Source organism: Papaver somniferum, chromosome 2, assembly GCF_003573695.1.
Source record: "Papaver somniferum cultivar HN1 chromosome 2, ASM357369v1, whole genome shotgun sequence".
NCBI classification, from domain to species: Eukaryota; Viridiplantae; Streptophyta; class Magnoliopsida; order Ranunculales; family Papaveraceae; genus Papaver; species Papaver somniferum.
The window spans coordinates 29,615,370-29,687,458 of record NC_039359.1 but is presented as its reverse complement, the minus strand read 5'-3'; the positions used below and the strand labels follow the sequence as shown (position 1 = coordinate 29,687,458).

Genomic DNA, 72,089 nt, shown 5'->3' with positions numbered 1-72,089 from the left:
TCAGATAGTTTATCATTTTGTTATTTTTTACTTAATTATCTTTAAGAAAACTTTGAACTTGTATTGGTTATTCAGGTTTTGTTTATAATTTTTTGGTGATTATGAATCCAAGCTATGATCAGTGCGTTGTACGTATAATGAATTCTAACTTTAATTGAATGGGAATGATTTCAACTTAAGAATTCAGGTTGTGTTTGAATGTAAATTGAACTTTAGTTTCTTGTTCTTTGCTATTTTATTTGATTCAGCTGGGTCAGTTTTGAAATCCAGCTGAATCAATTTATTTTATTTTTTTTATAAAATATGATCCAGTGGAAGGACTGTGTATATCAGTTTTCAGACTGTTTAAGGGAGACGTAATGTAAAAACTTATAGGGCTCCTAAGATCAGTCGTTTTGAGAAATAAGACTACAATATTAGGGCTCCCGTAAGCAGTCGTTTTATACGATTTTAAGTGTTTTTTGGCAAACTTTTTTTTTTTGCATTTTCCACTAGTGCCTCTTCCGGTGGTATACATATTCACAAGCCACATGATTCCTATTTCTAACCTATTTGTGTTTTACGTTGAATAATTTGATCAGAAGATTCAGAACCAAGTCCTCCTGGTTATTGTGCATGCAATTTTTATCCTGCGAGAGTAACCGGCAATATTAGCAAAATCTTAATTTTTTTATTCTCAAGTCCCCCCGACTATTCCTTTTCTTGTCTGAGTAGGATAAATATACACTCGTGCCGTATATCGCCAAACCAAACCTCTAAATATATTCCCTGCATTGAGACTTATTCCGCCATCATATATGATGTGTAATATGACGTGGTTATATCTACGTAGTTGATATTTTCCAAGGAAGAGGAATACTTATGTTTGTACGTTGTAGTTACCCGAGTGTGGAAAGCGTGAGGTTAGGTAGTATACGATAGTCGTATGCACTGTATGTGTGGAAGCAACTTATCTGAGGTCGAACCAACCTAGTATGGTCATTCGTCCGAGAAGGAGGAGCAAGGCCGGATTTAGAGTAGCCCAAGCCTGATTTGACTAAGGTCAAACGTTGAGAATTTCTCTATTTCGATTCTGCGAGTCCTTGGCACATGGTCATCTGTCAATTAGATGAGCCTATCTGAAGGATGAGGTGAAGTGTTGACATAACAAGAATGGCCTTTCATCAACGAGGAACGGAGGTCAGGCCGGAATGGAGAGGAAACAATGTCTGAGTTGGGTGAGGTTTGTTAGAGCATAGCTCGGTTGAACCCACCAAGCGTTGGTATGTCAAGTTTGGTTGTCACATTTTAGTGAGTCAAAACTCATTTAAAGAGTCGCTTGATTATATACTAGAGTCAACTTCGTATAGGCTAGCTTGGAAGTGTTAGGATATGAGACTTACAAGTATTACATGAAGACTTGAAGAATGTGAAGCAATATGGAGCTACAACGACAACATCATCCTTCCTCTTGAGGTTACTAATATTTGACTTGAACTGTTTCATTCCCTAACGTATCTTTCAAGTCATAATATTAAAAACATAACTGCGAAGCTGTGTATCAAACTCTAGTTAGACATAGCATTAAGGAATACAATACGAGGTTTATCGCTTAACCATTAAACTTTGTATATAAGACATCGACATGATCATATGAATGTTATTTTGATTATGTATGGGTATGAGTGAAGATTTCATCCTAGGAAACTATGTTTTACATTCGTATAAAGGAAGTAAGTTCATAAACTCGTTTTGTGAATCGAAAAGGAAATCGCTAGGCTTATTGGTATTTTTATTCATTGCAAATCCATTTTGAATTACCAATATGTGTGTTTATTATAACCGCTCATAAACTTGTTTATGTATCTTGGTAAAACTATTCACAAGGCCTGACTTAGGTATTGGTATGACTTTTATTAGTGAAACCGATCTTAAGTAATCACTCAAGATGGTATGATCGATGCCTTGTAAATAGCAATTTTTATCTAGTCATTGGGGAACCGATCCTAGTAAGAGGTGCAACAAATTTTCAAGAGGAAATCGATCCTTGTAAGAGGTGCAACACGTTTTTAGTAGATGGGGGAACCGATCCCATGAACATGTGCAAAAAGTTTGTAGTTTTGGGGGAACCGATCCTATGGACATGTGCAACCAAATACAAGTAGTTACCAAAAGTTGTGGGGAACCGATCCTAGTACCTAGTCAACCGAATTTGGTAACTAACGTGACTATCCACAGTACTCACATGGAGGTAGAACCGAACTTGTTTTGGTAGAACCGTGAAACCCATAATTGGTGATTTGATAGGATAATTATTACATAGTTCTTGGAATTCAGACGAACCAATTCTAAACTTTTTTGGAAGTGTGGCAAATCGTTTCCAAGATTGTAAGTATGAAAAAGGACTTTCAAAGTAAAAGATGTCGACATACTTTGAACATGTGCAGTAACTCTTATCATTAATTGTTCAAAGATATTCCTTAATATCCAAAGGAGAATCCCAGGATCGAAATAAATTGAGAATCTTTTAATTAAGGTTTCTTAGTTTTTATATGCTATTTAATCTCCGGCAATTAAATGCATATCTTTAGAAAATAATAATTAGTAATGTGCATTTACTGATTATAGATTTTTTTTGTAACAACCCAAATTTTGGGCCTGGATTTCAACCCAAATCCAAAACCCAAAATCCAAAATGCTACCTTAAATATCAGGCCCTGACTTCCATACTTGGCCCAAGTCCAAACGACTAATTCTTTGTTTAATCTTTATTTATGTTTAATTCAGAAATTCTGTTGCAGCGGATACATAAAAATTCTTTTCGGAACATCTAACCGTTAATTTGACGTGATTTTTAATTTACATGAACCCTAAAGAAATATACTTTATCAGAAAAATTAATTTCACCGTTAAAAGTTCCAGATTAAATCCAAAATAATTACGTTTTTAAGAAAGATTCATAAAACAGAAATTGACGCCAGGTCACTCAAATAATTTTACTGAGTCCAATACGAAACCATAAATTATTATAATTATATATTATGAATCCTAACTTATCGCCTTTCAAGTAATAAAATTTCTAGGATTTTTAGTTTACCTTAAATACCTTTTGACCATAGTCAAACGAGTAGTTGACCAGTACTGCAGAAACGTACAACAATGACGATTCGTTTTAGAAAAATCATATCAATTCACTCACAACTTAAAATTTTCTTTGGTATATCATTATGAAAAGATAAAAGAACCATCTTTGAGTTTTCAGTAGACTCTAAAGGCTAAAACATGACATAGAATATTAAAAAAAAATAGACAACTTCAGTAAAATTGAATCTGACAGAAAACGTCTGATCCTTGTACAGTGAAAACAATTGATTTAAAAATACTTCTGGAACTCAGAAAATTATGAAATTTTTATATGTACATATTGAGAGATTTTTACATGTAACATAAAAAAATGAGACAAAAACGTGTTATATAATAATTATGATAGACAGTCAAACTGACATGATCCAGAAATTTCCATTATTCCATCAAATAGAGTAGTCTAAACAAAGCATTGTTTTCTTTGGTTATACATTAATCCAATAATCTTTAAAGCTTTAATAACCAATAAATAACTAATTAAATCATCTAAAGGAGTTGATGATACTTTATTACAATCCCAATCATAAATCCTATGCAAACTACTAATAATAGCACCAAAACCGATCTCTACGCTTTTCCGTCATTAACTCCTTGTGGTGCCATAAAATCTGGAATTTTTTGTCATTAAACGACGTGAGTTGTGACACCCAGTAGGAAAATAAGCAACAAAACACTTTATCAAACATTTTCAATTCTTTTTAAAACAACTAGCATGGTTAATAGCATCACAAATACATGGAAACACCACATCCATAAGAACAATCAAATCAATCACATCAAATCCGCTCGCCCTAGGGAGCCCCACGTGGGTTTAGGGAACAAAACCGTTCCCAAGGATATCTCGTATCCCATCATAGTTGTTTTTAAGAATCACAATCTATGGACCGCAGCCCAACATACATAATCATACACACAACATCGATTATCATTCATATATGAATCAAAACTTACAAAATAAAATTAATTAAAAGAAACTTAAATAAAAAGAAGGTTTTTGATTGTGTTGCGCCTACCTCAAACGCTAGCAATAATCCTTAGGGAGAACAGTAATGAGATCAACAACCAACTAATATCAAGGCCGCTCCAATTCTACGAACTAATCACCGCCGTATTATTTTTTTTTTTGTTTTCTACTGGAAGAACTTTTTTTTTTCCTCTTGTGCGGCTAAGAAAGGACTAACCCTAAATACTAAAACCTAAAAAGATAAAGCAAGCATAATATATACGTATCAAGATTTTCAACCGGCCTAAATTAGGACGCTCAAATTATCAACCCGGTCCAAGTTCCCTAAATACCTAACTAATTAAGGCCAAGAACCAATCATAGTGTGACATGTAGCGAGAGCACAAATTGCAACTAACAAGAAAGAAATTTTTTTTGTCAAAGACACGTTTCACTTGAGGAGAACTTCTCCCACTTTTGCTTGACATTATCTAATAGTTAGACTTTTTCCTCTTTTAATTAACCTAGCACATGCTTAGGTATTTAAATCCTAACCTTTACTAAGGAGCTAAGTGGCAACAGTGCCTATAAGCGCACTGTTTTTGATTTGTGACCTTCTGAATTTTGTTACCCAAAAAAAAACATAAATTACCAAAATATCCTATAAAGCAAAAATGACTATTTTAGCCTCGAGAGTAAAATGACACAAGTACCCTAAAAAAATTGGGACGGGCCTTACAACTCTATCCCTCTTAAATGAAATTTCGTCACGAAATTTAGAGGTTACCTTAGAAAAGCTCAGGGTATTTGCTCCGCGTTTCGGGCTCTAATTCCCATGTCGCTTCCTCAACCTGGCGGCGTTGCCACTGCACCTTAACCATAGGGATGGTCTTAGTGCGAAGAACATGCTCCTTAAAATCCAAAATTCGAACCGGTCTCTCCACGTACGTAGCATCCTCTTGAATCTCCAAATCTTCCCAGGCAATAATGTGTGGAGGGTCAATAACATAAGACGGATCTCTCTCGTATTTCCGCAACATTGACACGTGAAAAGTGTCATGAACGTGCCCAATTCGCTGAGGTAACTCCAACTGATAAGAAGCTGCACCCACACGTCGAATAATTTGAAAAGGCCCAATGTAACGTGGTGATAACTTTCCTTTCTTGCCAAAACGCTTAATACCTCTCTTCGGGCTCACTTTGAGCAACACCAAGTCACCCTCGGTAAACTCTAGAGGTCGACGTCTCTTGTCTGCATAACTCTTCTGACGACTCTGAGCTGTCATTAGCCTCCGTCGGATTAACTGAACCTTCTCAGTCGTCTCTCGTACCAAATCCGGTCCAAAAATGTTACGTTTGCCGATCTCGGTACAACACACTGGTGATCTACAAGGTCGTCCATATAATGCTTCAAAAGGTGCCATACCGATGCTAGCCTGATGGCTATTGTTATAGGAAAACTCTACTAATGGCAAGTTCTCACTCTAACTTCCCTTGAAATCCAAGGCACAAGCTCTTAACATATCCTCTACAATCTGAATTACCCGTTCAGACTGATCGTCGGTCTGGGGATGAAAGGCAGTACTAAGTGAAACACGTGTACCTAACGCCTTCTGTAAACTCTGCCAAAACTGAGAAGTAAAACGAGGATCTCTGTCAGATACAATTGACACCGGTGTACCGTGCAACCTTATTATCTCGTGGATATACCTCTGACTTAACGTGGCTAACGTATCAGTCTTCTTGATTGCTAAAAAGTGTGCCGACTTGGTAAGTCTATCAACAATAACCCATATAGTATCCTTACCATGTGCAGTTCTAGGTAATCCCATGATAAAATCCATAGTGATGTGTTCCCATTTCCATTCTGAGATGGGCAATGGTTGAAGTAACCCTCCTAGTTTCCGATGATCAATCTTCACTTGTTGGCAAGTGGGACATCTCGACACATACAAGGCAACATCTTTCTTCATACCTTTCCACCAATATTGCCTTTTCATGTCATGGTACATCTTTGATCCTCCCGGATGAACACTAAATTTAGAATTGTGAGCCTGTTCTAGTACCTCCATCCTCAATTTGATTGGCACAAAAAGTTTTCCCATAAAACGAAATACACCATCAGTTTGAGTCCAACCTTCTGGTGTTTCTCCTTTCTCCATTTGAGCACGAATCGAAACCATCTCCCTATCAGTCTGTTGAGATTCTACAATCCGTTGTTGTAACTCTGGAACAACTATAATATTGTAAATCATCTCGTCAGGGCCCAAGTCACCTTCCTCCATAAGTCTGCACAAATCCCAAGTATGAAGAGTCATACTTGCTACATTGGCCCTCGATTTTCGGCTAAGAGCATCTGCTACCACATTTGCCTTTCCTGGGTGGTAATGGAAAGTATACGTGTAATCCTTAAGAAATTCCACCCAACGCCTCTGTCTCAGGTTCAAATCTCGTTGGGTAAAAATATACTGCAAGCTCTTATGGTCACAAAATATGTGTATCTTCTCACCATACAGATAATGTCTCCATAACCTCAGAGCGAACACAATAGCTGCTAACTCGAGGTCATGAGTTGTGTAATTCAATTCATGTGTATTTAGTTGTTTTGAGGCATAAGCTACCACTCTTCCTTCTTGCATAAGAACACATCCTAAACCCTTCAACGATGCATCGGAAAATATCACATAACCAATTCCGCTTACCGGTGTTGTCAAAACTGGTGCAGTAGTTAATTTATCCTTGAGCATGGAGAAAGCCTTCTCACAATCATTATTCCACTCGAACTTGGAATCCTTTCGAGTCAACTTCGTCAGTGGTGAAGCAATACTTGAGAAGTCCTGAATGAATCGTCTATAGTAACCCGCTAAGCCTAGAAATCTACGAATCTCAAACACGTTCTTTGGCCTTTCCCATTTGGTAACCACTTCAACCTTAGCTGGGTCCACTTTGATTCCTTCTCTACATACCACGTGTCCCAAAAACTAAACTTCAGAAAGCCAGAAGTCGCATTTACTCAACTTAGCGTATAACTGATGAGATCTCAACAACTGCAATGTTAATCTCAAGTGTTCCTCGTGCTCTTCTCGTGACCGTGAATAGATAAGAATGTCATCTACAAATACCACTACAAATTTATCTAAGTACGGTCGAAAAATTCGATGCATAAGATCCATGAATGCCGCTGGAGCATTTGTAAGTCCAAATGGCATCACCACAAACTCGAAATGTCTGAATCGAGTTCGGAAAGCGGTTTTTGGAATATCTTCTTCCTTGATTCGGAGTTGATGATAAGCTGATCGCATATCAATTTTTGAGAAAAACTGAGAATCTTTCAACTGATCAAACAAATCCTCGATCCTAGGTAAGGGATACTTATTTTTCACTGTAACTTCGTTGAGTTTTCTATAATCGATGCACAATCTCAGCGAGTTATCCTTCTTCTTCACAAAAAGGACTGGTGCACCCCAAGGTGACGTACTACCTCGAATAAAACCCTTAGCTTCCAACTCGAGTAGTTGCTTATCTAGTTCTTTTAACTCCATAGGTGCCATTCGATAAGGAGCCATCGAAATTGGCGAAGTACCAGGTTGAACTTCAATAGTGAAGTCCATTTCTCTTCTTGGGGGTAAACCTGGTAATTCCTCAGGGAAAACATCTTCAAACTCCTCTACCACTGGAATACCCATAGTAGAGACAGAATCTTGTTGCTCATCTCCTATCATCACTAAGTGATAAAGAAAACCTCTAGAATGAGTCTGTCGGAAATTTCTTTCCGACAAGATAAGGGGAGACGCAAAACTATGAGTACCGGTAAAGTGGACAACTGACCCTTCGTCCGAGTGAAGAGTCACATGTTTTTGAAAACAATCAAAAACAGCATGATGAGCATATAACCAATCCATACCCAGGATTACGTTATAACCAGACATATTCATCACAAAAAGGTCAATCAAAAACTCATGCTTAGCTATACGTACTACACACATTCGTGCCACGCGGTCAATACGTGCACTACTGCCTATCGCACTAGCTACGCCTAAGTACCCATCAAGTAATTCAGTTTTCAAACCCAAAGACAAAACAAACGAAGAAGCAATAACCGAATGAGTAGCACCAGTATCAAACAATATCTTAGCCCAAGAATTGTAAACTAAGAATGTACCTTCAACAACTGAGTTATCCGGATCCTGACCAACATGAGCAATGTTGAACGCCTTAGGTTGATGAGGGGGCTGTCGAGCTTGGTATTATGGTGGATTGTTCTGAGGACGGTTCTGCTGATAACCTTGACGTTGGTTCTGAGGTATAAAGGGTTGTTGGTTCCTCTGAGAAATAAGTGCAGGACAGTTCCTCTTAAAATGTCCAGGTTGCTTGCAATGATAACACGAAGGTGCAGGAAGCTCCATATTCGGTCCATTTCCTTTCTTCTGGTATGGGTGGTTGTTATTTTTATTCTTGTTCTTATCCCCATTGTGACGTTCTCTAATTCGATTTGCCTCCTCAATGTCTCTCTCAGCAATCATCGCTCTTTCCACTATCTCATTATAAGAGGTAATCTTCAAAATAGACAACCTACCCTTAATTGAAGGTCTAAGTCCCTCCTGAAACTTAAAAGCCTTCAGCTCTTCATTTTCCACCAGATGAATAGCAAAACGAGAAAGTTCTTCAAACTTGGCTTGGAAATGTGCTACGGTCATATTTCTCTGAGTCAACTGCATAAACTCGATCATGCGTTGGTTTCGTGCAGTTTGTGGAAAGTACTTATTTAGGAAGGCGAGTCGAAATTCTACCCAGGTAAACAGACCGTCATTCCTAGAACGACGAGTCAAGTCCCACCAGCGAGTGGCCTCACCCTCAAGCTTAAAAACAACAAGATCCAGCTTATCCTCGTCATTCACGCCTAATAGGGTGAATATTTTCTCAATCTTATCTATCCAATCTTCAGCGACCAGTGGATCAGGACTACCTTCAAAGGAATCGGGCTTTTGTTCACTAAACCTTCTAACTAACAAAGCTCGTTGATTAGGTGGTGGAGGGGGAGGAGGTGCATTCTGATTAAGATTCACTTGTTGTTGCATCGCTTGAGCAACAGCATTCAAAGCACGAACAACCTCACCGAAACCCTCATCATGTGGGACGGCTAGACCATTCGTACGACGAGACATGTCCTGATTGAAGGACATTAAATTATAAGTAACACCGGGAGAATTATCTATGCAAAAGAAGTTTAACCTATTACGCATTCAAACAACAACAATCAACATATACACGAACAATTTCACATTCAAGCATATAGACGTACCGACTTATTCAGAAACTAGCCTGCCCAAAGAATCAAACTAGCTCTGATACCAAACTGTAACAACCCAAATTTCGGGCCTGGATTTTAACCCAAATCCAAAACCCAAAATCCAAAATGCTACCTTAAATATCAGGCCCTGACTTCCATACTTGGTCCAAGTCCAAACGACTAATTCTTTGTTTAATCTTTATTTATGTTTAATTCAGAAATTCTGTTGCAGCGGATACATAAAAATTCTTTTCGGAACATCTAACCGTTAATTTGACGTGATTTTTAATTTACATGAACCCTAAAGAAATATACGTTATTATAAAAATTAATTTCACCTTTAAAAGTTCCAGATTAAATCCAAAATAATTACGTTTTTAAGAAAGATTCATAAAACAGAAACTGACGCCAGGTCACTCAAATAATTTTACTGAGTCCAATATGAAACCATAAATTAATATAATTATATATTCTGAATCCTAACTTATCGCCTTTACAGTAATAAAATTTCTAGGATTTTTAGTTTATCTTAAATACCTTTTGACCATAGTCAAACGAGTAGTTGACCAGTACTGCAGAAACGTACAACAGTGACGATTCGTTTTAGAAAAATCATATCAATTCACTCACAACTTCAAATTTTCTTTGGTCGATCATTATGAAAAGATAAAAGAACCATCTTTGAGTTTTCAGTAGACTCTAAAGGCTAAAACATGACATAGAATATTAAAAAAAAATAGACAACTTCAGTAAAATTGAATCTGACAGAAAACGTCTGATCCTTGTACAGTGAAAACAATTGATTTAAAAATACTTCTGGAACTCAGAAAATTATGAAATTTTTATATGTACATACTGAGAGATTTTTACATGTAACATAAAAAAAATGAGACAAAAACGTGTTATATAATAATTATGATAGACAGTCAAACTGACATGATCCAGAAATTTCCATTATTCCATCAAATAGAGTAGTCTAAACAAAGCATTGTTTTCTTTGGTTATACATTAATCCAATAATCTTTAAAGCTTTAATAACCAATAAATAACTAATTAAATCATCTAAAGGAGTTGATGATATTTTATTACAATCCCAATCATAAATCCTATGCAAACTACTAATAATAGCACCAAAACCGATCTCTACGCTTTTCCGTCATTAACTCCTTGTGGTGCCATAAAATCTGGAATTTTTTGTCATTAAACGACGTGAGTTGTGACACCCAGTAGGAAAAGAAGCAACAAAACATTTTATCAAACATTTTCAATTCTTTTTAAAACAACTAGCATGGTTAATAGCATCACAAATACATGGAAACACCACATCCATAAGAACAATCAAATCAATCACATCAAATCTGCTCGCCCTAGGGAGCCCCACGTGGGTTTAGGGAACAAAACCGTTCCCAAGGATATCTCGTATCCCATCATAGTTGTTTTTAAGAATCACAATCTATGAACCGCAACCCAACATACATAATCATACACACAACATCGATTATCATTCATATATGAATCAAAACTTACAAAATAAAATCAATTAAAATAAACTTAAATAAAAAGAAGGTTTTTGATTGTGTTGCACCTACCTCAAACGCTAGCAATAATCCTTAGGAACAACAGTAATGAGATCAACAACCAACTAATATCAAGGCCGCTCCAATTCTACGAACTAATCACCGCCGTATTATTTTTTTTTTTGTTTTCTACTAGAAGAACTTTTTTTTTTTCCTCTTGTGCGGATAAGAAAGGACTAACCCTAAATACTAAAACCTAAAAATATAAAGCAAGCATAATATATACGTATCAAGATTTTCAATCGGACTAAATTAGGACGCTCAAATTATCAACCCGGTCCAAGTTCCCTAAATACCTAACTAATTAAGGCCAAGAACCAATCATAGTGTGACATGTAGCGAGAGCACAAATTGCAACTAACAAGAAAGAATTTTTTTTTGTCAAAGACACGTTTCACTGGAGGAGAACTTCTCCCACTTTTGCTTGACATTATCTAACAGTTAGACTTTTTCCTCTTTTAATTAACCTAGCACATGCTTAGCTATTTAAATCCTAACCTTTACTAACGAGCTAAGTGGCAACAGTGCCTATAAGCGCACTGTTTTTGATTTGTCACCTTCTGAATTTTGTTACCCAAAAAAAAACATAAATTACCAAAATATCCTATAAAGCAAAAATGACTATTTTAGCCTCGAGAGTAAATAACACAAGTACCCTAAAAAAATTGGGACGGGCCTTACATTTTTATTGGGATTTCGGTCAATATTTGGACAGTGCATTTCCAGGAATTATGAAAACCAATTTTGTGTTTATTGCATATCTTTGAGAATATTCGATTTTGGAAATTCCTTGGTGTCCAAACTTCCTTGTCTATAAATATTGAAGTTTGCATTTCTAGCAAACTAATCCTCAGAGCCAGCAAAACTACCTAGTTCTCTTGTTACTGGTGGAGCCGCCTATTCGTAGAGGAAAGTAACCCACTTAGGCGAAATCTCTTACGACCGCTCAATTTAAAGACTTCTTTGGGATTGAGAAGCTCTATTAGTACCGTTGGTGGGAAACTAGATAATTGTAGTTTATTATTAGTTTTCGATTGATTTGATTGACTAACGATTGTTGAACTTTGATTGTACCTAGTTTTTTTATGCTTGAGAATCTTCTCTTCTGATATAAGATTACCTCAAACTAGATCGAAGTTTCGACGGGTATCTTTAGACTGTTTGTAGATCTAAAGACGTCTTGTGATAATCCAACGTTAACAGACTCCGTTCTGTATGTGATTGATCACAAGAGATTCAAGTTGATTGTGTGTAGGTGTTGATTGAAGATTAAAGAAGATTTGAAGACAAGAAGACTTTTTGAGTTCATAATCTTTGGTGTGCACAATACTTGTTTCGGCTGGAAAGGGATCCAACTATAATCGGTTTATCTGTGTGATAGATTGGATTGATTAGTTGAGTAGATCGGCATCAATACACTTCTTTGTGATCAATAGTATTGATTGCATAGTGAGAGATTTATCTAAGAACCCGACAAAGGAGTTTAGTGTTTAAACGAAAGAGCCTTTGTCAGACTCATATCACGTTGTTTGAAAAGAGTTGTTACCGAACAGATTTGTTGTTCCTTTACTATTTGGAATACGAACCAAAGGAATTGTTCCAAGTGTGTGACTTATTAACAAGTTTGAGGCGCAGGGATACTGAGGAAACTAGGTAAAATATAGGTTTAGTTGCTTGGTCTCAACTATACGAAGTTGGTTTGATTTTGTATAACGACTTAATTTTGAGAGTATTCAATTCTGGACTAGGTCCCGGGGTTTTCTGCATTTGCGGTTTCCTCGTTAAAAAAATCTTGCTGTGTCATTTAATATTATTTTCCGCAATTATAATTGTGTTTATTATAAGTTAAAGTAAACTATACAAACGTTAATTCCTATTTTACTTGATAGACAATCCCTAGAGTTTGGTTAAGTCCGAACCTATTATCAAGTAAACATACTTCGTTGTTGTATTGTCTCGATCTTGTATCCATAGTCGATTACACAGGTTATCTTGTTGTCGTATTATCTCGATCTTGTATCCATAGACGATCACATGAAGTGTGAACCGATTAGTTGTATTGTCTCGACTCAGTCTATAGACAATCACTTTCGGAGAAAGGACTTATAGGTGGAAAAGTTTTAGATTGAGGTATATTTGGGTACCCTCGTCTTTTCAAGGTCAAACATCGCCCTAACATGGTCGTCTTTCAATGATGGGAGTATGGGTCATCCATGAGAGGAGGATAAGGCCTGACCGTTGCCCATTTAGAGGAGCAAGGCAGGTCGTATATCGATTTATAGGAGCGAGGGGCGGTCCGTCTATTGCGAGAAGGATACCTGGTGTCTGTCTGTTACAGGTCAGGCAAGTGACGCATAATGATTGTGCGTTTCAGAGTTGCAGGTCAAGTCAGTGTGCAGCCAGAATGGCACAACACTGCGTAGACTGTCAAGTGCTAAGAATGGCATAACCCCGTAGGGTCAGTGAAGCGCTACACTGTAAAGACATTTTTCTAAGTGATGAAGCTTATTGGCCGACACAATGAGGCTTCAATGAGGGATTGGCAAGACATGCATGGCCAAAGTTGACAAATGCAACATGCGATGTTGGCATTGATGCATATCCATGGAATTGAGTTGGACCAAACTCAAGTATTATGAAAGAGTGAAGAATAGGCCAAGAGTTGGTCTATGGAGTTAGTTCAAGACTGGCCAAATCTTGAACAATGCAAACAATCTAGTAATGCAAGAGTGGCATTACTATTATCAAGCAAATTGGCTAAGTGAAGCATATAAATCATGAGCAACCAGAATGAGCTTAAAGAGTTGGCCTCGATGATTTAAGCACAAGGATTGTCCGTGCATTAGCTTAGAGTGATAAGCATGCAGGTCCAAGATGGCCGAGCCTTGGAAGCGAGGCAGAATTCAGTAAAACACAACAGTGGTGCAATATGGCTCAAGTGATGGTTAGGAGTTCTGGCTTTACAAGCACGCCAAATGTGTGAGACAAGGGATAACGGTTATAAAAGGACTTTATAGACATTTCTGAGTGTTCATAACCACCAAGAACAGGTGTGGCACCAGTTGGCGTGACAACAAAAAAGGTGGCAGTTTAAAAGCAGATTGGCGGTTAGGAACACTACATGTGGACATGTGGCTGTCTGTAGGATGTGCAAGCGGTTGCACACAGTTTTGGCCTGATCTTTAGCATGTATAAATAGCTTAGAGATTAATAATAATAGTGTTGTTGATTGTAGAGAAGAACCACTAATGTAGAGAGTGTTTTAGGCATTCACCAAGAGGGTGAATGGCCTGTTTTGGTCCATGTGATGGACGAGTTTTGTAATATTCCTTTAGTGCAATAAAATGGGTTTGTTGCACTATTATTTGTGTTCATTATGTTTCTGGTTTGTGTGAGAAATTGGTTAAGTACATGGCAGAACCTCTTATGCTTATGGGGGCATGAAGACTTAGAGAGAAAGAAGAAAAGACTTTCGTTGCGTATTTCCTTAAGAGTGATGGCAGATGCATGCTTTGATGCAAGTGTTCAAGGATGAGTACTTGTGGGTGAAGTTGATTCACTAAACCACATAGTATTTCCGGTCATGTCCCATGAAAATTTTAGGCTATTAAATTGGCATGTGACAGCTGGTATCGGAGCTGTGTTAGGGGACACAGTTGCTGATCTCTCTTTTACTCAAGTTGGTGTCATTTGTTTGTCAAATTCAGTATTGAATTATTAGGGTTTCACTAGTATGGAGACTAGAAGAAATTGGTCTTGTATGGAAAGATCAATTGGAATGAACTTTGAAGCTTAAAGTAGCAACATGCCAAGAAAGTTTATGGAAAAGGTGCCTGAATTCCATCCCAAAATGTTAGGCGAACGTGAAAGAATCATTGAAAACCGGGTTTTCAAGTGATTGCATGACAAAACTCAAGAGTATGCTGACTTCTATGGTGCAAGTCGGGTATTAAAGTCCATGTTTCTCACAAGTGCACGAAGATTATGCATTTGGAATGCATTCTTTCGTAGTGTTATCAATAGAGAGTACATTACATGTGTGGTAATGGGAATTTTTGCGAAAATTCCTGAACTCAAAGAAGTTGATGGCCTTTGCAGTGGAAAACAGAATGGAGAACCTACCTATGCGATAGAGTTAAAGGTGTCTCATTGTAGCCAGTTGGATGGAAGATTAAAGTAATCTCTCTCAAATGCATATACCTTGGTGGTAATGCAAAGTCTGATTGTGAATCAACATTTTTGTGGCAGTGTGATGCCATAACAGAAGAATTGGAAGGCCAATTCTTATCTAGCATAAAGCTTATGGAAAGGCTGAAGAAAGAATCGCAAGTTAGGGAAAAAAACATACACCACGGTCTTGCGGTTGCAAAGAGTTCTTCGTTGATGGTAGATGCGCACAAGGAGTGTGTTTGCACCTGGTTTATGAGTAGGATCAATATGCTTGGACAAGGGTGTCCAAAGACCTGCATTTGATCATAACCACAAGCGGGTGTTCTTGTCGACTGCAAATCAACAATTGTTGCTACTAAAGTTGATTTTGGAGAATGGGAAAGACAAGAGTTGCCAGTTGTGCGTGGACAGTAAAAATGAGTTACAACTTTGAAGAAGAATGTGGCATTCTTGCTTCATGGAATGTAGGCAGTGGTGCCTCATTTGCAAGGATTATGACCTTGTTAAGATTGTCCAAGGGAATTTTTCCGCGAAAGTCATTGAGTGATATGACTTTGCTGAGCTCTATGGTGATGCTCAGAATCACCAAGTTAAGTCCGTTACAGTTATGCAAAGGTGCACAAGTTTGTGTCAAGATTTGGGTGCTAATTGGCATAGCATGTATGTAACAGTAGCATGCGCCAAATAGGATTTGGGCATGGCCAAGATGCGGTTGGAGATGCAAGTTAGGAGAATTGTAGATGCACGGAGAAAAAAGGACAAAGTATTGGTGATGCATAAAGATGGCATGAGGTCATTTTTGAAGAAATCTTCATGAAAGCTAAAGCAACAGGATAGCATCGGTCTGAAGGAGTATTCAACTGAGTGTCAATTCTATTATGCTTCGTTATGGGAGTTGCGGAAGAACGTTGATAAGTAGAATAATGCATGTGGCAAAGTAAATTGCTACATTGGGGACAATAGGAGTTGTCTCGCTTCCTTTGTTGCTTATAAGCGAAGTTGGAGTCAGTATTTCAAGGCTTGTTAGGTCTTACAAGTTGCAATCAGTTGGCGCGAGTATTTGCTCAAGTTTGAGTATACTTTCAGTTTGGATCGAGTGGACCTTGGTGTTCGAATGAAGTCTTTCTATGTAAGGTAGTAGTGAAAGAGGGTATTTGAAGCGAAAGTTTTTACCTCTTTCGTTCAAAATAAAGCTAGTTCGCGTGGAAGATTCTATATATCATATTAAGCCAAAATATGCAATAAAATACGCTGAAAGTGAAAGAAGCTAATAGAGTTGGTGGCATAGTCGAGTTCGCTGTTGAGAGTTATGTGGAAGTACGACGGAATATGGAAGCGATAGCATGGAGTAACGCAGCAAGAATGAAGATGTAAGTCCATTAAGTATATGAGTTAAGAGTAACTTATAGTTCGGAAGAACATGATGTTGTTTTTCCGCTACATGAAAGCGTGGCATTTTGAAAGAGCAAGTGATGCTTAAGTTGCTGGTTTCAAAGGCGCGTGAAGAGGAACCCTGTCCGTGAGACGGTGTGAAGCCCCGGGTATCCTAAGTCATGGATAATGTCATGCATTTTATTCGAGTTTGCACAAGAGTGTTGCAAAATGATTGAAGAACACTTAGTCTACAGTAAGTCCTGTTGAATTGCAAGAGTGAAATGTCAGTCAGAATTGAAGGAAGTAGGCTAAGTTATACATATCAGGGTGATATGTTGGCTGTTTGGCGTGTGCACTTAGGCACGGGATGGCTTGAAGAAAATATTTGTGATGTTGATGCAATCGGATGTGAAAAATTGGCTTAGGGTTTATCTAAAAGAGTACTGTCTAATTTCAGAGGATTTCTGAAAGTGCATAGCAACAGATTGCAAGTGCACTTGGGTGTTGATATATGATTTGAGATGAAGTTGAAAGTGGTCGCAACTCAACAACAAAGTTCAAGATCAGTAGGATAAATGGCAAGGCAGTAAATCTAAGTAATGGCATAAAGTACTAGGCAGAGAAGTTTTGGCAAGGTTAAAGGCCAAGCAAAGTTTGCTGATTTCTGAGAAGGGCTCAGAAGCGTACAAGGCCAGAGAACAAGTATAACGAGTATACTTTGTTGCGTTCAATGAGGGTGTTGAACGGATTATGTGGGGGAGGTTTCTTACAAGTCAGGCAAGTGACGCATAATGATTGCGCGTTACAGAGTTGCAGGCTAAGTCAGTGTTATTAGAGCATAGCTCGGTTGAACCCACCAAGCGTTGGTATGTCAAGTTTGGTTGTCATATTTTAGTGAATCAAATCTCATTTAAAAAGTCGCTTGATTATTTACTAGAGTCAACTTCATATAGGTCAACTAGAAAGTTACTAGGATATAAGACTTACAAGTATTACATGAAGACTTGAAGAATGTGAAGAAGTAAAGAGCTACAACGAACACATCATCCTTCCACTTGAGGTTAGTAATATTTGACTTGAACTGTTTCATTCCCAACGTATCTTTCAAGACGTGCATCTTGAAAACATAACTGCGAAGCTGTGAATGATTATGCTCTAGTTAGACATAGTATTAAGGAATTACAATACGAAGTATAACGTCTATCTTTTGAACTTCGTATATAAGACATCGACATAATCGTATGAATGATATTGTGATTATGTGTATGGGTATGAATGAAGATTTCGTCCTAGAAAACAATGTTTTACATTCGTTTAAAGGAAGTATATTCATAAACTCGTTTTTTGAATCGAAAGGGAAATCGCTAGGCTTATTGGTATTGTTATTCATTGCAAATCTTTGGATTACCAATATGTGTGTTTAGTATAACCGCTAATAACATGTTTATGTATCTTGGTAAAAGCATTCACAATGCATGACTTTTGTATTGGTATGACTTTTATTAGTGAAACCAATCTTAAGTAATCACCTAAGATGGTATGATCGATATTTGTAATTGGTGTGACCGATTCTAGAACTTGGTTGGGATTAATCACAAGATGGTAATCGATCCTTGTAGTAGATTAACAAGTTTTAGTAACTAGTCAACAAACTTTTGGTAACTAGTGTGACCGATCCTAGTACCCACATGGAGGTAGAACCGAAACTTGTTTTGGTAGAATCGTTAAACCCATGAATGGTGATTGAATGTTTTTGATCAATCACATAGTTCTTGGAAATCAGATGAACCAATTGTAAACTTGTTTGGAAGTGTGGAAAATCGGTTCCAAGATTGTAAGTATGAAAAAGGATTTACAAAGTAAAGATGTCGACATACTTTGAACATGTGCAGTAACTCCTATCTTTTATTGTTCAAAGATATTCCTTAATAAGTAAAGGAGAATCCCGGATCGAAATAAATTGAGAATCTTTTAATTAAGGTTTTTAGTTTTATATGGTTTTAATTTCCAGCAATTAAAATGCATATCTTTAGAAAATAAATTTTGGTAATGTGCATTTACTAATTGGAGATTGTCTACTGAGATGTCGGTCAATATTTGGACAGAGCATTTCCAGGAATTATGAAAAAAATTTTTGGAAATTTATTGCATATCTTTAGAATATTTTCGGTTTTGGAAATTCCTTGGTGCCCAAACTTCCTTGGTCTATAAATATTGAAGTTTGCATTTCAAGCAAACTAATCCTCAAAGCCAGCAAAACTACCTAGTTGTGCTGTTACTGGTGGAATCGTCTATTCAGAGAAGAAAGTACCATAATTAGGCGAAATCTCTTACGATCGCTCGTTTTAAAGACTTCTTTGGGATTGGGAAGCTCTACGAGTACCGTTGGTGGGAAACTAGATAATTGCAGTTTATTATTAGTTTTCGATCGATTTGATTTACTAACGGTGGTTGAACTTTGATTGTACATAGTTTCTTTATGCTTGAGAATCTTTTCTTCTGATATAAGATTCACTCAAACTAGATCGAAGTTTCGACGAGGATCTTTAGACTGTTTATAGATCTAAATACGTCTTGTGATAATCCATTGTTAACAGACTCCAATCTGTATGTAATTGATCATAAGAGATTCAAGTTGATTCTGTGCAGGTGTTTATTGAAGACCTAAGAAGATTTGAAGACAAAGAAGATTGCTTGTTTGAGTTCATAATCTTTGGTGTGCATAAAACTTAATCGGCTGGGGATCAACCTATAATCGGTTTATCTTTATGATAATATTGATTGATTAGTTGAGTCGATCGGCATCAATATATTGTCTTTGTGACTAAGAAGTATTGATTGCAAAATCTAGACAATTACTTTGGTAGTTGTATTGATATAGATCTAAGAACCTGACAAAGGAGTTTATTGGGATAAACGGAAGAGCCTTTTGTAAAATTCATATCACTTGTTTGAAAAGAGTTGTTACCGAACATATTTGTTGTTCCTTTTCTTTTTGGAATTCGAACCAAAGGAATTGTTCCAAGTGCGTGACTTATTACAAGTTGAAGGAGCAGGGATACATACGGAAATAGGTGAACTATAGGTTTAGTTGCTTGTTCTCAACTATACGAAGTTGGTTTAGATTTTGTATATCGGCTTAATCCTGAGAGTATTCAATTTTGGACAAGGTCCCGGGGTTTTTCTGCATTTGCGGTTTCCTCGTTAACAAAATCTTATTGTGCCATTTACTTTTAGTTTCCGCATTATAATTGTTTTATTATAATTAAAGTAAATTGCACTTTGTACGTTAACAGGGCACTTGATATTGATCCCATTGGTTTCGATTATTTCTGTACCTTTTATCAAGTGATCACTTTGTTGTTGTATTGTCTCGATTCCATATCCATAGACAATCCCACAAAGTGTGGCCTTTGATATTTAATTCACGAGTTAGGCCAGTTCGGACTAACCCTATATCAAGTGGACACTTTGTTGAAATATTCCTTGAGTGATTGTATCTCCAAGAGGTTTATACACACTGGGTCTTGTATAAGTTGTGATCAAAATAAAATATTGTGGTGTATTTGGATACCCTCGTCTTTTCAATTGGTATCAGAGTAGCCAAACACGAAAATATCTAACAATCTGTGTTTGGTGCGATCCAACCTATAAGATATGAGTCAAAATAAGAAAAGCAAAGCTAAACTTATGAAGAACTCAGTTAGCGTATGTCAAGATAATGAGAATAATATCCCAGGAAAGGTTAATGGAAATTGGTCTTGTAATTCTTTTCAAAAATCAAAGAAAAAGTCTATGATTAATATCTTGATTGAGATTCAGGTTCCTGATCAGAAAAGAATGAATCCGAAACTCAAGAAACATGTTTTGGATCCGACTCCAACCTCTAATGAAAAATCGTCTGAAAAGAGATTGGATTCACTAGACTGCCCACGTTCTTGTTTTCGTAAAATGTTAGAAAGATTTTTCAAACATGTTGAAAGCTATTCAAAAAAGGGAAAAACCATTGACAGTCTAGATGATGTCCTAAAACTTATTGTTCAATTGAATGTAAGAATTTATGAAGGAAAGTGAGAAACACTCAGTCTTCAAAATAATCTGGCAGATTATTTGGAACAAAAATTGGATCTATGCAACGAAGTTCATCAACTGACTACAGAGTGTGAAATTCTTACTCAATCGCTAGAGCATTCACAACTAAGGGATAAGATCCTTATTGAAGATCTTCTTACAGAGACATGTCGAAAGGTATATCTAGACAAGTGTTTAGAAAAACATTTCCAACAAGGAATGGATACCTTAAGAGAACATATAAAATGTCTTGAACAAAAGACATCAACAATTTGTCAATTGGCAGATCTAGATAACACGAGTTCAAGCTCGAGGAACATACTGAAAATGCGGCGGTCTAACAACCACACCCAACAATTCGTTTGGAAATCTGAGAGGACCTACTCCAATATACTTTCTAGAGAATCAACTAGACAGTCAGACTCAATCTAGAGTAAAGTATATCAAAGAGTTTAATATCTCTAACTCTTAATTCAATCCGCAATCATCAAAGAAATCCGCGAGCCCGATTGAATAAGAGGAGTAACTTGAACGGTACCAAAGACCAATGTTCAAGTGTCAATCAATGTAAATCAACAACCCAAGGTTGGATATTCTGATTGATTGATCTTAACGCACAACCTGTGATATTTCAATTATATAACAAAATATAATGCGGAAAAGAAATAACACAGACACCCGAATTTTGTTAAAGAGGAAACCGCAAATGCAGATAAACCCCGGGACCTAGTCCAAATTTAACACCACACTGTATTAAGCCGCTACAGACACTAGCCTACTACCAATTAACTTCGGAATGGACTGTAGTTGAACACTAATCAATCTCACACTGATTCAAGGTACAGTTGCGCTCCTTACGTCTCTGATCCCAGCAGGATACTACGCACTTGATTCCCTTAGTTGATCTCACCCACAACCAAGAGTTGCTACGACCCAAAGTTGAAGACTTGATAGACAAATCTGTCTCACACAGAAAAGTCTATAGGATTGAATATATCTGTCTCTCACATAAATACCCAAGAGTTTTTGTTCTTTCTTTTGATAAATCAAGATGAACATGAACCAATTGATAAACCGGACTTATATTCCTGAAGAACAGCCTAGTATTATCAATCACCTCATAATAAACTTAATCGACTAGCGAAACAAGTTATTGTGGAATCACAAACGATGAGACGAACGTGTTTGTGATTACTTTTATATCTTTCCTATCGGAGATATAAAATCTCGAGCCAATTGTTTCAACTGTGCTCAACACGACAGAAACAACAAGATCAGATCACACAACTACAAAGATAATAGTTGGGCTTGGCTTCACAATCCCAATGAAGTCTTCAAGTCGTTAACCTACAGGGTCTCGAGAAGAAACCTAAGGTTAAAGGAGAATCGACTTTAGTTATGCAACTAGTAACACACAGGAGGTGTGGGGATTAGGTTTTCCAGTTCCTAGAGTTCTCCTTTATATAGTTTTCAAATCAGGGTTTGCAATCCAAGTTACCTTGGTAACAAAGCATTCAACAATTACCGTTAGATGAAAAGCCTGATTCAACCAAGCTAATATCTTTCAACCATTATATCGAACTTAGCTTGTTACATACAAATGAAATGTACCCTCATTTAGGTTTATGTAACCGTACCTAAACGTGTACACCATGTTGGTTCACAAATAGTTGACCGAGGTTATCCATATGATTACTCTCATATCAACCTTATTCATCTCAACCATAACTAGTTCAAATGACTCAAATGAAACTAGTTAAAGAGTTGTTCAATTTCTATAGAAAACACAATTGAAATCAAATCGGTTTGATTCACTTGAATCAATCATGAACATTTTAGCCACGGTTTGCAAAGATTGCATTCCTTATGATTTAAATGTTTAAGTCCATGAAATGACCGATTTGATAAAGTAACCAGCTTAAGTATGCGTACTTAAGAAACCAGATTTGAGTTTGTTAAGTTTAGGGTGACTAGTTTAGGAGTTTGTAATTCCCAAACTCAGCAGATATTTTCGGTTCGAAAACTTCTACCACACATATGCATACACTTGGTTCCCGGTTTATGGATTTATACACTAATGTGCGAACACACTATATATGCTTATATCCAAACATGGTTACATTTTCAACTCTTTATTTCAATCATTGAAACATTCCTCTATAATGACAATAGCCGTTTTCACACACTATTAGCATCAAAGAAATTTGTAAGATATTGAAATAATCATTATCGAAACATTCCAAGCCTACATTAAATGATTGTATCACAGAAACCCTGTAAGATGTTACTCGACAATTTTATCATGATATAAGATGAACTTGTTCGAAGCGAAATCTTACCAACACATATTTCGAGAAATATGTAAGCGAGATATACCCAACTCGAAATCTCAAATGTGTATAGAGAAAACTATATCGTAACACGACTTGTGCCTCAATATAGGAGATAGTAGAAATACACTTTCCAAGTGATAGATGAGTTCAAGTCTCCACATACCTTTTGTCGAAGAAGTTCCATAAGCTCCCCTTAGTAGTTCTTCGTATTCAAATGATGAACTCTGTGAAATCTAAGCTCAACTACACTATATATGTCCTAGTCCGAGATATATGTAAATAGGCTAGAAATCAATACTTATAGTTTTGATCACTAATATTGACAAACATGTTTGAGATAGCAACGCATGCGAGTTCTACCGAGCAGTGCTCTAACACATACCATCCTAGGCACAAGATGTAATCAAGGATATAACATCTCGCAATATTCCTAATGAAGAGGATGGATTCAAAACCCACACAAGGGATCATGATAATGTCCCTAAAAGTAAGAAGGAATAAATTCCTCAAAAGGAATTTAGTGAGGAAGATCCTCACCTCAACGCTTAAATGCGTTGGAATATGCATCCTTACAATGCCCAATCTACTGATGTAAGGAAGCACACATATCCGGGTTATTTGTATCCTGTCAATAATCTCTTATTCAACATAGAGAGTTTACACAATCTACCTGAAGATGTTTAATCTGTCTTCATGTATAGAAAAGCTGTCTTAAAAACAACTTGTGTAAACAAGATAAGTTTCCCTATCTAAAGTAGTTTTAGATACGTGATCTATAAGGTTGTCACTTTCTAAAAAAAAATCTTTGTGATTGTTTAACACATTATATGCGAAAATATTTTCAAATCTGGTCAGAGATATTTACTTAAGGCTGACTCCTATGTTTGGAATGTGTTAAGTGTTTCTCGAATATATGAACTCATATTATTTGAAAATTTATGGTAACAAGATGTATCCTCAAATCAGATCTCAAGCAAAACTTCTGAAAGCCTTGAGTGGAATGACTTCTAATGAAGCTATTCATCTTAATAATACCTTCAAGAAATCTAGCTATGAAGATAAAGAAAATGAAAAGTAAGATATGACTCATCTCCTTGTCCAAAAAAGTTTGGATGCTAAGATTGATATTATCAATCTACGACAAGTCCTCCTCTGTACTATTGAAACTGATCATAGATAGGCAGCACTACTAAAAACTGTTATCTGTAACCAAAAAAAGCTGATCAAACTTGGAATCAGTAACAAGGAGTATGCTCGGAATATTAATCGAAAGGTTAATGCTTTAGCCTGTGAACATAATCAAGGTACTGTGTGCAGAATCCAAGATATCAGTCGAGATGCTGTTGATGAAGATTCTGAAAAATTTGAGAAAATTGAAGATGATCTTTGAAAAATCTGTTGAAAAATAGACATTAGTTTTTTGATTATTTCAATAAAGTCTATTATGAATAAAACTATCTATTATTTATGAATAAAATTATTAGTTTATAATATTTCTTGTGATAATTTGTCGATTATATAGCCTGTACTTGAATGCTTTATATTATTGCTATGTATGTTTATGGGATGTTTGATTTTGGTTTTGTTAACCTTGATATTCGATCTCATATTGTGTGAACCCTTATGGTTTGGGTGACTTTTTGGTTTAGCAGGATTAAGTTCTAGCCCATGTCGGTAGGCTTTATCAGGTTCCGATTGAAACTAATATGTGAAAAAAGTCACAATATGTTGAATCATTTGGTTTAGTATAAAAACATATGTGTTTCGGGGTTTCAACTTTTGCTATGCATTAGTTAAAACCGATTTTCAACCTTTCTATGGTAAATGTTGGTGTTTGTTGCTGTTATTTTGTCTTAGGATGATAACACAGTGATATTCCTCCCCAGAAAGATGCGAAGAAATGGAGAAGAGGATGCATAACTTGAGATAACAAATTTGTTAGTTAATCGTTTTCCTGTTTAAGAAAAGCCTGATTTTATTGCATATATTTATTGCTTTTGCTTAACAAAATTTCGGTACAATTGATGTTTATTCCATTATTTGTGTATGGATGTGTGTGTGATTCAATTGTTTCCGGTTAATAAAAACTATTGTTATATTGCTTTATTGTTTAGGCTTACAAAATTATGGTGCAATTGCGGTACTATAATGTCTATGTTTGTTTCAATTGCTTCCGGTTGAGGTAAATAATTATGCAAGTTGATTTATTTTGTTTGTATGAATTGTTTATGACTTAACAAAAGGGTTTTCGGGATGAATTTTTTATTCCAATTCGATTCCGGATAAGAGAAACTAAGTTATTTCTGATCTTAGTTAGACTTATCAAAGTGGAGGTTTCGGTTATTCAAGTCTAATCGAATGCCTTAACAAGAAATGCTAGTTAACTAACCTAGTACTTGTATTGTTTAAAAGTGAAAGGTCTAAGTTATTATTTGAATAATTAGAACCTGATGAGAAAAATAGAGTTAATTCTGATCTTTATTTTGGTCTTATCGAACAAGAGATTGTATTTGTACAATCGGTTTAGCAAAAGAACTAAGGTGCTTAGTCAATTTTTGATTTGCTACACTATTAGGGAAAATTGCATCGGGGAATTGTTTCCTTGGTAACATATCAAAACAAAATTACTTTGTAGTTTCGGTTTTGATATTATTGGTTATCTAAAATGGTGTGTGGATCCCTCGTGCTTAACTCTTATAGGTTGCAAGTCTTTTGAGATTTGTAAGATCCTTTCGGTTTGTCCTTTATTTGCTCGTACCTTTGTCATTTTGTGACAAAAAGGGGGAGAAATATATGGAGTAAACAAGTGATTTGGTATCACTAAGGAAAGGACAATGGTGCTTAAACGTTATATCTAACAAAAGAGTAAAACATAGACTAGGGGGTAACATATCATATTGATACATGTAGTTACACGGAATACAAAGGGAATAACAAATACGTGCGGATTGAAAATCTACCTATATTATCTTTAGGGGGAGTATTAGCTTTGTTATTATGATGTCAACAACGGTATTTATGGATTGAATGTATAACAGGTTATTGTGTTGTTGAAACTCGGAATCAAGCGTATGTGTAATGAATTCTTGTAATTCGTTTATCCATATGATGTAAGAGTTTTGTCACTAAAATTGACAAAGGGGGAGATTGTTAGAGCATAGCTCAGTTGAACCCACCAAGTGTTGGTATGTCAAGTTTGCTAGTCCTATTTTAGTGAATCAAAACTCATTTAAAGAGTCGCTTGATTATTTACTAGAGTCAACTTCGTATATGTTAGCTAAAAAGTTACTAGGATAGACTTACAAGTATTACATGAAGACTTGAAGAATGTGAAGAAGTAAAGATCTACAACGAAGACATCATCCTTCCACTTGAGATTAGTAATATTTGACTTGAACTGTTTCATTCCTAACGTATATTTCAAGTCGTGCATATTGAAACATAAATGCGAAGCTATGAATGATTATACTCTAGTTAGACATAGTATTAAGGAATTATAATACGAAGTATACCATCTATCTTTTGAACTTCGTATGTAAGACATCGACATAATCGTATGAATGCTATTGTGAATATGTGTATGGGTATGAGTGAAGATTTCGTCATAGGAAACAATGTTTTACATTCGTCTAAAGGAAGTACATTCATAAAATTGTTTTTTGAATCGAAAGGGAAATCGCTAGGCTTATTGGTATTTGTTTGTGGGTGAAAACTATTTCTGCTGGTTTTGGTAAATTTGGGTGTGTGGATGAGAAACGAATCTAAACCCTAAACAATGCAGTGCACGTGAGTACTTTTGATTCGAGAGATCAATCTGTACAATCCTGGCCTAAACCAAGAAATGGCCGTTCCAGTCTTGTTTCGGTCACAAAGTGAAGGAGAAGGGTTGGTCTTAGGGAGGGAAGTGAAGAGAGTGTTGAGACCAGAATGGTTAATTCTAAATATGTGGCTTGTTTTATGACTTGTATCAGAAATTGGAACTGGATTGCAGAGTGAAAAGTTATCAGTTCCTGGTGATTTCTGGATACTATCTTGTTGTTGACCAAAAACTTGTTGTTTTGGTGGAAATAGGTGAAACCTATTTATACAAGTCGTAATAAAACGTACCCTGGTCTCGTAGGAAGTGAGAACGATTGAGTGATGGAAGAATGTGTAACCGTCAGAAACCATGCTTCAATTATGAAGGAAGTGGATCCGTTTACACCCGTTACTTCTTGCCACCATTAACCATCTTGCTTCATGACACTTTCTTGTAATAGGCGTATTGCACGCCGCCCACTGTAAACCGCCAGACTAATACCCTGATGAGTATCCCCAGTTTTGTGACATGTTTGATGTCTCGAGTGTTTTCGTGGAAAACATGTAGCAGTTTGCTACGGGTGGCAAGTCAAGGTCAAGAGACTTGCCGCGGGAAAAATAGCATGTAGTGCTATTAGGTTTATATCGGCTGGTCGCCTAAAACTCGCCACAAGTCTGTCAGTTCGTTAGCGAACTTGAACGGCTGAGATTGCATCTCACAAGGAAGGATAGCCATTGATTATGGCCACATCCTGTCGGCGCTTGATAATGGCACAGTGGCGCTTTGAGCGCATGCCAACGATGTAATGGTGCCTTTAATGCACACCAGTAGCACTATGGCATGGATGGCATAGTTTTGTGCATGCCAGTGGCACGGTGGCATGGCTGGCATAGTTTGCGCATGCCAGTGGCACAATAGTGCAAGTAGCGCCTGGCATAGCCATGGCCGCTAGACTTTGGTACATTAGTGTTAAGACTCAAATGTGGTGTGGCAACATCAGTTCCAGTCGCCTCACTAATCCCAATGCTTTGTGGAATATTATCTGGCTTGATTGGCGTAGCAACTTTGCCTAAATTAGGGTTTGGCATGTCGAAACCCTAATTAGCGCACATGGTATGCGGCATGCGGCATGTGGCCATGGCACATCGGAGTTTTTATGTAAAAAGTGCCAGAGCCATGCCAAAAGAACCATAGCCAGGCCATTGTGTGAAAATGGCCACGGGAGTCAATATTTCCACGAGTGGCATGTTGTGATGCTTTTATCATGGTTTTCACGGCTAGTGGCCCGGAGTGGCATAGTTTCTGCCGTGACTAGAAATTAGGGTTTCATCCACTACTACTACAGCATGGCGCCTAACGGTTAGGCTAGCCAAATTGAAGTCCGTTGTGATGCTGGTCACGTACAGAGAGTGGGTTGGCATGTTTTTCCATGTTGCCGCGGTAAGTGGCATGTTTGGCATGATTTTGGCAGGTTTGGCGCGTCGTTTGGCATGTGCGCCTGACATGCTTGTTTTGGCGTGTTGGCGTTGTTTTGGGAAGTCAATTTGGCATGGCGACCACTTGACGCAATTTCCACCTTTTTTAAAGTTATGGCAGGTTTAATGCAACCTGATTGGTCAATAAAAGTAGGGGACGTCCAAGCATGGGTGTGGCTACCCTTTTGGTGCGCGTGGCGGGTTTAATGCGACTTGATTGGTCGATGGGTAATAGGGCCGACAAGTATTGGCCAAGCCATAACTCATGGGAGTGTGGAAGGTTTAAAGAGACCTGATTGGTGGACAAAGGAGTAAGGGCCGGTTAGGCATCATGGGGCGTGGCCAAGTGGCGCCGGTTAGCATATGTCATGGCCATGCTTCCCTCATTGTTGCTCCTACTCCGCGGCTCTGTTTATTCTTTGTTTTCTGACTGAGTATTTTGTGCAAGGGCCTTAACCTTGGTACTTGGAGGTCCGTGCTACTCTGCTGCGAGTGAACACGAATCCTTCACGCCATACCAATATTAAGGGTTATGCTAGGGAACATAAGCACAAGAAAAGTACTCAGCAGGCTCCGGCATTTGTGAGTAATGCAGCTAGGCGCTTATACACTCATTAGGATCTATACTAGTGAACAGTTCATCTAGGAGCTTGAGTTTCGATATAATATGAAGATAGACATAGGTACTCGTCAGATTTTCATATATTCTCCAAATTCCCCACGGAATATAGACATATCAATGTCTACTACATCTGATGCCGGGTCGGGTAGATAGACTTTTACAAATTTAGCCCTGAGCCAAAAACCACTATTAACAGTATTGTTATTCATTGCAAATATTTGGATTACGAATACGTGTGTTTAGTATAACCGATCATAACTTGTTTATGTATCTTGGTAAAACTATTCACAATGCCTGTCTTTTGTATTGATATGACTTTTATTAGTGAAACCAATCTTAAGTAATCACCTGAGATGGTATGATCGATATTTATAATTGGTGTGACCATTCCTAGTCATTGGGTGACCGATCCTAGAACTTGGTTGGGACTAATCACAAGATGGTAATCGATCCTTGTAGTAGGTTAACAAGTTTAAGTAATTGGTGTGACCGATCCTATAACTTGTGTAGCCGAATACAAGTTTATACCATATATATGTGGTAACCGATCCTAGTACCCAGTCAATAAACTTTTGGTGAGTAGTGTGACCGATCCTAGTACCCACATGGAGGTAGAACCGAAACTTGTTTTGGTATAACCGTTAAACCCATGAATGGTGATTAAATGTTTTTGATCAATCACATAGTTCTTGGAAATCAGATGAACCAATTCTAAAATTCTTAGGAAGTGTGGCAAATCGGTTCCAAGATTGTAAATATGAAAAAGGATTTACAAAGTAAAGATGTTGACATACTTTGAACATGTGTAGTAACTCTTATATTTTATTCTTCAAGATATTCCTTAATAACTAAAGGAGAATCCCTGATCGAAATAAATTGAGAATCTTTTAATTAAGGTTTTTACTTTATATGCTTTTAATTTCCAGCAATTAAAATGCATATCTTTAGAAAATCAAAATTGGTAATGTGCATTTACTAATTGGAGATTTTCTACTGAGATTTCGGTCAATATTTGGACAGGGCATTTCTAGGAATTATGAAAACCGAATTTGGAAAATTATTGCATATCTTGAGAATATTTTCGGTATTGGAAATTCCTTGGTTCCCAAACTTCCTTGGTCTATAAATATTTAAGTTCGCATTTCAAGCAAATTAATCCTCAGAGCCAGCAAAACTACCTAGTTGTGTTGTTACTGGTGGAGTCGTCTCTTCGGAGAGGAAAGTACCCTAATTAGGCGAAATCTCTTATAATCGCTCGTTTTAAAGACTTCTTTGGGATTGGGAAGCTCCACGAGTACCGTTGGTGGGAAACTAGATAATTGCAGTTTATTATTCGTTTTCGATTGATTCGATTGACTAACGGTGGTTGAACTTTGATTGCACCTAGTTTATTTATGCTTGAGAATCTTATCTTCTGATATAAGATTCACTCAAACTAGATCGAAGTTCCGACGGGGATCTTTAGACTGTTTGTAAATTTAAAGACGTCTTGTGATAATCCATTGTTAACAGACTCCGTTCTGTGTGTGATTGATCACAAGAGATTCAAGTTGATTGTGTGCAAGTGTTTATTGAAGATCTAAGAAGATTTGAAGACAAAGAAGATTGCTTGTTTGAGTTCATAATCTTTGGTGTGCACAAAACTTGATCGGCTGGGGATCCAACTATAGTCGGTTTATCTTTGCGAAAACCTTGATTGATTAGTTGAGTAGATCAGCGTCAATATATTGTCTTTGTGACTAAGAAGTATTGATTGCAAAATCTAGAAAATTAATTTGGTAGTTGTATTGAGATAGATCTAAGAACCTGACAAAGGATTTTATTGGGATAAACGGAAGAGCCTTTTGTCAAACTCATGTCACTTGTTTGAAAAGAGTTGTCACTGAACAAATTTGTTGTTCCTTTATTGTTTGGAATACGAACCAAAATGAATTGTTCCAAGTGTGTGACTTATTACAAGTTGGATGCGCATGGATACAGACGGAACTAGGTGAACTATAGGTTTAGTTGCTTGGTCTCAACTATACGAAGTTGGTTTAGATTTTGTATAGCGGCTTAATCCTGAGAGTATTCAATTCCGGACAAGGTCCCGGGGTTTTTCTGCATTTGCGGTTTCCTCGTTAACAAAATCTTGTTGTGCCATTTAGTTTTAATTTCCACGGTATAATTGTTTTATTATAATTAAAGTAAATTGCACTTTGTACATTAATAGGGCACTTGATATTGATCCAATTGGTTTCGGTTATTTCCGTACCTTTTATCAAGTGATCACTTTGTTGTTGTATTGTCTCGATTCCATATCCATAGACAATCACACAAAGTGTATTGGTTTTCTCCACTTGCCTTTGATATTTAATTCACGAGTTAGGCCAGTTCGAACTAACCCTGTATCAAGTGGACAATGTGTTGAAATATTCCTTGAGTGATTGTATCTCCAAGAGGTTTATACACAGTGGGTCTTGTATAGGTTGTGATCAAAATAAAATATTATGGTGTATTTGAGTACCCTCGTCTTTTCAAGTGTGCAGCCAGAATGGCGCAACACTGCGTAGACTGTCAAGTGCTAAGAATGGCATAACCCCGCAGGGCCAGTAAAGGGCAAACGTGGCGCTACACTGTAAAGATATTTAGCTAATTAATGAAGTTTATTGGCCGACACAATGAGGCTTCATTGAGGGATTGGAAAGACATGCATGGCCAAAGTTGACAAATGCAACATGCGATGTTGGCATTGATGCATATCCATGGAATTGAGTTGGCCCAAACTCAAGGATTATGCAAGAGTGAAGAATAGTCCAAGAGGTTGTCTATGAAATTAATTCAAGGCTGGCCAAAGCTTGAACAATGCAAACAAGCTAGTAATGCAAGAGTGGCATTACTATTGTCAAGCAAATTGGCTAAGTGAAGCATATAAAGCATGAGAAACCAGAATGTGCTTAAAGAGTTGGCCTCGATGATTGAAGCACAAGGATTGTCCGTGCATTAGCTTAGAGTGATAACCATGCAGGGCCAAGATGGTTGAGCCTTGACAGCGAGACAGAATTCAGTAAAACACAACAGTGATGCAATATGGCTCAAATGACGGTTAGGAGTTCGTTATTGGCTTTACAAGCATGCCAAATGAGTGAGACAAGGGATAACAGTTATAAAAGGAATTTATAACCATTTGTGAGTGTTCATAACCACCAAGAACAGGTGTGGCACCAGTTGGCGTGACAACAAAAAAGGTGGCAGTTTAAAAACAGATTGGCGGTTAGGAAAACTACATGTGGACATATATGGCTGTCTGTAGGATGTGCAAGCGATTGTACACAGTTTTGGCCTGATCTTTAGCATGTATAAATAGCTTAGAGATTAATAAGAATAATGTTGTTCGATTGGAGAGAAGAACCACTAATGTAGAGAGTGTTTTAGGCATTCACCAAGAGGGTGAATGGCCTGTTTTGATCCATGTGATGGACGAGTTTTGTAATCTTCCTTTAGTGCAATAAAATGGGTTTGTTGCAGTATTATTTGTGTTCATTATGTTGCTGGTTTGTGTGAGAAATTGGTCAAGTACATGGCAGAACCTCTTATGCTTATGGGGACATGAAAAGTTAGAGAGAAAGAAGAAAAGACTTCCGTTGCGTATTTCCTTAAGAGGGAAGGCAGATGCTTACTTTGATGCAAGTGTGCAAGGCTGAGTACTTGTGGGTGAAGTTGATTCACTGAGCCACATAGTATTGCCGGTCATGTCCCATAAAAAATTTAGGCGATTAAATGGGCATGTAACACCGTCTATGAGGAGAGGAAAGACCCGGTGTTTGTCTTTGATCCATATTCTTCAGAAAAAAAGAAAAACATATTCGTTAAGCACTGGAATCGACCATTGTGGCCGGCTCTGGTCACAGTGGTACCTGAGTAGAGTGGACCGGACTATTGACACTCCTGCACCTTCAGGCCTAACTCGTGTTTTTTTTTTTTTTTTTTTTTCGAAGGACCTGGCTCGATATATCGAACGCGTGAGCACTGTTTCCCAATTCATTCGCATCCAGAAAATTACAAGAAAGTCAGAGAAATCAAATCTTTCTCTGCACACAATTTTTATGTTAGAACTCAAACTGACAAACAAGATCTTTAAAAGAAACATAAAACAAACAAAAACGGGTGTTCCTAGAACAATATATACACATAATTAATAAGAAGAAGAGACGGTTACTATTAGTTAGCTAACAGGGAATGATAGATCTCCAGAATGTTTAATAAACCCTAGCATTTTTTCATTATATAATCTTTGATGAAGAAGCGTGTTAGACGTCAGAGGATTCTAATCCTCTCATTACTATCCGTCTCTATATTTGTTCCAGTTATTCTTTTCTCCATATTCACTTCTTCTCATGGTAACTTATTTCTCCTCTTTCATTTTAAGTTTGGATATTTGTTTTGTTTCTTAAACTTTGATTTGTTGTGCAGTGCACAAAGGGTTGGTTGAGGATTTAACTACCATTGTAAGATTCTACCCTTTTTGAAACATTCTTAATCATATGTATTGATGTGCATACCTGTTATGTATGTTAATTGGGGAGTGATTGAAGATGTTTTTGTCTATCCATGCAGAAATACAAAACAGAAACACTACAAATGATGAATTCAATCGAACAGGTAATAATATATATGCAAGTGAAACGGTTTCTTCTCTGCTGTCTTTATTTACATTTTGATTGTTGAATGTGAGTTGATGTATATTGTATTGTAGGAAATAGAAAAAGAGTTGAAAGAGCCTACATTAGCTTTATACAAAAATGAGACTTTTGTTAGTGATGAAAACGTCAAGTCGCTTGAAATAAACGAGACGTTTGGCAATGCAAGAGGTGGGTTTTATCTTGTTGTTCTTGTATTGATGCATTTAGGGTTGTATGGATTTTATTTTCGTAAAACTTTCATAGTTCTTTTCAAATGTTAGGGACTGATGGTGGGGAACTGGATAAAAATCAAACTAGAGTACAGAGTGTACCCTTTTGGCCTTATGGAAAGGTATGTTCTTGGTGTATTCACATTAACATCATAATTTTGTTGGTCTTGTTTAAACGTTGCAATATCACATATTATGGAGACGATTAGTTCAAGAATTTAGTTCTGTTACTTTTTTACCTGAACAACATTTTAAGATGCTAGGTAGCTTAAGATTCAGTGTGTAAGAGGGACAAGAAAAAGTGGAGTTAGAGGAGCGTGATTACGAGTCTGATTAAGGACTGATGGTTTTACTCATTTTCATCCACTTTCCAACTTCTGTACTTTCTTTTGTTTGGGACATTTACATGTAACATACTGACAACTTATGTTACATCCTGTATTTTGAAGATAATGTGATTGCGATAAGATTTGGTGCAACATTGGTGGTTGTCCATACTTAATTAGAATGTCTGTCAAAGCAACTGGTCTAGTAATACAGATTAACACGATGATTACTTAGATATATTTATACTTTTTTCTCTTGGAAACAGTATTTTTTTCAAGATTGATAAATAAATTCTGTTGTTTCTTGCTAATACATACAATGGTTCTTCTGCGCAGGGGAATTCTAGGAAGTTAATTGCTGGAGAAAGAGATGTCCAGTCCCGGACTCTGGGAGCAAGGGACGAGAAGGTGAGAGAGATAAAAGATCAGGTGATCATGGCGAAGGCATACTTGAAATTCTCATCACAAGACAAAAATTCACAATTAACCAAAGAGCTGAAGACACGAATTAGAGAGCTAGACCGAGCTGTGGGTGAAGCTTTGAAGGATTCAGACTTGTCAAGGAGGTAATGAGATTAAATAGGTTTCTCACCTTACCCAGTATGGATTTGGTATTTAAAAATACAAAGATGTGCGAGCTTATACCCATGTACCAAAAGCTGTGCAACATGAATTGTCACCAGAATATATAGAATTGGCAGCACACCCATACACTATTCTTAATGTAAGGTCGTTACTAGAAATTATGCTTACGGCTCACACATGGATACCATCCAAGACCTTGTTTTCAGTGAGGACTTTTCACTCCACACATAGATCATCCTTACTGAACTTGTATACTTATAACCAATGTTACCTGGAATACCTGATTACTGGTTATGGTAAGTGGTATTCTACTTCCGACCTTCAGCACTGTCAGCAGGACATTAGGCATGCCATTTTAGTAACTATATCCATGTTATTGTGATATGGGGTTCTAAGTTTTAGAATGGTCTGATGTAATATGAGGATGACTACATGGTCAAGAGATCATTTTAATACCCAGATTGTCTCCACACTGTCCCCACAAAACTTCTGTAATGACATTGTACTGACAAGGATATATGAATTTCCTGTCTGCTAATGTAGTCTAGTGATCTAAGATCAGAAACTGTGTAGTGCTTTGCAGAAAATGAAATCCATGGAAGCTACCCTGTATAAGGCCGGCAAGACTTACACTGACTGCCCTGCCATGGCAACAAAATTTCGGGCAATGACTTACAACACTGAAGAAGAGCTCCGAGCTTTGAGGAATCAGGCCAATTATCTCGTTGAGCTTGCTGCAAGGACTACGCCAAAGGGTCTTCACTGCCTCTCTTTGCAGCTTGTAGTTGATTACTTTGAACTGCAGCCCGAGGAGCGTGAATTCCCAAACCAACAAAAGTTGCATGACCCAGATCTCTATCACTATGTTCTCTTTTCTGACAACATCCTTGCCTCTGCAGCTGTAGTCAATTCCACTGTCTCGACTTCTTCTGTAAGAACACTTCCTTTCTTTCTTTCTGGATTTGGTCCTCCCCGTTTCACTATGTGACCTAAAGTATTTTTGACATACTTGTATGTTAGCCTCTTCTTGAAAGAGTCAGATTTACTGGCAAAGTTTTTAATAATCTTGAACAAACTTTTTATGGGGTCACAAGTGTTGGAAATGAACTTCAATCTTCAAATCTTACCTCCAAAAGTTTGATTGTCAGGTTGAAGCCAAAATTCTCTCATGCTGCCTTGGTTAGAACATAGAGTTTGTGTTCGCTAAGAATATTTTGGTAAAATTGGAATTTACTGTGTAGACCTATTTGCAGGAACCTGGGAAGATGGTCTTCCATTTGGTGACTGACGAACTCAACTTCCTATCGATGAGAATGTGGTTCTTGCTAAACCCACCTGGCCAAGCTACCATTGAGATTGAAAGCATTGCCAATATTGACTCTCTCCCTTCAAAGTCGGTGTTGAAGAAGAAATATTCCCTCGACCCCAGATACTTTTCTCCATTAAATCACCTTCGCTTCTATTTACCAGAGATCTTTCCTGCATTGAACAAAGTTGTGTTCCTTGACCATGATGTAGTGGTGCAGAGGGATCTCAGGGGATTATGGGATGTAAACATGAAGGGTATGGTGAATGGAGCTGTGGAGAGTTGTCAGAAAGATTATTTTTCTTACCGTAGGATGGATATGTTAATCAATTTCAGAGATCCATTTATTGCCAAGAGCTTTGATGTCAAGTCATGCACCTGGGCATTTGGCATGAACGTGTTTGATCTGCGAGAGTGGAGGAGACAAAATTTGACTGCCACCTATCATCAATACTTGAAATTGGTAATGAACTATTGTCTACTGCATGCTCATAAGTTAATGCCACAGCATATCTCTTGTTATTCTACACATCTGCCTATTCATTCATTAAACAAGAGACTTTGTTGTTTTGAGCAACATTATGAACTTTCATGTCGTTTTTGGTTCAGTCCGGGCTGTCATAGGGGTCAAAAAAAGGTTTAAAATATTACCAAGCTAGTCATGAATTAAGCAACTAGGATCCAGGTCTTAGGTAATGTTGTGGTTTAAAAAGCTGCTAATAAAGCACAGTTATAGTTAATGTTTGATATCAATTAGCTGATTAGCGATGAACAGATCCCTAATTGCCATGGTTCCGCAGCATGCTTCTGTTATTTGAAGCAACTTGATACCTGAAAGGAGTCTTTGAGTGCATGAAATTGACTTCAAGAATTTGTAGATATATGTGTAAAAATTCTGGAGATTATTCTAAATTCTTGCTTTCTGGTCGCATTTTCTTTTTGTGTTGCAGGGAGAGGAAAAGCGGTTGTGGAAGGATAGGAGTTTACCATTAGGGCTACTTACATTTTATAACCAAACGATGGCTCTAGACCAGAGATGGCACCTTCTCGGTCTTGGTTATGAATCAGGTGTTGGACGATCTGAGATTGAACGAGCAGCTGTTATTCACTATGATGGACATATGAAACCATGGCTCGAAATTGGAATTGCGAAGTATAAATCCTACTGGAACAAATATATTAAGTACGATCATCCACACTTGGAAAAATGCAACATTCATGCGTAGTTATAACCCAACACATTTTTTCCTTTTTGAGCAACACTAACTATCCCCCTCTAAAACTAACAGATTCATTTTTGAACCAAATGGATAGCAACACATTCATTTTTTTCCTCTTCTCTTAGCTGCATAATGTAAAGTACAATTTTCCTTTTTGCGGCCATAACTACCAGAGATTGAAATAAGAAAACCTTGGGTGGATTTTTCACTGTGTTGTTTGTTCTCCCTTGATTCTACTAATTTTGTTCTTATGGAATGCTTTGATTTTTTGTCAATCCCATATGTGTGTTTCTTGATTCAGCTCTGCCAGAAAGCTTTTATATTCGGTTTTTCCTGTATTCTTCTTCATTTTGATTATGGATGAACTAGCATACTGTGGCACACCGACACCGATAAAGGAAGATAGCCAGAAATGTGTCCCTTTGTATCTTCTCATAGTTCTGTCAGTCCCATTTATGCTTTGATGCAAACAGACATCAATATGAAACTAAGTCACCAAAATACCATTTAAACGGAACCTAGACCAAAAAAACTTTAACCATTTGATCACTAGCAGTAAATAACAGTTCTTATGATTTTACAGTTTCATTGATGTTACAGTCCACAAGGAAAAAATGGATTTTCCTTTTGTCAGATACAGCATATAATTGTAGCATTAGGATTATGATACGACACATGTAATGATATTATTGGCCATACCACAGATGAGGATATGAAATGATAGGCTATCTTATTACATTATCCAACTTATGTGGTGCTCACAGATTTAGTTCTTAGACCAATACTATAATTTGTTAGAATCCCACAACAAACAATTCAAAACTACTCTGAACTCAAAATCTATTTTCTTGTAACTCAGAAATTCCCATACTTCTCTTACACTTGTTTGAAAATGGCAACAATCTCAGCTAGCACTTCCACTGCCTTGGTGGCACACACCAGCCTTGTCCGCAAGAATGCCTTTGGCGTTTCATCTTCACCTGTCCTTGGTAAGTATACTCGAAAATTTCTTTTGATCAGTAAAGTCTTCCCTGTGATTCATTTTTTAGTTGAATTTAGTTTTATTACAGGTATCAGTTCAACTCTAATTTTAATCTTAAGAGTAAAAAATGTTTCTAATTCACAAAAGTGTTTACAGAAAAAATATGCATAGATGTCAGTTATTATCAGGAAAAGCAATAAACCCTTGGATCGTTTCCATGCATGTAAAACCATAAGCCAGTTTTAACTATGGTCTGGACAAGGAGTGTGAGTGTTCTTAGGGTAACATGACTTAGAGTACCAGTTTCACATGGAGTTGAACAATGTTTGTGTGGTTGTGTTCGTTTCAGGATTGCCTGCAATGTCTGGAAGAGGACGTTTGACATGCTCCGCAGAGAAGAAGTCATCAAGCAGTGAAAGCATCGTCGGCATGAGTGCATCACTAATGGCAGCAGCATCGACCATGATGATGTCAAACCCAGCTTTGGCTTTAGTTGATGAAAGATTGAGCGGAGAAGGAACTGGACTTCCTTTTGGTTTGAGCAACAACCTTCTAGGATGGATTCTTTTGGGTGTTTTTGCTCTCATCTGGGCTAACTACTTTGTTTACACCGCTACCCTAGAAGAGGATGAAGAGTCTGGTTTATCTCTCTAAATTGCTGCAATGTGTAATCTTCAATTAGAATTAATGATGAAGAACAGAAAAACTTATTTAAGTTATTGATTGGTTGTTTATATATAGACATGCTTGTTTGTTCTGGTTAAAAACCATTCTTAATGTGGTGTATGAACCTACTTATATTGTGAGCATTGTTTTCTAGTTTCCTCTTCTCTATTTCCCCTGGTCTCGTCTAAATCTGTCTCATCGGAGTCATCAGGCATACTGGTGCTATATGTAAATTAGATATTGATGTCGTCCTCCAAGCCAGACGCATTGAAACAATTACATGATGTTATCTAAGTGATGAATTAGGAGGATTGTGATCTCAAATGGTAGAGAGCTCATGGCTTCGAGCTATTTAGTATCAGCCAGAACATTAATGTTTGTTCTAATTTGGTTAGTCTTTTTAGTAATAAAATTCATTACAATCTTAGTATTACAATCTAACCGGTATGCTTGAAACCAGCTTGATAGGATACCTTGGCTTTCGCCTTGGTTAAGGTCTGTAGTAATGAGGTGGTGTGCTTAGTCCCGACTTGCAATGCCATAATCTTAACAGTTCCACTCCAGGGGACGTTAATTTTTATAATGGTGCAGATTGATTTCCTTTCTTAGAGATGTGAATATGTTCTCACCTCCATCGAACAAACTCTTGCAACAAAAAAAGAAAACACCCAGCAACATAGGCTCAACCGTGTACCGGTTACAGATCAACGAAGAAATGCGTAGTTTTTTACTCCATTACCGTCTGTTTTCTCCATTGTGTGTGTTTTTCTTTTATCAATTTGAACCGTTAACCTCACACCTAAGAAAAATAATCTGCGACATGCCATGGACACAGTCACACATTAGAGACTTGAACTCCCGGCGTCTGAGACAACGGTCAACGGGCCTCAAAGCCAGAGGCATCCACCTGGACCACCCCATGAGTGAAAGGGTTACACGAAGCAAAGAAAGAGGAGAGCGAAAGGGAGATCTGATGAGACAACCCCCATGAGTCATAGGGCCATAACAATACACGCATCGCATATGATTTGGCTGTTTTCTCCTGACATCTACTCTTTTTTCTAAAACAAAATGATACCCTTTGAACTCTCTAAATTCTTAAACAAATCAAATGGAACAGAGAAAAAAAGAAAACAGAATCAAACTTAGGGTTCGTTTCTTATTTTAAGTAAAGCGATGATTCTTCTTCTTCAACCCTTTTTCATGGACTTGTTTCCTTTACTTTGTTTATCACGTCTTCCTTCTCCTTCATCTTCCCCCTTTCACTACTCTTTATTCTTTCCCTCTCAATTAGGGTTCGGGATAGGGTTTAATCTGTAAAGGTCCAAATGGATTTCAACGAATTAGAAGCAATAGAAGGATTAAGATGGTCTTGGAATTCATGGCCAGCATCAAAATCCGAAGTATCAGCACTGGTAATTCCTTTAAGTATATTATATACTCCACTGATGAAATATACTGATCTTCCTTTACTTTCATATGATCCATTAATTTGTAATCGATGCGGTGCTGTATTAAATCCATATGCTCGTGTTGATTATCAATCTAGAATTTGGGTTTGTCCGTTTTGTTATCAAAGAAATCCGTTTCCTATAGGTTATGCTGGAATTGGTGAAAATAATATACCTGCTGAACTTTTCCCTACTTATACTACTGTTGAATACCAACAACAAGGAAGAAAAACCTCAAATGTGAGTTCAGTTGTTAATTCGAGTCCGAGTTGGGGCAGAACAAATTCGTTTCAATCTGTAGTTTCTTCTCCAATGACGTCTACTTTTTCTTCTTCCTCTTCGTTGAATTGTTTGGATGTAAAGGGAAATGGTCCGGGGATTGTGTTTGTTGTTGATACTTGTTCACCTGAAGATGAATTACAAGCACTTAAGAATGAATTATTACTTGTTATTGCACAATTACCGGAGAACACGCTTGTTGGGTTGGTGACATTTGGTTCGATGGTGGCTGTTCATGACTTGGGGTTTATGGAGTGTTCTAAGGTTGTTCTTTTTCACGGTGAACGTGAACTCTCATCGGATCAGGTACTCTCTTCTGTTACATAATCCTATATTTTACTCTTTTTTATAAGTTGAACTAGAGTTGTAGTGATAGATGAAGAGTGGAAATTGGCTGTGAGTTCAGTTAAGTGATGTTCAACTGGTAGCACTGAACTTGTTCCAGGAAATGTTACATATATAATTTAGAATAACTAGTTCCTTACAGTTAAATGTCAATGCAATATGAAGTCTTTCAGGTTTTGGCACATCTGAAAGTACCAAGTTTGTTTTCACCAGACACACCAATAATTTGTTCACCAGAGGTGCTGTATGAGTAGTGATATCCTCCTATTCATTTTTGAGACCTTCATTTTGATATTTGGCTTACTGTATAGTCTATGTGCATTGGGGATAGCAGAGGGTAGTCTACACTCTACACATGCAGGAAATAGATATATATCGAAGTTGGGAAGTGAAGAAGGTAGCCAAGTGCTTTGATGGTAATTTCAGGTCTATAAAATGAAGAGCACAATGAAATGTCAGTTGAATTGATTATACCCCGAAAAACTGAACACGCTTGATAACATGACCAATTGACTCCACCTAATCTCTGTATCCAGTGGCTGAACTACCCAGTTGTTTTCCTAGGCACATAATATTTTTGCTTCTGGAGATAATAGGTGTCTTTATGCATCGACAGCTAACTCACTCTTTTTGTAACCAATCATTCTTGTCCCACTTAGATGTTCGGATTATATATTTTCGTTTCTCTATAAATGGCTTAAAATGCGTGACAGTGAAGAAACCTGTGTTGTTTTCCACCTTACAGGTCCAGGAGTTTCTGGGTATTTGTCGGCCAAAGCACCACATACATGGGAAGACATCAGTTATGCATAAGCAGGGTTTTCTACTTCCAATATCTGAGTGTGAGTTTAACATTACAACCGCAATCGAAGAGATTCGATCATCATTTCAGTCCGTGTCTGGTCAGCGCCCTCAAAGGTCCACAGGAGCTGCTATATCGATTTCCATTGGACTTCTAGAAGGATGCATTGCAAACACAGGATCTCGCATCATGGTTTTCACATCTGGTCCTGCAACCATGGGCCCAGGGATAGTGGTGGATACGGATCGAAGTAAATCCATCAGGACCCACCGTGATCTAATTAGTGGCCAAGCTCCACATTATGGCAAGTCGTGCAACTTCTACAAGCAATTGGCAGCGAGATTATGTGATGCGTCCATTGTCCTTGATTTGTTTGCTTGTTCTCTAGATCAGGTTGGTGCGGCCGAGCTTAAAGTGACAATAGAGAACTCTGGTGGCTTCTTGATGCTTGGGGAATCATTCGGGTCCGACCAGTTCAGAAAATGTTTAAGGCACATTTTTGAACAAGACACTGATGGCAATCTAAAGATGTACTTTGATGCAACAGTTGAGATAGTGATGACAAAGGAGGTTCAGATATGTGGGGCATTTGGCCCTTGTGTATCTCTGAAGAGAAAGAGTAGTTCAGTCAGTGAGAATGAAATGGGTCAGGGTGGTACCTGCCATTGGAAGTTGTGTACACTCACAAATAAGACATGTATAGCTTTCTTATTTGAATTGGGTAATGAACAGAGCATTCAACCAGGGTCTGCATTTCTTGTACAGCTCATTACACGGTATAGATATGGGAGTGGAGGAATTCGGCAAAGGGTGACAACTGCCGCAAGAAGATGGGTTGGACCACGTTCCCAGGAAATTCCTGCTGGATTTGATCAAGAAGCCGCTGCATCTGTCATGGCCAGACTTGCTATCCACCGAGCTGAACGGTGTTTTGCGAGAGATGTCATCAGATGGGTAGATAATATGCTGATCAAGTTTGCTTCTAAATTTGGTGATTACGTGCAGGAAGATCCATCTTCTTTTCGTCTCACGCCGAATTTCTCCCTTTTTCCACAGTTCATGTATTATTTGAGGAGGTCCCAATTCATCGATGTTTTTAATAGCAGTCCTGATGAGACTGCATTCTTTCGGTTGATGCTGAATCAAGAAGGGGTAGCTGGTTCTCTGATCATGATTCAACCTACCCTTTTTCAGTATTCGTTCGACGGCCCTCCCGTTCCTGTTCTTCTCGACATTAGCTCTATCTCTCCAGATGTTATTTTGCTGTTCGATTCTTATTTTTGTGTGGTGATTCACTATGGATCTAAAATTGCACAGTGGAAGAAGCTAGGGTATGATAAGGATCCAAATCATGAGAGCTTTCGGAAGCTTCTAGAGGCCCCAGAGATAGATGCTGAACAACTGGTGGCCGAACGATTTCCATTGCCGAAGCTTGTGAAATGTGATCAGCACGGTAGCCAAGCAAGATTTCTGCTAGCTAAGCTAAACCCATCTATTACTCAGAATTCAACTCATACAGAAGGGTCTGAAATTATATTCACGGATGATGTGAGTTTACAAACATTTATAGAGCATTTGCAAGAATTAGCAGTACAGGGCTAAAGGGTTGTTTGTATTGTACAAAGGGTTGTTCTTCAATTTTTCCATTCCCTCCGTGAGATTGCTGTACAATTATTTCTGGGAGCGAAGGTATGGATATCAGCTTTTTCATAACTAGTATGTTCTCTAATTTATATGCAGGGTTTTTGGTTATGGTGTCCATTCGATTCATTCAATTTCAGTCTACTATTTTTGTTTTCTTCATTTGTGATTTATCATTAGGCATTCTGCTTTTTTCTTTTTTTTGCCCAACTCTATCTTTACAACAACTGAGTTAGGCTAGATTCACACAATTGGAAGTTGGTACCATGCATAGATGAGCCAAATTATCGGAAAGCTGACTTGTTGATATGAATCTATTCTGGATACATCAAAAGTTAGGCGAGTGGAAATGTGTAAAGTTCTTAAATTTTTAAGTATCACAGAAACAGTACATTAGTAGTCTCCTTCTAAGCCGGACTTGGCCATTTTCAGATTATTAAGAGTAAGCCGCAGTGGGTAGTCAAATACATAGGCCAACTATACGAATGAGTTTTACTATCAATTCACATGAGAACTTATATCAGCTGACTTGTATATAGTTTGTTATAAAGCAGGGACGACTTAGTCTTCTTTATTACTCTTCATGATGCTGGACGATGATAGAAATGATCGTCATCAGTAATTAACCCTAACTGTTTAAGGTGATGATGAGTGTCTGGTGGATGATCATCATGTTTAGGTCGTTCAGGCTGTATCCAGCGTCCATCGTGATTTCTGATCATCCCTTTATTCTCGTCTTGTCTCCAGAAGGGCGGAACTAGGTAATGATCCTTCAAGAAATCAGAAGCCTTGTTCACCAATGCCGGATCTCTTCCACTTGATAGTACAAATTTATGCCCCTTTCCATGGTACCTAAATATTCATCACAATTTGAAACATAAGAAATTGTAATGTTCTTTGTAGCACTGTTGATGTGACATCCAAACAGAACTAAATCCTGAGATTGCGATAGCCAGCACGTTAGGTGATCTATTGCGGAAAAGGATGCTGCATACGTCTAGTTTAGGCGATTACGACAACAAACAGTGCCTTAAATGCATGACTGACGTAACTTACCAACCAGCACATAGTTTCATGGGTTTCACTATTATATTTTGAAAGACAGTTGGAGATTTTTGTACACACTATGGACCGCCTTAAAGATATATACGCAGGTTCTTGCCATACCTATGACCTAATAACCAGCTAAAAATAAATATTGCAGTAGGGAAAAATGCAATTGGGCACATACAATATTATACGACTGGGTCAAGAAAGCTACTTTATTATCTGACAAGAACATTGGAACCACGACTCACAAGTGAAAGGTGCAAGGTCAACGACTTAACGTCCATTTTGAACGCTGAGCACTTTGGAAATTTTTAGCATTTTCATGAAAAATAAATAAAAAATGAAAAAAGTTATTTTTGAAAGTGATATGCAGAGATCTTATCAAACAGTAGAATTGATCTATCAATATCATAAAACATCTGCTTTCAACAAAATTAAATTAAAATAATTCATAAAACATATTTTATGTTACCTCAAGTCCCCAACACTGTTTGTGAGTTGTCTTGTTCCCTAGGAATTATTATCTACGTGTATGACTCAAGGTTTTCGTGGATTTTCTATCTTTTTTGCTATGATACAGTAAGGATATTGATTCAATCGGGTCCAAGTTAAGATTATCATGTGATGCATTATATATAAAAAGCAACGAGTCATCATATAATAATGCAACCCAGGGACGGACCTATTCCCGGGCTAGAGGGGACTAAAATCCGGGTGGTCTTGCTAGTTCACAAACCTAAATTTTTGTTTTTTTTGCTCGACCAAGCTTTTAGCCTAGGTCTTAAAAATAAAATTATACTTCCCGGATTCGTCCCTGATGCAACCTAAAGACAATGAGCCACTCCCGCAATCTTAAATACAAACAATCAATATTTTTTCAAAAATGCAAAAGGAGAGAAGAAGAGAAAGACTACATACCCATCGAGTAGATGCAAATGGGCCTCCAGATTGTGTGCATTACCAGGGTCATTTGTGTCCTTTAAAAAGGGTGAGTTCCTATGGTCAAGAGCCAACTCGATGCCCACGTGCGAATAACTCCAAGGAGTAACTCCCGACATCTTCTGCACGATAGCTGGCACGTGCTCATTGAAAAATATACCGGGTACTTTCGGCACGGTGTCGTGAACATTCACAACCCTCAAAACTTTCACTCCAAGGCCTTCCAACCTGTTCTTAAACCTAGCGTTTCCGACACGGGGACCCGAGAATGAGAAAACGGATACAGGTACAGCCTTTCCGTCATCTGCCACATTTATACCCGTTTCGGCTATGTCATAGGCACTCAATATCGCTAAAGCGCTACCCAGACTATGACCGGTCATTGTTATGCTCAGTTCCTCACCGGAATATTTATGTATTAACCGTCGAATTTCCGTCAAAATCTGTTCCCTCGCTGAATATTTCCCGAATCTACAACTTTCGTCATCCTTATTCGTATAGAGATCCAAAAACCCTGATTCGACTTTAACAGATGGATCGGAACATGGAATCTTATCGGCTGATACGGGTTTCAAGTAATCCATTAAATCGGCAACCCATTCTAGATGCGTCACCGTACCTCTCCAAGCTACCGTGATATCTCTGCGCCCTAACATTTTGGACGTTTCATCATTTGATACCGATACGTACCCTATCCAATTTGCATTCCGACTCCATACTTTAGACCATCTGGATTTCTTGAAGAAATTTGGAAGATTAATGTGGGAAGTTGCATAAAGATATCGAGATACGTCATAGCCAAAATCTTGCATTCCCAGCGAAGGAAAGAAATTTTTTGGTATATATTTACAACTTCCACAGTGTTTAGAGAACTGGTCATGATCAAATGCATCGTAACAAGCTTGTGCCATATCTCCGTATCTTATAAGTTGGGTACGTAGAATTGGATCAATCGGATCTAATAAACCTGCCCAATCATCTTCACCCTGGATTTCACGCCATGTTTCAGCTAATCTCGAGCTGGGTTGTTCTTGGGCTTGTTCTTGTTCTTGTTCTTCATCTTGATCGTCTTCTTTTAATATATTGTCTTGCTTCTCTAAAGCTGTAATAATGGAGGAAAGAGCACGATCATCTGTTGTCACCTTTACGGATCGTATCAATCTCGAAGATGATGATAGCGGACATGGGCAGGATCGTTGGGATGAAAATAGTGCGGATGAGAGGGATTTTATCGATGAGTTGGTTTGCAGTAACAACGGATGGTACCCGAGTCTAGACGGAAAGACGACTATCTTGTTGAGCGAGAAAGCCATGAAATAGGTTTGAGATATCTTGATATACAAAGATGTGAAACTGTAGACTAATATTTATGGAAAAGTGGGAGACTTGGGGGATGGGGATGAAGAAAGGATGAAGAAATGAAGGTGATGAATGATTATTAAATGAAGAAAATGACTAGTACATACAGATTACTGGTTACCAACATGATGTAAAGAATTACTATAAAAACAGAATACAACTTTGGACAATATTTTCCTGGCGTTTTTAGGGGCCGCCCCAAAGGATTTAGGGGACATCAATTTATACCCAGCCAAAGACTCTAGTTAAGGGGTACCCTATATGATATTGAAGTTCCATAAATGCCCTTCTGGTAAAACTGTATAAAAACCAAATCAAAAACAATTCTACTCATTTCAACTCTTCTTCTTCCAGTTTCATATTATCTTCCGATTGTGGAAGAAAAAAAAAATTTCCTCGTTCAACCGAAACATCGCCGCGAATCGTAAAATCAAAACATCGTCGATTCGTTTATAAAACAATGGATAAGAGAAATGAAACCCACAAGCCTAGAACCAAAAATGTTGCTCGGGGTATCGATCCAAACATTGGAATTTTAGCAAGAAATAAAGAAATTGTTGCTGCAAATTGTTGTAGTAATTCGATTTGCGGTAAATACGGATTCGTTGCTCGGACTTGAATAGATTTAAAAACAAAAATATGTACAAAATTGTCACAAGATCAAGAGGAACCAGGACTCAGGATTCCAATGTGTTTCATATTCAAGTGGCTCAGAAATTAATCCTAGGCGATTATAGCTCAAAATAAAACAAGTATTAACTCTATCTTTGCCAAATTAGATTCCATAAAATATTACTTGTATATTATAAGCATGGCACATCAAGAATCCCTAGGACTAAGCATGTTCCATCAAACAAAATCACAAGTAATTAATTGAAATCATAAATCAATTAAAATCGGTGCAAAAAGTGAATTAAGAATTATTTAAATAACCACATGGCTGAAAAACAACTTCCTCCATCATCCCAGTATTGGGGTTTAGCTACTCATGATAATCATGTTCTCAAAATACATACTTGATGCTCAAAATATGATTAAAAGAGTGAAAAATATAATACAGTGAAACTACGACCCTCTTTAAGCGTCCATAAAAGAACGATACCTTAGTGCTGCTGTTGATAAGCGACGCTGGTATTCTGCTGTTGAAGAACGACGCAGGTGTACTGCTGCTAGCACTGTTGAAGAACGACGGTCCTGGAGGGTCCGTTCTTCGTCTTCTTCTTACTCCTCGAGCAGCAGCAGGAAGCTTTCCTGCAGCTTCCTGTTCTTCGTCTTCCAGCCTCTCTGCTGCGTCTCTGTGGTCTCTAAACTTCCCCAAACTTCTTGATAAAACTTTCTCTCACTTCCCACCAGCCTTTATATACCAATAGGGTCCAAATAACTCGATTAAATCCGAGTTTATCTCCCTTTTTTCTTCACGTGCAGTTGAGAGAGAAATCTCTTTTCTGTTGCTTTGTACGCGTCTTCTGGCAATTTCTTACGCTCCAAACTTCTCCTAATCCTTAAACAAGACTAGATACACTTTACTTCAACGTAAAACTCTCCCAGAATCTCTAAAAATATATTTGAAAACTTCACAGAGAACACGTATTCTGTTTGGACTTTGATCGCTTCTCCCAGCCATTCCAGCCCAAGTTGATCGATAAAATCACTTGCATACGATCTGTTTATTCTTAACAGGCCTAGCCCAATTGATTTCAGGGATTTAATCTCCCTCAAAACTGCCCAGAAATCCAACAGAGAATTATCAGACGTGAACTTAGTTTTCCCGCCAAATTCCATTATTTGAACTTTGAATGTGGTGTCCCCTTAACCAGACCTGGTGTCCCTTTAGCAGCTGCTTGGAAATGGGTCACCCCTTAGTAATTAGGTTACCCCTTATCCAAAATCAAGGGTCCATATAGCAAGTTTCCTCTGGGGCATTTTCCGCACTTTTTTCGGGGTTCCTCCGGGGTATTTCTGGGGTACTTCCGGTACACTTCTGGGGCGCTTCCGGCACTCTATCAATGGAGGTTCAAACGCCGCATTTTCAGCCAATTTCGCCGCAAATCCTTATTCTTCTGAAAACACCTACAAATATATAAAATAACCAAATAAGTACAAAAATGGGTGCTAACACTATATACAATTGAGATATATTAGACACATAAATGCGTCTATCACAAATGAAGAAGAACGCGAAGAAGAAGTACCCGGCAATGTAGTCGGTGGTGGCGATTCCGATAGTCAAACACTTCGTCAACTTCAAATGGCCCCAATCAGGTAAGAATCTATCATTTTTGGGGTTTATTTCGCTTTAAGTCGTCGAATCGAGAAAAAAAATTCTAGGGTTTTCGGTTATTTATCCAGATTCGGACGATATTCATGCTCATTTACTTCCGAATGTAGTCGTGTTCTTCATTTCTCAAGAACATCGACAGTATTCGGGAGAAAGATTTGATGATTATCTGCCGAATATTGGTGGCCATATCTTCCTGGATACAAACTGCTAATAATCGGTAGTTTAATGAATTGGGATGTGTCATATTCCCCAATACTTCTGGCAGCCGGATCGACGCCAACCTTATACAACTTTTGGATCCTCTCCATGAAGTCGGTGACTATTCTTGGGGCACGGCATGTCTAGCATTCTTGATGGAAGAGTTGAGAAAGGCGTCGAGGCTAGGAACCTGCCAAGTTGCCGGGAACATGGCTCTATTGCAGGTTTTTTCTTTAACTCTATAACTCACTCTATAGTTATTCGGTAGACAATACATATGATGCATATTCATAACTCCAAAGGACGCATATTCGGTAGGAATTGATCCATCTTATTTTCCGAATGTTTGTTATTCAGTGGCTAGGTACTTAGTTTTATTTCCGATTATATATAATCGGAAATATGTTTTTGATATTACTACCGAATATACAGGCCAGAAAAACTAGAGGTTACTGAACTCCAAATGACGCATATTCGGTAGGACATGATCCATCTAATTTTCCGAATGTTTGTTATTCGGTGGTTAGGTACTTAGTTTTATTTCCGATTATATATAATCGGAAAGATGTGTTTGATATTACTACCGAATATACATGCCAGAAAAACTATAGGTTACTGAACTCCAAATGACGCATATTCGGTAGGAAATGATCCATATATATTTCCGAATGTTTGGTATTCGGTGGATAGCTACTCAGTTTTATATCCGATTATATATAATCGGAAATTATGGTTGGAAATTACTACCGAATTTACACAATCTATTTACTAAACCTTGGTATCTTATGTATATAGGCATGGATCTATGACCACTTCCCTATCCTGAAGTTGGCCGGAGAGAACCCGGGGTGGTGCAAAGGTACTCCTAGAGGAACAAAGTATATATTTGAAGACAACCGTTCTAGGACAAAGGAGCAGCAGTTGATTCGCATGAGGGAGATTTTGGACCAATTGAAGGCCTCGGACGTATGCTTTGATCCATACAAGGAAGTCGAGTCAGTGGGCATATAAATGTTCGGTCGGACTTGTCCCTTTATTTTGGACCATTGTGGCACACCACAGGATATGTGATGTATAACCCCTCTAGGGTGATGCGACAACACGGGTATATACAACATCAACCTCTGGAGAAAATGGGGGATTACTACAAATTGGAGTTGGAGTTGTGTTCTTCTAGTGGTAACAATCTCACGATTGTTCACACAGGCCCACCTACTGTTCTTGATAACTGGGATAAGAGGAATGACTTCATTATCGACACTGGTAGACGAACCACCCGAGGTGATGAAAAGAAGAGCAAATAAATGACAATGATTTTTGTTGTACATTCGGAAATTTGTTTGGGTAACTAAGTTAGACAAGTTCAAATGACAATGATTTGTGTGGTATATTCGGAAGTTCTGGTAACTAATTTCACTTCCGATTATTTCAAAGACAAAATTTGAAAAGTATAAGTTTTTCCAAATTCTGATTTTTGGGCCATCGTACATTCGGAACTTTACAAAAAAATTATCCTCCGAATATTACAAGTTCAAAACAAACCACGCCATGGCTCCAGGTGGTTCCAAGGGCCAATATTGAAGGTTAGACAGCCCATAATCGGAAGTTTTGGTAACTAATTTAACTTCCGATTATTTCAAAGACAAAATTTGAAAAGTATAAGTTTTTCCAAATTCTGATTTTTGGGCCATCGTACATTCGGAACTTTACAAAAAAATTATCCTCCGAATATTACAAGTTCAAAAAAAAAACCACGCCATGGCTCCAGGTGGTTCCAAGGGCCAATATTGAAGGTTAGACAGCCCATAATCGGAAGTTTTGGTAACTAATTTAACTTCCGATTATTTCAAAGACAAAATTTGAAAAGTATAAGTTTTTCCAAATTCTGATTTTTGGGCCATCGTACATTCAGAACTTTACAAAAAAATTATCCTCCGAATATTACAAGTTCAAAACAAACCATAATCGGAAGGTTTAGTTTTTATTACCCTTTCGATTATTCTATGTAAAAAAACTGTTTCCTGGAACCAAACAACACCATAATCGGCAAGAAAGTTGACTCATAACATAACCGAATATTACAATCGGTAGGTTGTTAAACAAAATAATCTACCGATTTCGTATTATCGGCTAGTTTTTATATTAATAATACTCCGATTACATCCATTACATAAAATTCAAACGACCTTAACCTTACAATTTCGTCAAAAGCACCTAAATCCATACTCCTAATTGACCATAAAAGTATTAAAACAGATCATAACTTCCAGTGACCATAGAAATTGTCCCTCTTGATTTTGTAGCATCCTTCATGTTCAAATCGTTTCCCGTAGAGGTCCACATACCGGCGATCCGCAAGATTTCTCTGAAATTACGAATGAGTAACAAGTTAGTACTAACTTTTGTTAATGTGAGTTGGAGTTACAGAGATACTTACTCGTTTTTCATACGTCCACCAAGGAAAAGCGTTCCTAACAAACCGTTCCTCATCCTCAAGTTTGTCAATCTCCTTATCGAGCGCATTCTTTCTCATCTTAATGTCATTGGATGATCTTCGAATTCGATTACCATCTAAGGCCTCAAATACCATTAAGATACGGTTCCATATATGCTCTTCGGATTCCGATTTGTGGAGCTTGTGAACACGATCATGAGCAGTTACCACAACCCACGCTCTATAAATAGCACAATCTTCTTCTTCGGCAAAAGCAATATCCATGTTTTTTGTTATGAAAATTAAAACTGAAGAGAGGAAAGAGTTTGGTGCAATTGGGGTGATAGATATGAGTTTCTTCATATAGGTTTAGGGTCCAACGGCTCTTTTTGTTTTTCCCAAAAACTCCAACGGCTAATTTGACGAAAGTTGAATGTGGAGAAACCAATAATCGATAGGTATTGTATTTAGCATATCTACCGATTATGGTAGCTTTCAAAATTTGAATTTGGGGCAACTTATAATCGGTAGGTATTGTGTTTAGCATATCTTCCGATTATAGCAGCCTTCACCTTCTTCTCTATAACTCTAACAACTCACAAATGAAAAAGAAATGGAAAAAATGAAACAGAAATCATTCTAATACTGCACCGACTACAATCGGAAGTCTGGGAAATATTTTGGTTTCCGATTGCAATCGGAGGATAACAATGTTATCATATCCTCCGAATATATAAGGGTAATTTCGCCATTACGAATTACGCGAGATAAGGGCTGACTACATTTTCCCTTTAGGTGACCTTTTTTGTTTTATTGTTGGCCCCTAAATCCTTTCGAGTGGCCCCTAAAAACGCCAGGAATATTTTAAGTTTTGAATAATTTTCAATATGTTTAAGTGTGAATAAGCTGCATAATACTGCATGTTGTCATATTTTGGTTTAGGTTACTTAAAACGACGTAAATGACAACTTTATACATTTTATATATGCGTGTGTAATATAATACTCGAAGCGGCGTTCATTTGATCAATCGTTGTGCTCCTTGGCAAATTGTGGATATCAGAGAGCGGTGACCGGTGGGAAACTAAGAATATAGCGTCAAGACATTTCTTCAGTTTTTTCTTTTAGATTTTCTTTTATATATTTAAAATGAAGAATAGAGGGAATCATTTAGCCAGATCGACCGTAGGCTCGCATGTTTCACGAGGGCAATAATATAAACACGTCAATGTTATACTGTGTATAATTATTGGTGTAAAAATATCTATCCAACACTTCTCGGAACTGGTGTGAGTTATTGGTCTCCAATTGGTGATTAAATTAAGCTGTCCGGGAATTATTGATGTAGAATCAGGTCCGTAGCGAAGTATCCGAGAGCTCCAGGCAAAGTCACTCAGGTGGAGGGCATATATAAGTGATATAAATTTTTTCTTATGAGTTCATAGTACAACCAATACACAAAAATGGAAAGATACATCTCAAACCTCACGAATCCGATCTAGTTAAGATAACTAGCCGAATTTGGAACAAATACTTTCTGGTTTCTTATTTGTAAATCGTGACCCAACTTTTCCAAACGACATTAAAAAGAATAAATTTAAAAAAATTTAATATTTTTAGTAGAAAATGATTTTTCAATGGTGATGAGAAAAACATATTTTTAAAAGAAATTTATATATTTTATGTTTTTAGAAGTCATTAAGACTATTTGTAATTTCATTTCTCTGTCAAGTTTCTACAAATCACTATAAACTCCCAGAAAGTCTACCGAAACTCTAGATTTACATGAAATCTCTCCAAATAAAAACTTATATTAAAAGTCTATCAACGTTTCAATAATTCTCAATTCACTAACCTTGTGTAAAAAAAAGTCTAATAGGGTATTAAGAACATAATTAGTTTTGATTTGCAAATATCTTCTTTGTAAAATGTGGATCTATCTAGAATACAAAACACAATTTGGCTAAATTAATCTAGATAAAGAGCGGTCAGGATTTATCTAGGGAGAACATAAATCAATGGTTATGGTCTGCTTAATCCAAGACTTATGTTATTAGTATCATATTAAATTTTACGAATAAATAATCTATTGATAAGTATCCCAAAATAATATTTTCGTTAATTAATCTAATAGATATAACTCAATTAATAAATAATAATTATTTGATACATTGGTAGTGGTGTAGGCGGTGGCGATAATAGTGGTTGGTGTTGGTGACTGGTGGAGGGGTGTCATTAACTGTGGTAGTGGAAAAAGTAGTGGTAGCGGGCAAAAAATGTATCCTAAGGTAGATAAATTGTGTAGTTGCTCTTAATTAGATTTTTTCTTTTTTTTTTTTAGTTATGTTTTAGTTTATGATTATTTTTTATTTATTTATTAAAATTTAAAATAAATCAATGGTTGTGATTTGCAGACCAAATACAAGACGACATGCAAATTAATTGTAATCCATTCACTTTCTCATATCTTTCTCCATTTGTTTTCTCTTTTTGTCTCCTGAACTCCATATAATTATAATTGAGAAACATTTCGTGGGAATATGTAAAGAGAGAAGATGAAGAGATAAGAAAAGAAATTGATCAAAAATTACATTATATTCAACTTCCCGAAAATGTATAAACCAAACTTGTGTAAATTGGGGACGATTTATATCACCAAAGAGAAAAAAGTAAACCATACAGCTAACAGATTTTGAAAGATTAATCTGATTGATTTTGAAGTAATCTTGAATGCTTTTAGTTTTCTTACAAATCTGGTGAATCAGTTTTGATGATTTTTATTTTATTTTAAGGTCGGGATATTATTTAGCGTTTTGAAAGTCATGTTCTACTTCACAGGGGATTCGCTATAACAATTAACAATGTTTGTCCTCGAGGATTGTATGACTACCAGATATAATATTAAAACAAAAACATATGAGGATGCAAACATGTTTGCTAACCATAATGTTAGCACAAATATATCATACCAATTTTTTGCAAACTAATTGTAATATATAAGAATCGAGGGATACATTTTAAACATATATCTTTTCACGTGCCATTACGAAGAAGATAAATCTATGGTCATGATTTGTAAAAATTAAACATTATAAGTGTTTTAATAATTGGTATCAAATTAATCCCTCATAATAAATAATTTATCAATTTTTCATCATAAATGTCCCCTTAATTAAACTATCCGTACATACTTTTATTAACAAAGAGTTTTAAAAAATTATTTCAGTAGACACTAATAGTGGTAGTGGAAGAAGTAGTGGGTGGTGGATGCAATGTTGGGTGTTAGTAAGTGTGGAGGCGGTTATGTTAGTGGTGGTGGAAGAAATAGTGGCGATAAATGGTTTTATGGTGGTAAGATTATATTTTAAAAGATGTAGTTGGTCGTTTTTTGACATGATTAATAAAGGCAGATACCAAATATTTCAGGGATGATACCAAATCATATAAGACAAAATTATTATGATTATTGGACCAATGGTACCACCGTTATCTTTGGTAACCGATTGTATGAATCATGGTTTTTAGAATTAAAATAAAATTAATTGCAAGACAAAAAAGAACATAACAAAATAAATATATTTGAATAAACTAATTGACGTTCTAAGTTTGCTCAATCTAAACTTTATACATGACGTTTGCGGTCAAAATTTAGAAGTACGCCTAACTTCTTACGAGGTATGTAGTGGTTTTGTGGTGTTAGCTGGGTATTGGTGATTAGGAATAGACTATGTTAATTCTGTGGCGCTACAAAACGGGTAACACCGTAAAGTAAAAGATGTGGTTGATTGTCTCAATGCTAAAATAAACTCAGTTAAATACATGACAATTAAAAAATACTGGATCACGTTATATAATAACTACTAAACATGTAACCTTTATTATCAAGATTTCTCTTTTCAACAGATAAATATATGGTTGTATTGAGATTCTGAAAGCAATGCGCAAATTTGCTCTTGGCTTTCTGAATGACGATGAAAATAATGAAACACTCCTTCTCAGTTTCTCAGAATAAAAACAAAACCTTCTCAAAAAAAAAAATCAATCAAACAACAGTTTGATGGTGCACCATCACCACCGCTGCAAATATATCTGCGCTACATATCCCGTGAACTTTCTACAGATTAATTTGGTGATTTTGACCTATCGTAATTGTTGGAAAGGCATGCAATTAAATCTCTAATAGTAATTTTAAGGTATTTTCTAATTACGAAATTCTCTTATAAATTTTGGTTATGCAAATATTATTCAACTTGGTTCCTTTTATGTTTAATGGATGATTTTAAATTTGAATGCATGTTTAGCTTATAAAATTGATACATATAGGATATTCACTTTGTAAAACTGATGTTAGTCTCTCCCTTTTTCTCGTTGGCACTCTGTTTTGATCCTAAATTTCTAGACATTATTTGACCAATGTTGGGGTATTTGTTTAATCTAAAGGATGATTAAACCCAGTGTACATTCTAAAAATCGAAGGCGATAAAAGTTTGTGTCGGCTTCTATCCCGAAACTAATGATTTTTCTGCAAAACTGAAAAGCGGGGGTACAACAACCACACCTAATATTCTATATGGACAAATTCCAATATACTTTCTATAGAATCAACTAGAGAGTCAGACTCAATCTAGATAAAAGTGTATCAAAGATTTAATATCTCAATCTCTCGATTTGATCTATACTCAAGAAAATAGAAATCTGCGAGTCTTTATCAAATACTAGAGAGATAACTTGAATGGTACCAAAGACCAATATCCAAGTGTCAATCAATTTAAATCAACAACTAAAGTTTGGATATTCTAATTGATTGAACCTAACGCACAACCTGTGATATTTAAATTATAAAAATAAACAATATAATGCGGAAACAGAAATAACACAGACACCAGAATTTTGTTAACGAGGAAACCGCAAATGCAGAAAAACCCCGGGACCTAGTCCAGATTGAACACACACTGTATTAAGCCGCTACAGACACTAACCTACTACAAACTAACTTCGGTTTGGATTGTAGTTGAACCCCAATCAATATCACACTGATCCAAGGTACAGTTGCGCTCCTTACGTCTCTGATCCCAGCAGGATACTACGCACTTGATTCCCTTAGCTGATCTCACCCACAACTAAGAGTTGTTACGACCCAAAGTCGAAGACTTTAATAAACAAATCTATATCACACAGATAAGTCTACGGTAATAGATAGATCTGTCTCCCACAGAAATACCTATGAGTTTTGTTCCATCTTTTGACAAATCAAGGTGAACAGGAACCAATTTATAAACCAGACTTATATTCCCGAAGAACAACCAAGTATTATGAATCACCTCACAATAATCTTAATCGACGCGCCGAAAGAAGATATTGTGGAATCACAAACGATGAGACGAAGATGTTTGTGACTACTTTTATATCTTGCCTATCTGAGATATCAATCTCAAGCCAATCTTTGTGATTGTACTCGTACGATAGAAATAACAAGATCAGATCACACAACTACGAGAAAGTAGTATCGGTCTGTCTTCACAATCGCAATGAAGTCTTTAAGTCGTTAACCTGGTTTTAAAGAAGAAACCAAAGGTTAAAGGAGAATCGACTCTAGCTTACACAACTAGTATCACACGTAAGGTGTGGGGATTAGGTTTCCCAGTTGCTAGAGTTCTCTCTTATATAGTTTTTCAAATAAGGGTTTGCAATCAATGTTAGCTTGGTAACAAAGCATTCAATATTCATCGTTAGATGAAAACCTGATTAGATTCAAGCTAATATCTTTCAACCGTTATATCTAAAACCTAGCTTGTTACACACAAATGAAATGCACGTTTCTAGGTTTGTGTAACCGTACCCAAACATGTACATTTGTTGGTTCAATAATAGTTAACCAAATGGTTATCCGTATGAGAACTTTCATATCAACCATATTCTTCTTCACCATAACTAGTTCTAATGACTCAAATGAACTAGTTAGAGAGTTGTTAAATTGCAAGGAAATCTTATGTCACTACAAAAGACACAATCGAAGCAAAAACGATTTGATTCACTCAAATCGGTTCATGAAATTTATCCACGGTTTGCAATTAACATTCCTTAGTTTATATAAACATGAGTTCACAAACAATCGTATTTAGATATAACCTAACTCAAGTTCGCGGACTGGGTTCGCGGACTTAAGTTCCCGGAAGGAGTTCTCAAACTCCAGCATATTTTCTCGGGTCGAGAACTTCCCCCAGTTCGCGAACTTAGTTCACGACTCTTGTTTCGGTTCTCTTGATCAACAAAGTTCGCAAGCTTCGGTTCAAGGAATAAGGACTTATACATATATGTATTTCCACAATAATGCTTATATCCATCATTGGTTATATAATCTAAACTCTCATTTCAATCATTGAAACATTCTCAGAGGACGTTATATAGTTGTTATTCACAAACCATTTTTCGTCAAAGCAATTTTCAAAGTGATTGAAACATAACATGACTTTCGTCACTAGGTAAAGATGAACTTGGCCAAAGCGAAAGCTTACCAGTACATATTTCGAGAAATAGATAGGCGAGTTAAACTCAGCTCAAAATAGCAAATGTGTATAATCAAAGCCTATATAGCAAAACGACTTTTGTCTCAAGATAGGAGATAAAGTAGATAGACTCTCGAGTGATAGATAAGTTCAAGTCTCCACATACCTTTTTGTCGATGAAGTTCCACAATTTCCTTGAGTAGTTCTTCGTCTTGTATGATGATCCGCCATGGAGTTCTTGAGCTCAACTATACTTTATATCCTAGTCAGAGACTTAGCTATAGTAGACTAGAAATCAAGACTTATAGTTTTGAAAACTAACATTGACAAACATGCTTGAGATAGCAATGCATGCGAGTTCGACCGAGCAATGCTCTAACAATCTCCTCCTTTGTCAATTTTAGTGAAAAACTATCAATACATATGGAATACAAAAAAAGATAAAGAAACTTATGTAGCTCCTATTCTACATGTCTAATCTTCAACATTACTCGAAATCTTCGTTACTTCCAAGTACTCCAATGATCCCAAAGGTTGTAAGTTCAGCATCATCGTTGTTGAAAATCCGTAGCTATAACAATGAAAAAACATAATTCTCGATCATTGTTATACAATGTCATAGTATCATTACACAACATCAAAGTTCAATTGTATCACAACTTTGACAACAATACTATGGTGATATGTATCACTCCCCTTAGTCAATACTCCATCTCACATGGAAACCACTCCCCCTTACATAATGATCTGAAAACCATATGTATTTGTAGTGTGAACTACATATTAATTCTCCCCCTTTTTGTCAATAAAATTGGCAAAGGTACAAGAACAGGATCCTGATGAAATTTCCAAAAGAGATATTTCATGACCAAAAGAAGGCATATATCATCTTGTTTAGATGCAATCATAAAGCCGAAGCTAAATGCATTCATCAAGGAGTTTAAAGATACAAGATAACCCCTATAATATTCCACAGCCGCACTCCCCACAAAGATTTGGAAATTAAGCACAAGTTCAATTAAGAACTCTCCCCCATAAAATGTCATTCCCGAAAGAACAACAAGAGCGACCTTAATTTTGAAAGAAAAGAAGGATTTCTTTGGACATAAAAAATCACATACGAATATGAATTTGAATCCAAAAATGCTAAATTAAATTAACCAAAAGAGAACCTGTGATTAATTTAATCGGAAATGCTCAACATAAGTGAACTTATAAAGACTCAAAAATACTCAATTAGATTAATCACAAGAGAACTATAATTAATCTAATCGGAATACACAACCAAATTAACCATAAAAAGTAATCAATTTAATTGGTCATGCTCGACATAAAGTACTTCACGGAGAAACAACTAAGCTAATTATAAGAAAATAATCAACTCAGTCGATCGTGCTCAATATAAGACACCTTACGGAACAACACAGTATATACAAAAATTATAGACCGGAGGTCGACCAATTATTGTGGAATAAGTAAGGATTCATTCTATTTTCGATCTTTTTTTTTCCGCATAACGACATTCAATAGACATAATCCTTGTAAACAAAAGATTTTAACCTATCTTCCATCAATAATTGACATAATAGGCTTAACTTTTGTATTTGTCAAAAGTCTATTCATTCCTTTATCAATGCATGCACATCGACTTACGAAAGACTTTACTTTTGATAAGATATGGGACAATCATAGTTCACGGACGCAAACACACATATCCCATAACGAATTCCAATATATAAAATCATAAATATTAATAAAATACAAAAATTATCTTCCAAATAGTTTTATAATTTAAACAAATAAACCTAAAAAAACATGAAGATGAAAACGTTGGACATAGCTATGTGTAATCACAATAATGACTATTCCAAACTCTAGTTATTCTTCTAAACAAAACAAGAAAATAGAAGATTTACTAGGCAAATTAAAAGAAATCATTTACTCATTATCTTCGTCATCGGAAATGCTCCAAGATGCTTGAATTGTGTTCAACTCTTCCTTGATCTTGGGAAACTTAGTTGCAACCAATGACAATTGTTCTTGCACACACTTCACCCTTGAATTGACCTTACACACACCCTTGTGAATTTTTTGAAGAAGACTCAAGGTGGTAGGGTCACAAACGTTAAGGGAAGCGTCTCTTTGTCTTTTGCACACATTCTCTCTTACGCGTCTGAAGGTACAGGGACGAACCGGTTTGGGGACCCCGAGAGAGTTTCCAATTGAATCAAAACCACGATAACGGCAAATTTTACCAATCAAGCAAGGGTAACCTAACATCTTGATGGGTGAAGTCATCGAAGTCATTTGAAAAATGATAAAACCACAAATATCGAGACTTTGAACACCCGATTCAAGGAAATAGACCAATTCCGCAAACTCATGACTCCACCAAGAATTCTCAATTGTGGAGGGACAAAGATTGGAGATACCAAGTTTTTCAAATGCCATAAATCCAATACTAATATCATTAGTAGGAAACTTTCCTTGATTCCAAGCGACCTTCTTGCCACAAAGCCCAAGAGAGATGTCATCATATGATGAACGCTCATCACATGGTCTAGGAAGACGCACGTTTCCCCACGGAATTTTGGTAGCATTCGAGATTAATTCCCTATCAACAAGAAATCTTTCTCTATTTATCATGGATTTGAATTCCATCTTATTGAGATCAACATCATGAATGTTGGCATAGAAAATTCTTGTAAGATAATCAAATCATTGACCATGACCATCAAACATGTTTCCAAGATTGAATTTTTTGAAGCAAACTAGATCCTCTTCATGTCCACTAGATAGATCCAATTCTTTTCTAGGATAAAACCTTTATATGTAATCTTTTCAAAAACACTAGCACAAGAATCATTCACAAATCTAATCCTAAGAGAATTTTGGTCACAAGGTAAATCCATGATAGAGACACTTAAGTTTTTTGAACTCATCATGAGGTCTAAAAATTTGAAGGAACCAAGAGGAATTTACTTACTTGGAATGAACCTTGAACGCCCTTTCTTTTAATTTCTCCAAAGAAGCTTCAATGGAGGAAACACAAAAACCCTAGAGGTTCTCGTACGCGGACTGATGGGATGAAGAGGAGAGTGCGCAAACTTCTTCTTTATAAGACCCAATCAGGGGATTGGACCCGTTTGTGAACCGCGACCCATAAAAGAAAAGTGGGGTTTTCTTAGACGTTTGCACATCAAAGGTTATGCATTCCGTGACAAGATGGATGCAGTAGAAAGCTTTATTTGGTACTATAAACAAAGAATAACAAAATTGTACGCATCTCAAACCATTTCTTACCCCATTCCAAGATATATACAAGTGGGGTAGTGCCAGGCTTGTTACTAAGAGGCATAATGTGCGAAAGAAGATATTAAGATATTATGGAATCACAAACGATGAGACGAAGATGTTTGTGACTACTTTTGTATCTTGCATATCGGAGATATCAATCTCAAGCCAATCTTTGCGATTGTACTCGTACGATAGAAACAACAAGATCAGATCACACAACTACGAGAAAGTAGTATCGGTCTGGCTTCACAATCCCAATGAAGTCTTTAAGTCGTTAACCTGGTTTTAGAGAAGAAACCAAAGGTTAAAGGAGAAACGACTCTAGCTTACACAACTAGTATCACACGTAAGGTGTGGGGATTAGGTTTCCCAGTTGCTAGAGTTCTCCCTTATATAGTCTTTCAAATCAGGGTTTGCAATCAATGTTAGCTTGGTAACAAAGCACTCAATATTCAACGTTAGATGAAAACCTGATTAGATTCAAGCTAATATCTTTCAAACGTTAGATCGAAAACCTAGCTTGTTACATACAAATGAAATTCATGTTTCTAGGTTTGTGTAACCATACCCAAACATGTACATTTGTTGGTTCAACAATAGTTAACCAAATGGTTAGCCATATGAGCACTTTCATATCAACCATATTCTTCTTCACCATAACTAGTTCAAATGACTCAAATGAACTAGTTAGCGAGTTTTTCAATTGCAAGGAAGCCTTATGTAACTACACAAGACACAATAGAAGCAAAAACAATTTGATTCACTCGAATCGGTTCATGAACTTTATAGCCACGGTTTACAATTAAAATTCCTTAGTTTATATAAACATGAGTTCACAAACAATCGTATTTAGATATAACCTAACTCAAGTTCGCGGACTTAAGTTCCCGGAAGGAGTTCTCAAACTCCAGCAGATTTTCTCGGGTCGAGAACTTCCGCCAGTTCGCGGACTTAGTTCACGGCTCTTGTTCCGGTTCTCTTGATCAACAAAGTTCGCACACTTCGGTTCAAGGAATAAAGACTTATACATATATGTGTTTCCACAACAATGCTTATATCCATCATTGGTTATATAATCTAAACTCTCATTTCAATCATTGAAACATTCTTAGAGGACGTTATATAGTTGTTATTCACAAACCATTTTTCGTCAAAGCAATTTTCAAAGTGATTGAAACATAACACGACTTTCGTCACTAGGTAAAGATGAAGTTGGTCAAAGCGAAAGCTTACCAACACATATTTGGAGAAATAGATAGGCGAGTTAAACTCAGCTCAAAATAGCAAATGTGTATAATCAAAGTCTATATAGCAAAACGACTTTTGTGTCAAGATAGGAGATAGAGTAGATAGACTTTCGAGTGATAGATAAGTTCAAGTCTCCACATACCTTTTTGTCGATGAAGTTCCACCAGTTCCTTGAGTAGTTCTTCGTCTTGTATGATGATCCGCCATGGAGTTCTTGAGCCCAACTACACTTTCTATCCTAGTCCGAGACTTGACTATAGTAGACTAGAAATGAAGACTTATAGTTTTGATCACTAACATTGAAAAACATGCTTGAGATAGCAATGTATGCGAGTTCGACTGAGCAATGATCCAACAAAAAGGTTAGTTGAATTTATATATAGACACTAACATCAATAAGACCATTTTCTTTAATGTTCCAAAATATTTGAGTAACATTAGATGTGAGAACGCCACTCATGCACTACTTAGCATAGTTGATGCGATTTTTTTTTATTTATATTTCTCAGTTTATTGGGGAGGAAGCTTGCACATGTTTTTATTTATATTTATAAGTTTATTTTTTCAGCTCACATATGTATATCTCAACATTCCAATAGCCAAGAGTTCTTCATTTTTATAAAACTCCCACATTTGCATTAAAAGAACCTGGCTAAATTGGGGCCTATGCCACTTAATTGGGGCCTAAAGATTACTTCATCTACCTTATACATAATGATAAGGGGTTTCGAAATTTATTGAAATTACCAAAATTACCCTCTAAAAAAATATTAATATTACTAAATTACCCCCATCAACTCTTAATAATAAACCTAAAACTAAAATCAGTTTTCATTTCTAACCTAAAAACTGATTCTTCATCTCTTCTACTCCCTCTTTTTTCATTTTTTTAAAACAAAAAATCGTCGATTATCGACGATCCAAAAACGATTAATCGTTTTCTTTCTTCTATAAAATGTCGAAACCATCAAGATACAAACAAGCCACTGGAATCATTTATCCTAGTGACTGTAATCCCGGAGTTGTTAAAGAAATTGGAAACAAACCGAAGAAGAAAACGGTTGCTCGAGAAGAACCATCTCTAATCGAACAACAATAGGAGGAAATGGGTCGAATCAGGTACTCTTCTATCAACCCAATCCTCTAAATTAGGTTTTAGTAACATGCAATCACTTAGAAATCAAAAATTTTGAAATCAAAATTTTCTGGGTTTTACAGAATCGGATTATGTTAGTGTACAAGTAAACCGATTCTATTTAGAAACGGTTTATGTTCTTGCTCACCTAAACCGACTGCTCTACATGTGAATAGGAATCGGAAAATGTTAGTGTATAAATAGCCCGATTCAGTTATGGTAGGGTTAACGTTGTTTCTGTAACTTTTTTTCGTTAGAATCGGATTATATATATGTTCACAAAAACCGATTGTGTAGCATTTGAATTCTTATATGCTTAGTCAATAATCGTACATTATATGTATATCGAGAAAACCGATTACTAGAATCGGTTTACATTAGCACTTAAAAAATCCGATTGTTGGTTTTATTATGTTAGGATTCGGACTTTATATGTGTATCGAGTAAACCGATTGTGTACCTTGACTTAAAAAAATGCATTCATTCCATTGTTGTTTGTCGCTTAACTCTGTATTCTACAGGCCAAACAAGGGCAACCAACAAAAGCAAGCCGAAAAGAAATATAAGAGGAAACATGACCTTGCTTCTCCTAAGCCTTTGGGACCTCGTCGAATAGACGGTCAAATTTTGAATGCTTCCCACCGAAGGGCCACGGGAAGTAAAGCCAAAGGGATCAACATCAATGACCCACCACCTTAACCGGAGCAACCAACACATGAAGAATCTGATTCTGATACACCTACTGAACAAAGTGATGAGGAAGTTAATGAGGAATAAAGTGGTGGAAAGTAGATCGATGAAGAAGAAATTGGTGGCAAGGAAGGTGGTGAAGAAGAAGGTGGGGATGAAAGTGACGAAGAAGAAGGTGAGGATGAAAGTGATGAAGAAGAAAGTGAGAAGCAAGTTGATGAAGAGATGGGAGAATTTCAAGAACAAGTGCAAGAAAAAATCCAAGGAGGAGACGCTGAATAACAAGGTAAGACAGATGGTAAGAAGATAGATGTTCCAAAGAAGAAGAATGGTGACCACATGCCCGACCCGTTGAAGATGTTTCCTCGTGGCCCTAAGGATCACGTTTACGGGTTACCAGGTAATGGAGGACATATGTTATGGAGGTACAAAGACAGTTGGGCCGCAGTCATTTGCCATACCATAGTAAGTACCTAAACCTTATGCTATGTAACATAAAAATTATTATCCGTGTAGTTTTTTGATTGTTGTCCACCGGGTTTGTTTTGTTTTATAGGATCACAGGGATGTCGTTCGTCGTATGAATCCAGGAACGTCAGTGAGTATGATGAGAATATGGCCACTGGAAGGTATGCAATCAACCGTTGCATAAGTTCAGGAAGTAATCGATCTAGTAAATTCTACGGGGTTGGTACCCGCGGTCGAGAATTTGGACCTTGGTTACGAAAAACCACTTTGTTCCGCCTTTCCCGAGAGATATTACGGGGAAACAAATACTTTGCATCTTCCGTTTGGCGAAATGACGATAACTCCAAATAATGTGAAGTTCATTACCGGGCTAAGCATAGAAGGAAAAGCCGTGAAGCACGAATACTACGTGCAAGAGCTTAACTGGGACAATATTTACGCGTTTACCAAGAATGTGTTCCAACGGGATGAGGATAGGACCAAGTCAGGGATGCTAGTAGGCAAGGCAAAACAAAGGATATTTCATCTCTCGAAGTTTAGGCACAACTTCATGGGAAGAAAGAATCTTCGTGATGAGGGAAAAGAGGTGACGCCGGAACGTATCATCTCCACGGCCAATGCGTATGTCCTCTACGTCCTGGGAGTTGTTATCTTCCCCGATATTTCCGGTGCCCATGTGAGCGCCAACTTTATCCAGTTGTTGCAACCATTTGACAAGATTCATGAATACTCATGGGGCACTGCCATCCTTGTATCGTTGAACGAGTTGAGAAAGGCTTTTAGGGCTCGAAGGAACCATATCGGACGGAATATGGATTTTCTGCAGGCGTGGATATATATGCACTTCCCAATATTTTCTCAAAGGGATTTCGAGAACAAGGAATGGGGCCACGAGTATTATGGACACAAGTACGCCTATAAAAGTAAGCTGAAGAACCAAAAAAAGGGTTATCTGAAGTTGAGACGCCAGTTGGACAACTTGATAATGAAATATGTTTTCTTTGATCCTTACAAGGAGGATTTGGCTAAAAGAAAGAGAAAAGGAAAGAAGATTGGGTGCAGAGAGAAAAGTGATTATTTTTGGCCTTTGTTTCACCCAAGAGGATATGTAATGAATGTACAACCCGACGAGAGTCGCAAGACAATGCGGTTACGTACAAAAAATTCCAATGGAGCACAAGATGTTCAAAATCAATGAGAAAAAAACAAATCATATGATAATGATATTGACATTGTTCACAAGCCTTTACCATCATCTGATTATTGGGAAGACAGAGCGTTTCACAGATATCCTTTGGATGGTCCATCTCGAACAGATGACGATGTAATTTAGGGTTACATGTCGTGGTACCTCAATGTTTCACATACTCGAGTGATACGAGTAGATGAGAGGCCCAAGATAGAGGACAAAGATACAACTCTAGAATGCCTGGTGCATATTGCTACTCAATTACGGTTTTGTTAATGTTATTAGCGTTTTTTGTTGAATGTTTTTTCTTTAAAATGGATACAGAGAAGCCGAGTCGGGTACTTGATAACCCAAGCAAAGCTACAAATCAGGGAAGGGAAAAATGTTAAGGCCAATGAAAAGCTGATTGATGAATTGAACAGTCTCGAAGATGTAGAAGCTGGTGCAAAGTTTGGGGAGCTGTAGGAGGAGGAGGAGGAGGAGGAGGATGAGCCAAAGTTGCCCCCCCCCCCCCCCCCCCCCAAAAAAAAAGATGTCTGAAGGTGCATCGAGCAGCACCCAACCTGGTAAACGAGGACGTGGTGGACGTGGTCGTGGTGGGGATGTTTATGAATGAATGGTTATATTCATGTTTATTTATTTAACTATGGATAATTATGGAGTCAAAACTTATGTCTTGTCTTAAACTTATTGTCGAATTATGTTTGGTTATATTCCTAGTTTATGAATGGCTTAATCTGGTTTCTTTTGAAAATTGTTGGTGTTTGTCCAAGACGTGATAAAATAACCAACTACAATATGTGTACAAAAAATGCAGGATTCTGGCATTTTTTCCCAGTCAGAATCAGTTTACATGTACCTATATGTTAACAGATTCTGACAGTTTCTCAGAGGTTCTGTTTCAGATTCGGTTTACGTGTACCTTTATGAAATCCGATTGTTACGAAAAAAAGTTCTGAAACTTTTTTTAGCTTAGAATCGGTTTACATGTATATATTTGTAATCCGATTTCTATGAAGAAAAGTCATGTAACTTCTGATGCCAAGAATCGGTTTTCATGTACATATATGTAATCCGATTGTTAGAAAGAAAAGTTTTGTAATTTTTTTTTTGCCAAAAATCGGATTACATGTGCGTTACAAAAGTCCGATTGATGAGAGGCATAATTTTTATGTTTTTGCAAGGACATAATCAGACTATGTGGACATACCTAAACTCCGATTATTTGATTTGATTTTGAAAAAAATAGCCCTTGAGTCCTTATCTATATAAGGACAACCTCTTTCAGCCACTCCAATATCACACACTTAGCCTAGAAAATGGAATGGGGACCGTATGAAGATTTGTGTCTCGTTAAATCGTTTGCTAATACGTTCCGTGAACATCCAAATGAAATCTATTCAATGTTTTGGAAGAGAGTTAAAGAGTTCTTTTACGGGCGTACCAGGAATCCCAACAACCGCAAATGGAGAGACTTGGCATTTCGATTCCAATAGATTAAAGGTGCAATGCGAGAGTACGTAGAAGTTAGAAATATGGTGTACGACTATCATTCACGAACTCCTCTTAGGGAAAAAGTGAGTAATGCGATCATTTTTATACCTAGTCAAAAGTTCACATACTAACATTAAAGAATTTATTGAATTTCAGCTGGAACATTTCAACGGGCTATGGAGAATCCGTAATGGGGAAACTAAGTTCATTCACCACAATGAATATACGACGTTGTACCGACGTGCTCAGAGTTTTATTGACGAGCATTTGATGTGTCAAATTCTAGAATTTCCATACTCAATCCTATATATGTAGTGCGCTGATTTCCTAAACTATGTAATGAATACTTTGTTTCTGAAAGTAAGGCATAATCGGATTATATGGACTTATGTAAACACCGATTTTAGTAATCGGTTTATGTGTGTATTAAGTAAACTCCGATTCTGGATTTACATCGTCATTCGGCATAACTCAACCCAGAATCGGTTTACAAAAGAACTAACATCAACCGATTCTAGATCGAGTCTCTTGAAAAAAACTTAAATTTTTTACAAGTGTTGATTATGCATTAATGAAAGTTAATTTCAGGATTAACTTGATTAAACATTATTTAATTATCCGAATTAGCACTAAATTAACAAGAAAATATTAGGCATTAACATAAATAGTGGATAAGGGGTTTCTATGAATTATTTCTTAACGACCCTATTTTGTCATGTAGCTATAGGCCTCAATTAAGTGGCATAGGCCCAATTTAGCCAGGCAAAAGAATAGTTTAGTATGGAAAATATTATGAATTTTTGCTTGACTTCGTAGAGCCTCAGTTATCAGTAAATTAGGAACTCAATATGTATTCATAGTGTCATGGAGTTTGGTTGTCAATTTTTGTATATTTAGATGAAATATTCTTTTTGAAATTTAAAATTAGTCTCAGATGAAATAATAGATATGGACAATATCTATGTATTCATTTTTTTTTTTAATTTTCATGTTGGGTCAACATTATTATTCCTGCCAAATACTAAATTGAAATAACATGTTTAAGTAAAACAAAAAGATAAGGTAACTTATCAATTTTTTTGTCCAAAACTTATTTCAATAACAAAATTATAACACACGAAAAAAATAAAACAAACCGAATTTTAACAATACTGAACTGGAGACAAAAGCATTCTGTGCCTTTACGGCACGGCTTAATCCATAATAACATCCATATGATTCACATGTACCACATATATCATATATGCGATATTTGCAATATTAAGAAAAGCATAAAACCATCTTGTGTGGATCATAGTTAAAAGTATAAATTTTATGCAAGGTTTTGATGGTTGAAATTTTGTACGTTTCACTAATAATAGTAATTGAAAAACAATATTGGATTGTTTGGCCAAAATAAACAGGGCCATCTGGTGAAGTATTAACTTCCGATGCTAGGGGCATTGAGCATTTGTAATAACCGGCCAGATCATATTCTCAGATTCAAAACCCTAGATGTTAGCAGGAAGTACTATACATCCATTTCTGTTCTTCAGTGAAGCATCAGTTGCAGCTACCGCTCACTCCTCCTTGGATCCAACGGAATCATCTTCTTGACCACCCTTGCTAATGCGGCTTTTCATCCGAATAGTAGTATTATAATAGTATGTATAATGAGTATGTATATAGTAGTACAATAGGAGTATAGTATATGGTAAAATATGGATAAAAAGAGTATTTAGGACAATATGAGTATATGTATAGGAAGAGTAGTATGTATAATGTTATTTACTTTATTTATTTACAGTAGTTGTAAGTAGAACTACACCATGGGATTTAGGGTAATAGTTTCCCTACACAAAAGGCAACTCTTACCATTACGTTCGTTGATATACTGACGTTGTACGCAATTTTGTTGAGCTGAGTGGCCACAAGATGGCATCAGGCTCAGTAAGTTTCCGTCTTTGAATTCTTCTATATAGAACATGCATTCGCTTCTGTTAGGGTCTTGAGATCCGTCGAAAGTCACTGTGGAATTCTCTAATTCTATTTCTATAATGGTAAATGAGAGCCGCAACAAAACACATGAATAAACCATAACTAGACCTACTAGCAACCGGTTTTCACTCAAAAATTCTAGTATCCCTGCTTTATTGTTAAAAAGATTGAGAAAATCAAAGAATGTACTATTTGAAATCTAAAGAAGAACTCAAACCAAGCCTAAATCATAAAATCCAAACCCAAGCCCAACATCATTTTCAATACCAAAACTCAGATCAAAGACCAAGCCCACTATCACTTTCAGTACCAAAATTCAAGTCCATTTATATCAACCACTGATAATTTCTCCGGTTTTTATGATCTGAAAAAAAAATGATGACTACCTATAGAGAAAAATGTTGACGACATTATCAATTTGAGTTTCTCCAAAGAAATAAAATAGGTGCCCTTAGTGAGTGGCTGGCACAGTAATTCTCCTTTACCACAACACTTTTTCTTTGTTCTTTATCTCGATGGACATCACTTTATTGATGTTTTTATATCCATTTTCACTTCTTTTGAAGGATGTAACCTAATGCAAGACACAAATAAAAAAAATCTATAGATTACAAAGTATTTCACACCAAATCAAGCAAATAAGTGGCAAAAAATGATAACTAAAATACGTAAAGACATTGTGGCGCTCAAGTCAGAGTGAGCTTTAAGCAGGTAAGTAAGGAGAAAATAATTAAAAATTGTGTACCTTTGTGTTGGATTTCAACCTCTATTATAGCCAGAAAATAAATCTAGTTGTTCGGACTTGTAGTTATCCTAATAACCATCCAAGGAAATAAAATACTTCTTGCAAAGATGGATCCAAGACTAGGTGTAATTTTCCAAATAGATAATGAAAAGATGAGTTCAACTAAAAAAGAATGAGGTACCTCACTCCGCCGCCAGACAAAAGTTATGAGCAAAACAGTCGAAGTAAATACCCAGGTTTAAATCAGCTGATAAGTGCATTTATGTCATCCATTTCTGGCAAAAGAATTTGCAGAAAAACTTTTGAATTTGAGTTTTTACAATAGGTATACTTGGGGAACCTTATCCACGGACTATGGACTTATTTTTATGCAAAACATTATTGTTTTGAGTTTTTCTTATCAAAAATGAAGAACATATGCCGATAATGGATTAATGTTCTTCATGGATCAATAACATCAGGACCAGTCAAACTTAAAAATGAAGAACATATATATACCAATTCTTGATTGATGTTCATCAAAGATCAAGAACATCAAGAATAATCGGCCATTGTGTAAGCATCTGTAGTGTACACAACTTCAATTTGTTTTTATTTCTAGGGGACATTTGATTTAAAATATTACAGATTTATTTTATGTGACCAGACGGATAGACATGATCAATAACATATCGGAGTTTATCATGTTACTTTGGAGCAGATAAGCTCATGCGCAGCAGATCTAAGCAGTCATGTTGCTTATTTGATCTCCAGCAGGTTACTATTTTGGAGTTTAGTTTTACTATGAAAGGTGTTTAAATTTCTGTTTTCAATGTTTTTAATTTGGTTTTTGTTGTCCTGCATGTTTTTGTTTGTTCATCTTGGGATGAGGATAGTGATGCAACTATGGTTGGTGATCTAATGAACAAAAGAGAACTAAGCATACCGCCATTATCAACTCGGATCAACTAGCAAATCGCATCCTCAACATCAACTCCGACCACTACAATTAGATCGGCTTTCATCACCAGTTTCAGTTATGCTTTTAATCTGCGTTTGGGTTTTATGTATGATCTGATTTACTTAGATAAGTTTTTCATCCAGCTGATAGGTTTAGTTTTTTGATTTTTCAGGTCTGCTAAGTTAATTTTTCTATTGGATCTGGTGCTCTTCTCTATAAAAGTTTTCTTATGTTCGGGTTACTATCTGATTACCCAAGTTTAATGATGATTTTTTCCGGCAAGAACAGAAGCTCCGAAGATTATTCTGTCGGTTACTTATGTTCCTGTAGGTGAAGATTTTGATAAATCTTTCTTGGAAGGTCATTATTCTCATAAAAAAAAATTAAATTTGTTTTAGGATTGTGGATCATGCCTCAACGATCCAACCTCTCCCGGGTGGTACTGCTACTTTTACTGGTATCTCATATATATCGGGTGTTACCACTAGTTACTTATGTGTTAGAGCACTGCTCGGTCGAACTCGCAAACGTTGCTATCTCAAGCTTATTTGTCAAGTTTAGTTGATCAAAACTATAGTCTTGATTTCTAGTCTACTTATAGCTATGTCTCGTATTAGCTAGGATAGAATGTGTAGTTGAGCTTTAGACTTCACGGTGTTCATCGATTGAAGACAACGACCTATTGAGGAGAGCTTGGAGGAACTTCATCAACAAAAAGTATGTGGAGACTAAACTTCTCTATCACTCAGAAGTCTATTCAATTCTATTTCCTAATGAGACTAAGTCGTATAGATATATAGACTTTTATATTATACACATCTGATATTTCAAGTTGAGTTTAACTCGGTTATATGTTTCTCGAAATACGA

General features: G+C 36.8%; 6 protein-coding genes across 14 annotated transcripts in view; 5 read left to right on the top strand and 1 right to left on the bottom strand.

Moving 5' to 3' along the window:
• The window catches only part of LOC113347246, a 3,655-nt gene extending 3,498 nt beyond the window's left edge, over positions 1–157 (top strand). For 7 of the 8 annotated variants that reach the window (XR_003358831.1, XR_003358829.1, XR_003358828.1 and 4 more), the window contains one exon: positions 1–107. This exon is cut by the window's left edge. The gene's annotated coding sequence lies outside the window, so the exon portion shown is untranslated. The other variant, XR_003358830.1, reaches the window with a different exon arrangement.
• Positions 158–32,814: 32,657 nt separating this feature from the next.
• Positions 32,815–37,274, top strand: LOC113353092 (probable galacturonosyltransferase 6). Its single transcript, XM_026596807.1, has 9 exons — positions 32,815–33,156; positions 33,230–33,264; positions 33,374–33,418; positions 33,513–33,627; positions 33,720–33,790; positions 34,331–34,560; positions 35,153–35,510; positions 35,833–36,348; positions 36,836–37,274. Exons 1-9 carry the CDS (start codon positions 33,054–33,056, stop codon positions 37,109–37,111), a joined length of 1,749 nt encoding a protein of 582 aa, XP_026452592.1. The 5' UTR covers positions 32,815–33,053; the 3' UTR covers positions 37,112–37,274.
• Positions 37,275–37,865: 591 nt separating this feature from the next.
• On the top strand, positions 37,866–38,917 carry LOC113347245 (photosystem II reaction center W protein, chloroplastic-like). Its single transcript, XM_026590856.1, has 2 exons — positions 37,866–38,094; positions 38,437–38,917. Exons 1-2 carry the CDS (start codon positions 37,998–38,000, stop codon positions 38,739–38,741), a joined length of 402 nt encoding a protein of 133 aa, XP_026446641.1. The 5' UTR covers positions 37,866–37,997; the 3' UTR covers positions 38,742–38,917.
• An 882-nt stretch (positions 38,918–39,799) lies between these two features.
• Positions 39,800–44,145, top strand: LOC113347243 (protein transport protein SEC23-like). 2 transcript variants are annotated; one of them, XR_003358826.1, is made up of 3 exons: positions 39,800–40,789; positions 41,574–43,319; positions 44,019–44,145. XR_003358826.1 is itself a non-coding variant. In XM_026590854.1 (2 exons), the coding sequence occupies exons 1-2, from the start codon at positions 40,082–40,084 to the stop codon at positions 43,230–43,232; spliced, it is 2,367 nt and encodes a 788-aa protein (XP_026446639.1). In that variant the 5' UTR covers positions 39,800–40,081; the 3' UTR covers positions 43,233–43,391. The 2 variants fall into 2 exon arrangements, 1 of the variants encoding a protein (XP_026446639.1); XM_026590854.1 differs by lacking the exon at positions 44,019–44,145 and having other exon boundaries at positions 41,574–43,391.
• LOC113347244 (phospholipase A1-Igamma1, chloroplastic-like) lies at positions 43,513–46,716 on the bottom strand. Its single transcript, XM_026590855.1, has 2 exons — positions 45,240–46,716; positions 43,513–44,123 (listed from the first exon to the last, which is right to left on the bottom strand). The coding sequence occupies exons 1-2, from the start codon at positions 46,571–46,573 to the stop codon at positions 43,853–43,855; spliced, it is 1,605 nt and encodes a 534-aa protein (XP_026446640.1). The 5' UTR covers positions 46,574–46,716; the 3' UTR covers positions 43,513–43,852.
• Positions 46,717–65,206: 18,490 nt separating this feature from the next.
• Positions 65,207–66,453, top strand: LOC113350797 (protein MAINTENANCE OF MERISTEMS-like). The gene is made up of 2 exons (XM_026594916.1): positions 65,207–65,945; positions 66,389–66,453. The coding sequence occupies exons 1-2, from the start codon at positions 65,207–65,209 to the stop codon at positions 66,451–66,453; spliced, it is 804 nt and encodes a 267-aa protein (XP_026450701.1).
• The last annotated feature ends 5,636 nt before the right edge of the window (positions 66,454–72,089 follow it).

Coding starts and splice junctions, on each gene's coding strand:
- LOC113353092 (XM_026596807.1), top strand. CDS start 33,054: ATGAAGAAGCGTGTTAGACGTCAGAGGATTCTAATCCTCTCATTACTA. Junction 33,419..33,512: donor TGATGAATTCAATCGAACAG/GTAATAATATAT, acceptor ATTGTATTGTAG/GAAATAGAAAAAGAGTTGAA. Junction 33,791..34,330: donor CCTTTTGGCCTTATGGAAAG/GTATGTTCTTGG, acceptor TCTTCTGCGCAG/GGGAATTCTAGGAAGTTAAT.
- LOC113347245 (XM_026590856.1), top strand. CDS start 37,998: ATGGCAACAATCTCAGCTAGCACTTCCACTGCCTTGGTGGCACACACC. Junction 38,095..38,436: donor TTCATCTTCACCTGTCCTTG/GTAAGTATACTC, acceptor TGTTCGTTTCAG/GATTGCCTGCAATGTCTGGA.
- LOC113347243 (XM_026590854.1), top strand. CDS start 40,082: ATGGATTTCAACGAATTAGAAGCAATAGAAGGATTAAGATGGTCTTGG. Junction 40,790..41,573: donor GTGAACTCTCATCGGATCAG/GTACTCTCTTCT, acceptor TCCACCTTACAG/GTCCAGGAGTTTCTGGGTAT.
- LOC113347244 (XM_026590855.1), bottom strand. CDS start 46,573: ATGGCTTTCTCGCTCAACAAGATAGTCGTCTTTCCGTCTAGACTCGGG. Junction 44,124..45,239: donor CATTTGCATCTACTCGATGG/GTATGTAGTCTT, acceptor ATGAATATTTAG/GTACCATGGAAAGGGGCATA.
- LOC113350797 (XM_026594916.1), top strand. CDS start 65,207: ATGACGATAACTCCAAATAATGTGAAGTTCATTACCGGGCTAAGCATA. Junction 65,946..66,388: donor GATTGGGTGCAGAGAGAAAA/GTGATTATTTTT, acceptor AAATGGATACAG/AGAAGCCGAGTCGGGTACTT.